The sequence below is a fragment of the Zea mays genome, chromosome 5 (genome assembly GCF_902167145.1).
Source record: "Zea mays cultivar B73 chromosome 5, Zm-B73-REFERENCE-NAM-5.0, whole genome shotgun sequence".
Taxonomy (NCBI): domain Eukaryota; kingdom Viridiplantae; phylum Streptophyta; class Magnoliopsida; order Poales; family Poaceae; genus Zea; species Zea mays.
This window is the reverse complement of record NC_050100.1, coordinates 99701217-99772261: the sequence shown is the minus strand read 5'-3', so window position 1 is coordinate 99772261 and position 71045 is coordinate 99701217. Positions and strand designations below refer to the sequence as shown.

Genomic DNA, 71045 nt, shown 5'->3' with positions numbered 1-71045 from the left:
GTATTTAGATTAACATGTCTTTTAATAAGGATATTATTGGTTTGGGATCATTTTCTTAAAATTAGTAATACTAAATTCTACTTTGATTATTCAAAGCTAAGAGTAGATCTAGAAACTAGAATGTGAATTAGGAAGTACATAAAGATAGATGAGAGTAGCATTAAATTTTGGTATCTCGAATATAGAATTGACCTTTTAAAGTTGAGGTGATAGAAAGATTTATTAAGTTTGAGTAAAACTATCCTTTCATGAATTATACATAGAGAAGTTGTGCCTAAATAAATAAAATAACTAACATGTACAGATAGATGACTTTGCATTACATGCTGAATTTTATTTGATGGTACATTATGCGTGAGTTTGAAATTTAAATTTTTGTTTGGATCTAGTTTGGAATAGAAAATCTGAACAAAAAAGAAAAACAGAAAATAAGAATTAGAAAAGAGAAAAGCTTTCCAGCGCCTTGGGCCGGGTGCTCACCATCGGCCCAGACACTTTCGCCTAAAAACCGGCCCACTTACTCCCACGTTCACTGGCCTCGCGCCGCGCGCACGCGTCCCAGCTGCTGGCTGTCTGCTGGTCCCCGCTTGTCAGCCTGAAGTGCATGGTCTGTGTTGTGGGAATCAGCCATCGGCTGGTGGGGCCATCCGGTCAGCTCCATCTCTTTGTTGTAACAACCTCCGCACGAGTTCAGCGGTGACCGTGGAGAATAAACGGGAATCTCGGGCTATTACAACAAGTCCTGATGCCCTGTTGGCCGCCGGATCTGTGATTAGGATCCTAATAAACTCCGCATAATAGCCGTCCTTGAACTCGGGATTATATAAACCCTGCAACCGCACCTTTCGGCTGGGAATTACCACAATCTGCAGCACACCATGAACCACCTCGTCGGCTGAGAGCGAATAGGGTGAGAGATTGCATCGGAGGGAAGAATCAAGCAAAGCCAAGCACTACACGTCTCACGTCTCGCTTTGGCTTTTGCAGGCATGCATGGTAACACGAGCTGCTCCTTTTCTTTTCTCTTGCCTTTCCTCTGCTCCCAAACAGAAGTAGCGAATGCCAATGGCCTGTTAGGATTTATGGGCTAGACCCAGTTAAGAAATTCAAATAAATCTTAGGAAAAACTCAAAAGACCATATAAGTGTATGGCTAGGGGAATAGATGGAACCAATAGCACCATATTGCTAGCTCTAGTGGAGTAGAGCTAGCTTAAATATGGAAGCCATACTCACTCACCAAGTCATGGATGAGAGAAGAGAGTGTGGAGAGCCACACGCGCGCGCTCGCTCGCTCGCCTCGCCGGGGCGAAGGGCGCACGACATGCGCGTGAATGGTCCGTCGAAATCCGGTCCCTCGTCTTCTTTTGCCGTTTGATTTTTTTGGTTACTTGGCTGTTACGCTTATCCTAACCGATCGCTATAAAATCTCAACTGAACGCGAGATTTTCGTGGGCGGATAAGATCGGGGGTAACGGACTCGGCCCTATAAAAGGAGCCCGGCAGACAGCCTCCAAATCCATCCCAGTTTCGCTTTCGCCTCTCTTCATAGCTGAGCCGCTTTTTAGTTCCCTTCATCCCGACCGCAGACGTGCATCTGCGATCAGGAGAGCAGGTCTCCGGAACCCTTCGTCTTCTAGATCCTGCACCGGGAGAGGGCGAATAAGGTTTTTGGGAAGCGTCTTCACGCGACTGCTCGTGATCTTCTGCCTCGTCGACCCTGCTGATTTCGCTGCTTCGACATCGTCGACCCTGCTGATTCCGGCGCGCGCCATCTATCAGTATGTCTAATCAGTACGCATCATCTGATTTGGCTTTTTACTTCAGTTCTTCTGATTTGGTCATGATTTATATTCGGAATTTAATCTGGAATTTGTCTAATTATTCAACAATCCAAAAACCTTATTGTAGACAATTTCCTAGTTTTTCTATGGCTACTTTTGCCGACGCGCTGAAGCCAGAAAAGTTTACTGGTATGCACTTTAAGAGATGGCAAGTCAAGGCCACGCTCTGGCTTACTGCTATGAATGTCTTCCATGTTAGTAAAGGCAGACCTGAGGGTCCACTGACTCGTGAACAGGAGAAAGAGTACGAACATGCCAATACTATCTTTACGGGAGTCGTTCTTAGCGCCCTTGTTGACCGTCTAGTTGATGCGAATATTCAGTACACAGACGGGAAAGAGTTGTGAGATGCACTTACTACTAAGTATGGTGCATCAGATGCTGGCAGTGACCTGTATATCATGGAGAGCTTTCATGATTATAAGATGGTTGATAATCGCTCTATTGTAGAGCAAGCTCATGAAATACAGTGTATAGCCAAGGAGCTCGACCACCTTAAGATAGTCCTTCCTGACCGATTTGTGGCTGGGTGCATTATTGCAAAGTTGCCTTCTACATGGAGGAACTTCGCCACATCTCTGAAACATAAGAGACAGGAGATATCAGTTGAAAATCTGATAGCGTCTCTGGATGTTGAGGAGAAAGCTCGGGCTAAGGACACGAGATCTAAAGGAGGCGAGGGACACTCCAGCGCCAACATGGTTCAAAGGAACCACAACAAGGGGAAAGGAAAGCCAAAATCTAACAAGCCCAACAAAACTACCAACTTCAAGAAGAAGAAGAACAAGGCTGAATTGACATGTTTCGCATGTGGCGAGGCGGGTCATTTTGCCAAGGATTGTCCTGATCGAGCGGATCGCCATGGCAAAAAGGGCAATGTCAACACAGTGGTCGCTAGCAATGAGGAAGACAAAGGGTATGGTAATTTACCTTTCATCTTCTCAGTATTTCAATCACCTAGCTGGTGGCTTGATACTGGTGCTAATGTTCAAGTGTGTTCTGACATTAACTTGTTCTCTTCTTATCAGGGCGCCCGGGATTCTTCTGTGCTAATGGGGAATGGGTCACATGCTTCTGTTCATGGCACTGGCACGGTGGATCTGAAGTTTACTTCGGGAAAGATCGTGCAACTGAAGAACGTGCATCATGTCCCTTCTATACACAAGAATCTCGTTAGCGGAACCCTTCTATGTAGAGATGGGTTCAAGGTAGTTTTGGAGTCCAATAAATTAGTTGTGTCCAAGTCTGGACAATTTATTGGTAAAGGCTATGATTGCGGAGGCTTGTTCCGCTTTTCTCTGTTAGATTTCAATAAAAAGTCTGTGAACCATATTTGTGCTAATGTTGATGATCTTGCGAGTATTTGGCATTCTCGTTTGTGTCATATTAATTTTGGCTCTATGTCTCGGCTTGCAACCATGAGTTTAATTCTGAATATCACCATATTCAAAGGTTCTAAGTGCCATAGTTGTGTGCAGTCGAAGCAACCTCGAAAGCCTCATAAGGCTGCTGAGGAGAGACACCTGGCACCGCTAGAACTCATACATTCTGATCTTTGTGAGATGAATGGTGTGTTGACAAAAGGTGGTAAGAGATACTTCATGACATTGATTGATGATGCGTCTAGATTTTGCTATGTATACTTGCTAAAAACTAAAGATGAGACTTTAGACTACTTTAAAATCTATAAGGCTGAAGTTGAAAACCAACTAGAGAGAAAGATCAAACGTCTTAGATCTGATCGTGGTGGTGAGTTCTTTCCCAAAGTCTTTGATGATTTCTGTGCAGAACATGGCATTATTCATGAGAGGACTCCTCCCTATTCACCCGAGTCAAACGGGATTGCTGAAAGGAAAAATCGTACGTTGACTGACCTGGTGAATGCCATGTTAGACACTTGTGGTTTATCTAAGGCATGGTGGGGGGAGGCAGTCCTGACTTCATGTCATGTTCTGAATAGAATTCCTATGGGCAAAGAAGAGAAAACCCCTTATGAGAAGTGGGTTGGGAGAAAACCATCACTTTCATACTTGCGCACTTGGGGGTGCATGGCGAAAGTCAATGTACCAATTAATAAAAAGCGCAAGCTTGGTCCAAGGACAGTGGATTGTGTCTTTCTTGGATATGCTTCGTGTAGCATAGCATATAGATTTTTAGTAGTTAAATCTGAAGTTTCTGATGTGTATGTTGATACTATTATGGAATCACATGATGCTACTTTTTTTGAACATATATTTCCAATGAAAGACATTCATAGCAATTCTAGATACTCTTCTGAGATAACTCCTGAACATAGTACACCTATTGAGAGTTTTGAACAGCCACATGAAATTGTCCTAGAGGAGGATGACAATGATGCTCCTAAAAGGAGCAAGAGACAAAGGGCTGAAAAATCCTTTGGTGATGATTTCATTGTGTACCTTGTGGACGATACTCCTACTACCATTGCAGAAGCATTTGCATCTCCAGATGCAGATGATTGGAAAGAAGCAGTTCATAATGAGATGGACTCCATTCTTTCAAATGGTACGTGGGAAGTCACTGATCGACCCTATGGATGCAAACCTGTGGGTTGTAAGTGGGTGTTTAAAAAGAAGCTCAAGCCTGATGGTACAATTGAAAAGTACAAGGCTTGGCTTGTGGCTAAAGGCTATACTCAGAAAGAAGGAGAAGACTTCTTTGATACTTACTCACCTGTTGCTAGAATGATCACTATTCGAGTACTACTTTCTTTGGCTGCCTCATATGGTCTCCTTGTTCATCAGATGGATGTAAAGACATCTTTTCTTAATGGAGAGCTGGACAAGGAAATCTATATGGAACAGCCTGATGGATTTGTAGTAAAGGGTCAAGAAAGCAAGGTGTGCAAGTTATTGAAATCTTTGTATGGTCTGAAGCAAGCACCAAAGCAGTGGCATGAGAAGTTTGACACGACTCTAACGTCTGCAGACTTTGCCATTAATGAGGCAGACATGTGTGTATATTATCGCTGTGGTGGGGGAGAAGGAGTTATATTGTGCTTATATGTTGATGATATATTGATATTTGGCACAAACATTGATGTGATCAATGAAGTCAAGTCTTTTCTATCAAAGAGCTTTGATATGAAAGATCTGGGAGAAGCTGATGTGATTCTAAACATCAAGCTGATTAAGGCAGATGGTGGGATTACTCTCTCGCAATCTCACTATGTTGAAAAGGTTTTGAAGCGATTTGGCTTCTCTGAGTGTAAACCTTCTCCAACACCTTATGATCCCAGTGTGACACTGCGAAAGAACAAGAGAATTGGTTTAGACCAATTGAGATACTCTCAGATTGTCGGTTCACTCATGTATCTTGCTGGTGCAACAAGGCCCGATATCTCGTTTGCTGTGAGCAAATTGAGTAGGTTCATGTCAAACCCCGAGACTGATCATTGGCATGCACTTGAGCAGGTTATGCGCTACCTGCAAGGTACAATGAGTTATGGAATTCACTATTCTGGTCAGCATGCAGTACTTGAAGGATATAGTGATTCGAACTGGATATCTGATGCAGACGAGCTTTATGCCACCAGTGGTTATGTCTTTACTATTGGTGGAGGTGCGGTATCATGGAGGTCATGCAAGCAGACCATTTTGATGAGGTCAACCATGGAAGCCGAGTTAGCTGCACTTCACACAGCAAACGTTGAGGCAGAATGGTTGCGTGAACTCTTGATGGACTTGCCAGTGGTTGAGAAACCTATACCAGCTATCCTTATGAACTGTGACAATCAGACAGTGATTGCTAAAGTGACGAGTTCTAAGGATAATGGGAAGTCATCAAGACATGTCAAAATACGATTGAAGTCTGTTAGAAAGTTGAGAAACTCCGGAGTTATAAGTGTGACTTATATTTCAACAGATAAAAATCTGGCAAATCCTTTTACCAAGGGACTACCACGTAATGTGATAGAAATCGCATCGAGAGAGATGGGTATGAGACCCGAATAAAGTTGCCATGGTGGAAACCCAGTCTATGTGATCGGAGATCCCATGAATTAGGTCCTGGGAAGAACAAGCCATTGGTGAACTGAGGAGAGTAACTTTTGACCCTCTCTAAGTAAAGATGCAATACTCTCAAATGCTGTAAGGCAGGTTGGCTTTGTGCCTTAATGTGTTATGTTGGCTTGTATTAGCGAAGATGTTGTCCTGCAGAACATTCTTTGAAAGAACACACATATATGAGTTAGACTGTCTAACGTCGCAGTCTATGAGATTTGGGTGATCTCTAGTAAACTCATGAAGAGACCTTGGAGTACGACGTATATGCTCCACCGGAGAAGGGGACTACTGGTAGCCAAGTACTGGTCATGACTTCAAGTGAAACTCATTCACGCAAAACTTGCAATTCAAGGCATAGTCCATTGTCCAAGTTGTGGGTTGGTGTAGCTTGGAGTTCTAGGCGGAAGTTCAACTTAACAGTCTCTGCTGAAAAACCAGTATATTAAACAATAGTGAACAGTGGCGAAAACTGTAGATGGACATTTGAGATCTGGTGGGGGATTGTTAGGATTTATGGGCTAGGCCCAGTTAAGAAATTCAAATAAATCCCAGGAAAATCTCAAAAGCCCATATAAGTGTATGGCTAGGGGAATAGGTGGAACCAATAGCACCATATTGCTAGCTCTAGTGGAGTAGAGCTAGCTTAAATATGGAAGCCACACTCACTCACCAAGTCATGGATGAGAGAAGAGAGTGTGGAGAGCCACACGCGCGCGCGTGCTCGCTCGCCTCGCCTGGCCGGGCCGGGGCGAAGGGCGCAGGCGCACGACATGCGCGTGAATGGTCCGTCGAAATCCGGTCCCTCGCCTTGCAGGGGCGCGACTTCCTTTTGCCGTTTGATTTTTTGGTTACTTGGCTGTTACGCTTATCCTAACCGATCGCTATAAAATCTCAACTGAACGCGAGATTTTCGTGGGCGGATAAGATCGGGGGTCGCGGACTCGGCCCTATAAAAGGAGCCCGGCAGCCAGCCTCCAAATCCATCCCAGTTTCGCTTTCGCCTCTCTTCATAGCTGAGCCGCTTTTTAGTTCCCTTCGTCCCGACCGCAGACGTGCATCTGCGATCAGGAGAGCAGGTCTCTGGAACCCTTCGTCTTCTAGATCCTGCACCGGGAGAGGGCGAATAAGGTTTTTGGAAAGCGTCTTCACGCGACTGCTCGTGATCTTCTACCTCGTCGACCCTGCTGATTTCGCTGCTTCGACATCGTCGACCCTGCTGATTCTAGCGCGCGCCATCTATCAGTATGTCTAATCAGTACACATCATCTGATTTGGCTTTTACTTCAGTTCTTCTGATTTGGTCATGATTTATATTCGGAATTTAATCTAGAATTTGTCTAATTATTCAACATGGCCATGGGTAAGCGTCGTCAGAGCCCCGTAGGAGGACACCTGGGTTCCGAGCGTGGCTTACTAGGGCGCGTTGATCAACCGTATCACTAGAAATTCCTCATCGGAGTCCCTTCTCCACCATGGCGCCATCTGTGTCGTGGGCAGAATCTTCAGCAGCACGGTCCTTGTGCGGTGCTGGGCGGCGCCGCCGTGCCGGTAGGAGAGAGGATAGAAGATCGTGTCGTAGCCATCAGATCGGTATCGTGCGGCTCTGATTTCATCCAGAGGTAACACTTTCGCGCAACAAACCGCAACCGTCTGATCTGGATCGGACCGTCCATGTCGCGTACCTCGTCGAATTAAGGAAAATCTAATCACAGCCACAGATAAGAGATCGGACAGTTGATGCCACCCGATGCCCCTTCGTCACTTACTTCTTCTAAAAGAGCCCCTGTTGTTTTCTTAATTTAACCTGAATTCACATCCAGTGAAGAAAACATCACAGTTTGGTCCTGGAATTTGTAGTTTAGACCCAGTGCTTTCTAGTAATCGTGTCCCCAGTCCAGAAACATTAGGATATTCAGAATTAAATTAGAAAATGATTTTTTGGCATAAAAAATAATACCAGAAACTTGTTTAAATCATAACTAATTAATTTTAACTCGTTTTTATCCATTCCAGTTGCATTAGTATCACATTAATATTGTTTATCATCTGGTGACCTTAGTTTGGTATGAAACTTAGATTAAATAAATTATGCACTTGATTCTTTTTAATCCAACACTTAAAACTTCGGAAATTTATAACTCTTCTGTTTTAATTCCAAATTAACTCGTTCCAGTTGCGTTAGTTTCGTATAAATATTTACTACGTAGTAACAGCATAAATTATACCTTGTCGCATACTCTTATAGTTAGATATTTATTTATCCTATGTATACTAGGTTAACTTTTCTAAACCAAAGCTAACCTATTCATAATTATAATTTGATTAAAATACGATTTCTAGTCAAGTTATAATTAAGATATAGGTTGAGTTAATTACTCATAGAATATTCTCTCATATGGTGTATACTAATCAATTTATAATATAGTTTAATATTTGGATCACATAGAGCTTCCATAATTCACAACTCCTTAACCGTAACTCCGAATTTAGCGATTCTCGAACCCACGATCTCGTAGCAACGCGTAGATCATTGTTATGTAGTTTGTTCTTATATTTGGTGTGATGTTAATTTTGCCTATACCTTGTTTGTTTGTATTGGTTCGGATAGCGATGAGGTCATGAGAATCTGAAGATCATCCTCGTACCTGGAATCTCAAGTCACAGGCAAGTTGTTCCCTTGACCACTTTTATTACCCAATAATGTCCTTTATCATCACTTATTCATGCATAGGTTTAATTTTGATGGGACCCAATCGGTCACCCTAGTCTGGTTATCTTTATACCTTGTTTACCCCTGAACTATTTAGGTAGTTTTGCTATTGCTCTATATGGTTTTAGGATTAATATAACATTATGTTCATGTTCCAATTATACTGTTATTTTATTTATTGTTAATGACAAGATCATTATTTTAATTGGAACATGGAGCTTAACTTGAGAAACACGTGCCACCACAAGGGTGGAATGGGACACTCTTTGCTGACTAATTAGGAAAGCTAGTGGAAGACTACCTTACCCGATAGGGGCAAGGGCAGTAGGGGAGTAGGCGTGTAGGGAGGTTCCCGAGTTGATTTTGCTGCGATGGTGGTCAGACGGAGGATTCCTGCGTTGCTCTTCCTAGAAACTGTAGCGGGTTTTAGGAAGCAAGTGGAACTTTGTAAAGGCCTCGTAGTGGATCCCTAGCCATTCACCTCGGAAGTGTCCAAGGGCCTTGCAAACCCTAGCGATATGGGATACACGACTTGTGGGTACAGGGTACAACCTCTGCAGAGTCTAAAACTGGTATACTAGCCGTGCTCGCGGTCATGAGCAGCTCAGGACTCTCGCATGATTAAATTATGGAACTAAATTCAATTTGTCATTTGCATTGCATGGGATTTATTATTAATTTTGTTCTATTATTATTATGGTTTGGTATTTACTTACATTTAGTAACTGCTAATAAAAATTTGACCAACTTATTAAAAGCAATGCTCAACTTTAACCCCTATTATTGATCAGCCTTACACATCACATGAACTCCCACCTTTGGTGAGTTCATGCACATTATTCGCCACAACTTGCTGAGTGATGAACATATGTGAGCTCACCCTTGCTGTCTCACACCCCTATAGGTCAACAACAGGTACCACATGATGAGGCGCATGGAGGATGATGCGATGTGTTCGTGAGAGGTCTAGGTCGTCGTCTCCTAGTCAACTTTGGGTTGCTGGATCATTGTCTCCTTACGATGTAATTATTTATTTATTTTGTACAGAAACTTCTATTATATAGTAAAGTTGTAACATTCGTTTCTGTACCATGATTCATCATATGTGTGAGACTTGGTCCCAGCACACCTGGTGATTATGTTCGCGCCTGGGTCCCTAAAACCCGGGTGTGACACGCTTTCACCTTCGACAAGTGTGCCGGAGGCACAGACTGAGGAATTCGCTCTGGCGACGGGAGCTATTACTTCCCAGGCCGAAGCTGGCTCGCTGAACCAGTCTGAAGATAGCGTCAACATAGATTTTGAAGAGGACAATACGATCATATGCCCCACGAAGCCTAGCCATGTGGACTTTGAGAAATCCATGATTAAATAAAGGCACATGGAGGTACTTAACCGCTTCGGTTACATTGACAATATTGATTGGGTGCACTTAGGGGTGATGAATTAGTATCGAATCCAAGGAGGACGAAGTTGTCGCGTTTAGGTGCTTTTTAAAGGCTAGTCTTAGGTTACCTTTACATAAGATGGTAGTTGCAGTGTTAAATAGGTTTAATATCTATCTTCATTAGCTTACTCCAAACGCTATAGTGCGTTTAGGAATTTTTATTTGGGTTGTTTGAAGTCAAAGAATCAAACTCAATGCTAAAGCTTTCTATGAGGCCTTGAGTCATATTCATGAACTGCATTTCCAGACCAAGGCAACAAGGGGCCTACATAACAATTTTGGTTGTTATAACTTTGCGTATCGAAGAGGTTCAATGTTCCTAGCTCTAGCTTATCACTACTACATATATGACTAATTGAGACGCACAATTTAAGACATATATAAGTATATTTTGTATAAGTGTCTTATATCATACGGTGTTGAGCAAGATAAGACATTTTTGTGAAAATCCGTCTCAAACAGAAACGTTTGTTGAGACAATTATGTCATAACAAATGTCTTATATTGATTTAATACATATTTTTATTGTAAACCGTCTCAAATAAGGATAGTATTTGAGTCATCACTACTGTAACAACTGGCTTAGATGGCAGTGAGTATTCTAGACACGTCTATGTCTGAAACCATCTCAAATAAGGATACTATTAGAGTCGTCTAGACTATAAAAACCGTCGTAGATATGAGTGAGTATACTAGACACTTGTAAATATGAAAACGTCTTCACATGATAGTTCTGGCAAGACATATGACAAACATAATAAATAATGAATTTATTTTAAATTGATGATATATATTAAATAGAATGTCAAACTTCTCTCTGTCTCTTGCTATAATGGTCAAATGGACTATTCAAACTGCCTTAGATGTTAGTGAGTATACTAGAAACTTATAAACATAATACTGTTTTCTTATGATATTTCTGATAAGACATATTGTGAAAAAACGTAGTAAATAGTAAATTTTGCTTAAAGTGACTCCAAATGAAACTATACGTTTGAAATATGGGTATTTTTTATTTTCTCATTAACAATATATTCATATTTATAATATCGTCTATTTGTACGGTATAAGCAACCTAATAAGAAGGGGTTAGTGTCATGGATATTTCTCTTTCTATGCTTTTTGCACATATATACAATATTTCTTAATAATATATCAAAACCGGCCTTGTATTGTAGTGGTTAAAGACTTAGACTGCTCTCGGTGAGATCTTGAGTTCGATTCTTCAAATCATCTTCAATTTACCGTTTTTTTCAGGTGCGCGCCGGGTACGTACTCCTGGTACGTGCGAGCGTGGAGTCCGGGTCCGCGCCATCCGAAATTGATCCGCGAGCGTGGTTTCAGGTGCGCGCCATCCGAAATTGAATTGAATTTTTTTTCAGGTGCGCGCCGGTACGTGCGAGCGTGGAGTTTTTTTTCAGCGAGCGTGGTTTCAGGTGCGCGCCATCCGAGCGAGCGTGGAGTCCACGAGCGTCGAGTACGGGTCCGTGCGTTATGGCCCACGTGTGGAGTCCGCGGGAGAGTACGAGCGCGGCCAGAATATTTCTATATATTCACGTATAACTTTCCTTTAATAAATTCATCCTACAACTATTTAACTCGTCGTCGAAATTTGAGTTTTTCCCTAGCTCTATCGAGTAATTTCTTCTCATTCATTCATCTTTCAGGGTAACATAGGTACAATTAAAATATTTCATGTAGTCCTACTAGTTTATTAAATATGTGATATTTTTACATTAAATATATGTTTTAATTCCTTCAAATTATGTTAGGATCGTATGAATTTTGCCTGCATAGTAACATTAATATTTTTAATTATGACAAATGTTTTAATTATTTAATTAATTTTTTATTTATTAGTTATTAAAATAACTTTATAACAGATGAAAACCTAACAAATTACTTAGTTTTTTCCCTACATCATCTCGTGTTGTTTGCGTCTAGTTTATGAGTCAATGTAATATGAAACTTTAATTATTTTTTCAGATATGGACAGAGAGCAATGGATGTATGGAATTGATCGGTCTGATATCAATTATTTCCGTCATGTGCAAGGGTTCCTAAAGGTGGCTGAAAACATCGATTAGATAATAAGGCAACAGCTATCTTATGTCCTTGTGTGGACTGTAGAAACTTTGATCCAATTATCGACTCGCGTGTAATCCTCGGACACTTGATAATGCGTGGTTTTACATCTGGGTACACATGCTAGACAAATCATGGCGAGTGTTTTATTGGTGATAACAATGGAAACACTGAGGGTCCTTTAGATACTAATGGCGGTCCTATGGATACTAATGAGGTGAATGACCATTATGTGCATATCCAAGATACAAAAAGTCATTTTGCGGACGCGACGATTGTTGATGTGCCCATCGATCATCTGGAATACATGATACATGATGTCACTGTAAATCGTAATTTGAGTGAGGCTCAAGCATCTCAAGTATGTGAGATACTAGTTCGAGAGCGTGAGACACCATTATATCCGGGAAGCAGTGATAATCGACTGAGTTTTACTACGGAACTTCTACGATTCAAGGTGGCTAGTGGATGGAGTGATAAGAGCTTTACAGATTTGTTAAATTTTTTAGCAGACAAGCTGCCTAAAGGGAATATGGTGCCACGAAGCACAACTAAAGCAAAGAAGATTTTGTGTCCCATTGAGTTGAAATATGAGAAAATACATGTTTGCCCCAATGATTGCATTATATATTGGGGAAAGCATAAGAACAACATATCATGTCCAACATGTGACACATCACGCTACAAGAAGATTGATAACCTAGAGGAATTGGGCTCCAATGAGAAGAAAAAGATTCCTGCAAAGGTTTTCTGGTACTTCCCTGTGATACCTCGATTAGAAAGACTTTTTGCTAATCCAGCAAGTGCAAAACTTTTGCGTTGGCATGCTGACGAACGTAAGAAGGATGGAAAGTTGAGGCACCCTGCAGATGCTTCACAATGGAGAGAAATTGATAGTAAGTATGAAATATTTGCAAAAGAATCATGGAATATCCGATTCGCTCTCAGCACCGATGATATGAATCCATTTGGCAATATGACCACTACCCATAGCACATGGCCAGTATTATTAAGCATATATAACTTGCCACCTTGGTTATGTATTAAACGGAAGTACATCATGTTGTCAGTATTGATCCCTGGACCAAAACAGCCGGGCAATGATATTGATGTGTATCTTGAGCCGTTGGTACAAGACTTGTTGAAGCTATGGGAAACTGGTGTTGAAGTTTGGGATGCTTGTAAGAAAGAATATTTTAACTTGAGGGCCTTGCTTTTTTGTACCATCCATGACTATAAAGGGCTTGGAAACATTGCAGGATTATCCACTCAGGGATACAAAGCGTGCTATATTTGTCAAGAGAATACAAAAAGTCGTTATCTAAAAAACAGTAGAAAAATTGTATACCTGGGACATCGTAGGTGGACACGCAGAAATCATCCATACCGAAAGAATGTTGATGCATTTGATGGGAGTATTGAAAATGAAAAGGCTCCATCACGCAGGTCTGGACATGTGGTTTATGAGAGTGTGAAGGACATTGAAAATAAGTTCGGGAAACACAATTTAGCATTGTCTGGAAATTGGAAGAAAAAATCCATATTTTGGAGGTTACCTTATTGGCGCGATCTAAGTGTGCGTCATTGTCTTGATCTTATGCATATTGAGAAGAATGTGTGTGAAGCTTTGATTGGTACAATTTTTAACATAAAAGGGAAAACTAAGGACAACACCAACGGCCAGTGTGACCTTGATGAGCTGAACATTGAAAAACCCCAGGAATGGTATACTCTGACCAAGGAGGAAAAAATTAAAGTTTTTAATCTGTTACATGATGTCAAAGTTCCATCTACTTATTCAGCAAATATTAGAAGGCTCGTGTCAAAGAAAGACCTAAAACTGTCAGGTATGAAAACTCATGACTGCCATGTTTTAATGACACAGATCCTCCCCGTGGTCCTCCGTGGGTCTTTCAAGAATATCAAAATACGAGATACTGTCATTAGATTATGCTATTTCTTTAATGAAATAAATTCAAAGGTGCTAGATATTGAAGCCCTTGACAACTTACAAAGGGAATTGGTTCAAACTTTATGCCAACTTGAGATGTACTTCCCACCTTCATTCTTCGACATCATGGTACATTTGACCGTGCATCTAGTTGAAGAGGCTAAGATTTGTGGGCCGCATTTCTTACATTACATGTATCCGATCGAAAGGTTCATGGGAATCTTGAAACGCTTTGTTCGGAATAAGGCACGCCCGGAGGGTTCTATTGCAGAAAGTTATGCAATTGAGAGTGTCATCGATTTCTGTGTGGACTACATGGATGAGGTGGCACCGATTGGCCTTCCACTGTCACGCCATGAGGGAAGACTTAAAGGGCAAGGGGGACTTGGATTGAACATAGAGATACCAGATCAAGAATTGCTCCATAAAGCTCATTTCTTGATCCTTCAATCTGCTGAAGATGTTTCAAAGTACATTGACAAACACAAGAAACGGTTGAGAAAGAAAAACCCAGAAATGGTGGACGAAGACATTGTGAGGCTCCATAACAAAGAGTTTTGTGATTGGTTTCAAAAGCGGTGTGAAAACAAGGTACCAAAGAATGACACTGTGAGACGGTTGGCACAGGGACCCTCGTCCAGCGTAGCGACATGGCAGAGTTACGACATTAATGGATACACTTTCTACACAGTACAACAAGATGGTAAAAGCACCCGACAAAATAGTGGAGTTTGCAACGACGCGATAACTGAGGTGTTTGATCGCAATAAAAAATCGTCATATCTAAGGAAGGACACATATTATGGACAATTAGAACACATATGGGAGTTGAACTACACACTTTTCAAGCAAGTTGTTTTTCTTTGTAAGTGGTTCAACCCTAAAGGTGTTGTCGTTGACCCAAAATATGGGGTTACCACTATAGATTTTAGACGAGAAGCTTACAAGGATGATCCATTTATTCTTGCAAAACATGCAAATCAAGTTTTCTATATCGATGATCTTGCAAACAGGCATCATCGAGTGGTGCTCAGGGGGAAAAGAAGAATTGTTGGTGTTGAAAATGTAAATGACGAAGAAGATTATGACCTCTTTAGTAATATGAGTAGTTTAGATAATATGGTCATAGATATGAAATGAGTTTGGACTTAATGTAAATTATTATTGTTCTAATTTCTATACATACGGCTGCTTAATATTCTGCATCGCTCCTTATTATAATTTGTATCTATATACATATATTCCAATAAACAGAAAAATGTGACTCTACCTATCCACAATTTCCAATTCCACATTGCATTAGGGTTCCAGCTCGTATTAGGCTCCCCGCGTCCCTCCCCGCGTTCCTCCCCTCGTCCCGCATTCGGCAATCCTCGTCCAGCTCCAGGATCCCGCGTCCTCCCCTCGTCGTCCCGCGCCGTCGTCCTGCGCCGGCGTCCTCCCCTCAACCCGCGCCGGCGTCCTCCCCTCATCCGCGCCGGCGTACCGCCGCTGCGTAACTCCCATCGTCCTGCGCCCCAGGCGTCCCTCCCCTCGTCCCGCGCCCGCGCGAGTACCGCCGGTGCGAGCTCCAGGCGGCCCGCGTTCTCCCCTCGTCCCGCGCCTGCGCGAGTACCGCCGGTGCGAGCTCCAGGCGGCCCGCGTCCTCCCCTCGTCCCACGTCCGCGTACCGCTGCTGCGCGCTCCGTTGTTCGGCGCCCAGAACTCCTAGGCAAGATCCCTGTTGTTTATTAAGATGGATACATGTTGATTAGAGGTTTGGTTGTTGTAGAATTTTTTCGATCATGTTTGTTATGTGTGCTATGGGTAGGATTAGCTATCTGCTATCTGCTAATGTCAAGAACTTAACCATCAGGATTTTCTATCGACGAGTGTGCACTGGTCTTTGATGTTATGAATATATTTTGATGTAAAGCTCCTAACCTGCTGGTTAGGCCATCAGGAGCTCTGAATCTCCGGTGTACAACTCTTTCCTTGTAGTTAGTAGGCAGTGTCCATGCCATGTTGCTAAAAAACAAGAATTAACATAGAAACAGTTATTTGATAATCCAGCAAAACATCATTTTATTGTATTTACGTGTGGATAAATAGGAATAGAAATCTTGATAGTCAGATTTGGCTGGTTAACATAGTGTTGTACTGGATTTCAGTTTTTTCCTTGTTTCTCTTTACCTTTTGGTTTTCTATGTCTCATAATGACAGCCTGTAAATATTCTTACACAGCTTGAATGAGAAGGCAGTCCCTCCTGTAAGTTTTCCTAAAAAATACTGTGTTCTGGCCATCCCTGCTCGTATGAGGGACTAAGTTGGCGCAGCTGGTATATGATTCATAATTGGCACAGCCAGTCAGCCACACATCTTGCTTGGAGCCTTTTCTTCATTTAGACTAAGAAAGAGTGCAAAGAGAACTCAGTAGATGGATATCATACAACTGTATCTTCTTGGCAATTTACTTTAAGATGTCCAGTGAACAAGTATAAATGGATACACTTTAGATGGCTTCCCCATGGTGTTTTCTTTGAGCGTGCATAGAGTTTTGCTTCGGTTTACATAGTATTCTTTGATGAGTTTTGCTTCGGTTTACATAGTATTCTTTGATGCTGCTAATGCCTATATTGTTTTCGAATATAATTATGTACAATGGGTACTGATGGTGCTAATTCAATAGGATCAAATGAGTTCTGAGTCATCTTCTGATACATCTGGGTCATCAACTTCAAAAACCTCTGGGTCCACAAGTACCTCATCTTCCACTAGCTTGCATTCAGAGGACATTGTCGAAAAAGGTTCTTGTACTTCTGCCAGGCATAGAACGAAACGAGGTCACGCCAAATGCAAGAAGCTAGAAAAAGGAGGTCCCCGTCGTCTTACGTTTGATAAAAATGGGATTGCCCAGTCACCTATAAAACATGTCAATGAATTCTCAAGCTATTGTGGTTATATAGCACGCATGCGTGTTGATATTAGGATAAAGGATTGGCGAAAAGTGCCTACAGTGGTAAAATCAAACCTATGGGAGGATGTTTCAAAGAAATTTGTCATGCCAAGGGATGAAACCCATACCCTCAATGTGAAGAAGGTCGCTTTGAAATCTATGAGTAAGGATTGACTTCTCGAGATTGTTTGATCCTGTTTGCATCATTTCTTGGGATTTATAATTTATTTTCCTTTTATTCGTACAGGCCATGCATGGAAGGATTTCAAGTGGAAACTAAATATAAATTATGTCAAGAAGGACAAAACTCCATTTGAGGACTATCCAGAACTCAAGAAAGAGTGGTGGCCAGACTTTGTGGAGTGGGTTACCTCTGATGAGTATATTGCTCTAGGAGAAAAGGGCAAGCAAAGCCAAAGCATGAATAAGTTCCGTCAAAAACTAGGTCGGCGAAGCTATACTGTACAAAAGAGAAAATGGGCAAAGGAAGATGCACAAGCATTAACCGAGGGTAAATCTATTCCATTTCAAGACATGCCAGATGGTCGTCATAAGGATTGGGCAAGGGCGAGGAATCCTTCTGGCGATGTGAACATAACAGAGTCGCATCCAATCATAAAGAAAATTGTAATGTTCCTCTCCACACATAACTTGTCCATTTAATTTTCTTACCATTTTTGATTCACACATAAAACTGTTTTTACAGGTAGATCTAAATGAAAAGTCAGTAGCTGGTACCTTTACACCATTGGATAATATGGACATACTTGCAACAGCAATAGGGAGTAATCATCCAGGGAGGACAACAGGGGTGAGTGCTTATGTGGGTTTAGGGATGGGTCTTGCTCAAGGTGATGGCCCTCGTAAGAAGAAACGTAGAACAACGAAAGAATATGTCAAGAGGATTGTGGATGAGTACGAGGCCAAGTTTGAGAAACTGACAGCCCTGTGTCAGAGTATGGAGCGTCGATTAAACAATTCTGAGAGTTGCTCATCTTCAAAATTTGTTGATACACCAAACCATGCAACACATCATTCAGTTGACTCATTACAAGTAACTTCATCTACTTGCAACACATATGACTTATCAGATAACAAAATCAATGTTCCACTAATATTCTGCATTTTCCCTTAATTCTTCCAATGTTTAACATTTCAGGAGGTGATGAAATGCAAGTTGGTGGTGCAGATAGGTCCGCAATCTGTTGTGGTCGCTAGAGGACAGGCTTACCCTCCAAAGGATGTTGTAACCGTCCATGGGATTGAGCGGCGAGATGACCACACAAAAGTGCAGGTTGATTTTGTGTTTGACAACTTCTTGGAATTTCCACTCCCTATTCCTATCGCTGGTGGTGATATGTTCACTTTTGGCGAAGCCAAAAATTCATTTGTGTTATGGCCTAAGTCAGGCATACAACTAGCAGAGGTACACTTTACTAACTTTAACCTGATGAAGTTATTATTGTTATTCACAACTTGGTTAATGTCATGTACTTGTTTCCGACTTTTACATAGGAAACAACAGTTCATGCAAAGCCTCAACAAGTCCCAGACACATCGCCTCAGGTACTCCATCACACACCTGAAAAGGATAAAATGCCAACACCAACAATGGGTACCGAGAATATAGATGTCACACATAGTGCCTCCAATGTCAGCAAGAAGAGGAAACATAAGCATAAAAAACATAGCAAAAGCAAAGAGAAGGAGCAAAAAACTTCACAACAGAAAAACACAGAAGATGATGGTCTTGATCCCCTTTGGACTCCCCCCTTTCATCAACGATCTCCACCACCAGTTCCAAATAATAAACAATTTGTGCTAGGGCAGCCTTTATTATCTAGTGCATTGCTTAAGAGGATGGGTAAACAGAGCCAATGTTTCCACAAATGGTATTTTGCTATGACCACACCAATATCTCGAAGGCAAAGTGCCACACACTTCATGGTACGATACGAAGAACATGATTTTCTTGAAAAATCTAGGGTCTATGCAGTAGAATTCAGTGATGTATTTCACATCTACAATGATCTTGCCCTTGACATATCCTTACATCGGAGTTGGATGCTGTGAGTGAGATCCACCATTTCCTATAAGTGTCTACTTTTTGTTCTTTATCTAACTATTCTTTTAATAGATGCATGAGGAAGATAGACAAATACAGAGGCATAGTTGGCTTTTTAGATCCAGAGATGATCATTTTAAAGAGAATCAATGAAGAGGCTGATGAAGTCGAAGCATACATTGTGAAAGCATTGCTTGCTCAGCAGGACAAGGAGTGCATATTTGTTGTTTGCCAGGAAGGGTAAGGCCTAGCACTAATAACACTCTATAGTTTTTTAATCTGTATATTAATGTTCTATCTTCCTCATTTCAGTTACCATTGGGCCTTGTTAGTTATTTTCCCAAAATGGAATACAGTGTACAATATTGACTCCAAAGGTTACCAATCCCCTAGCTGCTATAGTATTAAGAAGCTATTCGACGAGTGGGTATTATCTTTATCATAATTCTATTTTCCTCTATATTTCAATTGTTATTTACACCGTTAGTCACCATTATTGTAGGGCTTTTGGTGCTTATGTCGACAAAAAAGGTCGCCATAACAAGAATTTTGGTCGCACAGTTATATGGAAACATTTTCAGGTAATCATGTCCTTAACCTGAAATTATTAGCAAGACATATAATTAGACATTCCTGCTGGATATTTTCCTTATGAATGACATCTTTTAGGCACACATACAACCACCTGGCAGTATGCTTTGCGGACAATATGTGATGTACCACATGTTATCCTTTGCGGATAATCTTAGTTTGGACCATGATCGATATCCTCAGGTTGTTTTTATAGTCTGCATTCTATTTTACTCAAACCTATGCAATATGACGTTATAAATATTTACATGGTTTATGTTTTTCAAGGGTCGTGCTGGTTTTGCAACCTGTCCATTATTGCCTGATGAGATAGCAAATGTCCGAGAACGGTTGCTCGACTTCTTCATGAATGAGGTGATAGACATTGGTGGATCATGCAGGGTTGAGGGTGCTTCATATAACTAAATCTAGCATGGCTTCCTAGGTAAGATGTTACATTCATATAACCTTTTACATCATATGCCACATTGTGAGGTGTTCATATGTGTCTAACTAATAATTATTGTGTTCTCCTATTTGTTGTACAGGAAAATACGGAATGGCCGCACCAGTGTGGAGACTTGATTTCATATATATTTAGTTAGGCACAACGATAGCGCAAACAATTGATTACCAAGTTTGTCAATTAGTATTTTAGTTTGGATATAGAGTACGCTTATGCATGAGCTATTTGACAATGTTTATTTATGAGATATATAATGGTAATTATGAATGATATCATCCTACTTTCATATATTTGATGGACATCACATATGTATCTAGATTTTTCTCCAAGTTTTAGCATGTAGTACATAGGGCTAGGTGTCGATCCGGATTGTGGCGCCCGACGAGGTGGGGGCATGGAGAGTGGCAGGGAATCCTCATCGTTGTACTGAAGCTTACATCAAAGGTACGCGTTATTTAGTATAAACTTAATTGACTTGAGAACACACTGCCATTTGGTCATGTTTCTCTACTTATAGTTGTCATTTATGAAGTAACAATATCTGTTCTCCTATTTTGTACTGTGAGAAAAGGAAGTTCACTTTATAACTCTCTAATTTTATTTCTTCCCGCTAATCTAAAAAAATTGTTTAATTGTCTGTTCAAGTAAAGTGAAATTTCCTGTCCAACTTCTGCATTGTAGCCAAATGAAAGCCTGTTATTAGTGTTGCTAATGTTATTCAGACATATATGATTAATCATCATTCATCAATATGTGAACTCCATTGAGCAAGTATATTGTAAAGTCAGAACTAAAAAGAGGAACATTTGGTTCCACCATTTCACCTTATTATGTACTAAGGGGAAGTATTTAGAGATATAATTGATGGCAATTACTTCAGTCTTTAAACCTGTTATTAGTGTTGATAATGTTGATTCCATTCAGCTCTATTTTTTTAAGTGGTGCTTCCCAGAATAGTGAGCAATGTTTATATTTGTAGCTTTAGTTAGTTCCATTGGTGTAGCCGACAGTAAGGATATAGTTTCATTTCATTTTTATTTTTCCTTTTTGAAATATACTGGCTAGCCAGTTTGTATGTTTCAAGAGATTGACAATAGTGAGATTCCGTTAATAAAAAAGAAGTGAGATTCCAGATTCATGACTTGCTTCTGTGTGGGCTTCAACCAGGAAAAAAAACACTGCTGCACTGCTTTCGCCCCCACAGTGAGCTGTTTCTGCAGATCCTGACGAGACGGTGTGCCGGCCGAGCCTTTAGCAAGCCAGTCAGTCCTTGCTGCAACAGGGTCGCCTTCCTGACTCATGTGGTCAGCAACCAAGACTTTTCTACTAGCATCAGCTCCATCAAGGCAAGCAGTCAGGAAGGTAAGCAAACAAGCTGTGCTAGATTTGCAATTTTGCATAATTGATAACTGACAACTTGAACTCTATGCGGCAGTAGTTGTTTATAATGTAGTTGTTTATTGTTGATTTTGTCACGTGGTTTTTGGCCCCCCTAATTCTTGTCCTGCGTCCGCCACTGCCTCCCGCGAAGGCGTGAACCCGCCCCCAGCCGAGGCACTGAGCTCCGCCCCGCCCCGCTCGGGCGCGCCCCTGCACAGGCCCAGCCGCCTCGCTCCTGTTTGCCACCACAGTTCCAGTAACGACGAGGCTGAGCGACAATTCCAGTGTCCCGATGTGTGACCCGAGTTCAACTCCTCTTTCGTCGACCTCGATATCCCAGGTACTATGATACACAGCTACCTTCTCGCAACGTGATGTGGGATGAATTTTGACCTGTAGGTTGAATAAGTGAAGTGGATGAGTCAGATGGTGGAGGAGACATCGTGCAGGAGCAGCCTGTTTATGTGGCCGTAGTGGATCTCGCATCTAAGTCTAGTCCATTCAATGATAATCATACGCACAACAAAATTTTCTTTTGGATGGCAAGATATAGCTCGTTGATCTTGTTTGATGTGCTATTAGTTAGTTCGAGACTTGACGGTTTCCATCTCTGAATGCCTTCAGGTTCCGAAGAGTTCCTGGAACTCATCAAGAGTGCACTTCTTACAGCCCTAGAAGGTATGGAATTCTGATCATTTTGGATTTCCTTAATATTTTGGTTCGTTTAATAACTGTGTTATTTGTGAGTTTAGGGAGTACTTCTTACAGCCTGTTTGTGTTATTTTGCACTTGTTACACTCTGTTTGTGAGCTTGGTATTCCTCCTGAAAACATCACTACAAACCAATTGTTATTTGGCACATTGGGGGAGTACTCCGGATTTGATCCCACAGATCCCACTTCACGCAGTGGGGGTAAAGCAAAAGCAGTGCAGCAAATAAAACAGGTTTAGTTAAACTGTATATCTTTTGGTTGCAGATTTTTAATTCTTACTAGTGTGCTAACCTTTGTTTGTGTTCAGGACCATGGCTACAAGACAATTGTTACGATTGTTGATGGCGCAACTGATCTGGAGGTAAATGGCTACTAGAAATATGCTTATTTAAGATGGGGCAAACAAGGCATCTGGACGGACTGAACATGGCAGGACCCCAAGTGTTCTCGTTCTGCTACCAACAAGAGAGCTGGCCAATCAGGTAATTTTTTTACCCTTATCTGATTCAAGAATTGGATTCTTTTGCACATGAGTTTTTGACATAAGTGCATCAATAAAATGAATTTTAGGTGCACGCTGACTTTGAGTTTTATGGTGCAACATTTGGGCTCTCTGCATGTTGTGTGTATGGGGGATCACCTTATCGTCCTCAAGAAATGGCATTGAGAAGAGGTGTGGATATTGTTGTTGGAACTCCTGGTCGTGTCAAGGTGTTTTTCTTATCTTTGCATCTCCAGCTCATTGCATCATGTGCTCATTTCTGCAGTTTCTTATGTATGCTACATCACTTTGCAGGATTTCATTGTTAAAGCAACTCTCAATTTGAAATGCTTGAAATTTCGTGTCCTTGATGAAGCTGATGAGATGCTAAACATGGGTTTTGTTGATGATGTCGAGCTCATTCTTGGTATGCTCATTTGTCAGTTTCTATGTATCCTACATTCTTATACAAATTTCTTTTTTGACAATATAGATTAGTATGAAGGAGCCAATTATTATCTTTATACTTTTATTTACTAACCACTTTCTGTTTTTTAAATGGATCAATTAACATGGTTTTTAAATGGAGCATCTAACAGCATTCATTAGATTTCTGTGTGATTATTTATTTACTCACTCTAATGTATGAAAAGGCAAGGTAGAAGATGCTACCAAAGTACAGACGCTTCTGTTCAGTGCCACTCTGCCAGATTGGGTGAATAAGGTAAGATCATTTTATAGGACTTTCATATTTTTAAATATTTGTTTGACTATTTTTGTGAGCTGACAATTTGATTTGGAATTATTGTAGCTCTCTCTGAGGTTTCTGAAAGTTGACACGGAGTCTGGGGTTAAATTTGAGCATGTCTCTGCGCCACAACCCACTGATGTAGCACAATCTGCTGGCAGTGAAGCTGCAGATGCCATTGCGAGTGTGTCAGACAGGTAAGATATTTCCATCATCATTTTGGGACAATCATGTTTCTTTTGTTTATTGATTTGTCATTAAGAATGTGGATGTGTGTCGTGCAGTGTTATTCCTATCTTCAGGCAGCAAGCAGAGCAGTTGCTAAGCTCTTCCAGTCTGTCTGGAGCTGACTTGCTTGCCAAAGCACTTGCGAAGGCAGTTGTAAGTTGCTTTCACGTTCAGCTTTTCCAGGTTTTTGCTCTGCTCTAGATATTGGCAGTTGGAACTAACAGAAATATGTGTCTTAGGGTTACACAGACATAAAGAAAAGATCATTGTTATCTTCCTTGGAGGATTACAGTACACTACATCTTCAAACTGGTAGACCGATGTGGTTACCTGTGTAAGTGACTGGTAATTTGTGCTTCTGGTTCATGAGTGTTCTGATTAAATGGAAATCCTTCTCTGCCTGTAGGTTTGCTATAACATTGTTATCTTCAGTTTGACGTCGGCAACATGGTCATGGTGACCGGCGGGAGGAACATCGGGCGTGTAGGAGTCATCAAGAACTGGGAGAAGCACAAGGGCATCTTCGAGGTCATCGACGTGCTGCTTGGAGTTTTTTGCATGCTATGTCTAGTTTTCTCGTATTTGTTGTACAGGAAAACATAGAATGGAATTCAAATTTGGTGGTCGCAAAAGTGTGGAGACTTGAATTCATATAAAGTTAGGCTTAACATTAGTGCAAACAGTTGTATTTTAGTTTAGATTTAGAGTACACTTATGTATGCCTTGTTTGACAATGCTTATTTATGATATATTGAATGGTACTTATTTATATTATATTAATTATAATGTTGTTCAATATATGTGTATGTATATTTCTCTTTCAAATTATTATAACGTGATGTCTAAACAAATGATTATAAATTGAAGAATGTACTGTCGTGTAAGTCATTTCGTTTAAATCTTAATAAGACGGTCACCAAAATGTCTAATATCAGTCTCCTAAATAAGACGGTTTCTAAAACGTCTATTATTAGTCACCTAAATAAGATGGTTTTTCTATTGTAATCGTCTATTATTGTAGGATGTTCGAGACGGTTCGATAAATACTTTATGACTTTTAATGTTTGTATTCTCTACGGTTCTTTAGAAGCAGTGTCTTAACAAAAACATAATTCAAGACGGTTTATCCGACAAAATGACTTAAACAAATACCTTTTTCAGACGGTTTATCGGATAAAATGACTTAAACAAATACCTTTTTCAGACGGTTATCAATTAACAACTGTCTTACATAATATCTTTTAAGACGGTTTATAACCACCTTAAATGTGGGACATCTTTTGCGACTCCATCAAAATTGGACACTTCATAAGCGTCTTAATAACTGAAAATTAACCGTCTCATATAGCATGATCTGTAGTAGTGTATCGAAGCAAGTGGGCAAATGAGTGGGCGAAGGAATGGTTTTATATGAAGAACGACTCGACCGCACGGGCTGACATATCAGGCATCATTCAATCTCCCATTATCACAAGTTTTGGTTTAAGAAGCCAACATGCTATGTTAACTTCAATGATGTTAGCACCTATATTGGAACGAGTGATCTTGTTCAAGGGTTCTTAGCCTTTAAAACATGGCCACTAGAAGCTGGTTGAGATATGCCGAAGGTGTCTGAAGGGGATGCTTCAGACGCTGAGCCTGGGCTACTTAGGCTTCGGTATAAGTATAGATTCGAAGATGAGTTCGGAGAACCTAGTGATGGTTGGCTAGATTATGTTGAAGCGAGGTGCAATGAAATTCCTGGTATTTATAGCAAGTCCAAAGCCGAGCCTCTGCAACAGGCTTTCGGAGCCTGAAAGAGACGTCGACTGAATCGTGTCTTTGATGCCATCGAGTTCTTTTATCCTGACTATCCTATCATGGTTTAGGATTCGAAGAAAAGGAAGATGAAAGTGACTACAAGGCGAAGCAAGATTCTGAAGGTCCACGCCGGATCAAATCCTCAGGCTTCGGAGGAAATCCTAGTAAATGAGCTTTTTTATTTTAGGTATACCTGTTATGATGTTTTTTTATTAATTATCTGCTTCTGAATTTCTCAGGCTGCACCTAAAGCCAAGATAGACGTTGAGATTGAAGAGCTCCCTCCCGTGAGGGCTGAAGAAGCAAAAATTGAAGATGCTTTGATAGTGCAGAAGGTTAAGCCTTTGGAGATGCTTCCAGAGAGTGACAAACAAGAAGATGACGGGGAGCAAATAGCTCCAGTAATGAGTTCATCCTTTGATACCTTTGGAGATGCTTTGATATTGTCGAAGGTCCCCACACCGCCTGCTGAAGAAAAGATTGGTTCAAATAAGGCAAAACTTGAACATACTGCTACAGGTGGTGACTCCTTCGGTAGTCATAGCAACCAAAGACAAAGGTTCCTCCAAACCTGCCCTGGCAGGGGAGAAAGGGAAAGGGCCTGTTGAATTTGACGAGGCCAAAAATGTTATCGAAGATGACACACCACTTGGTGAAGGTCCCTTCGACCAAGTCTTAGGTGGGGGGAGATAATGGGCGCGAAACAGCTGGCTGAAGCCGTTGGCTTCGCCGAACAACTGGGGTACCCTTCGGGGTCCACTATTTTTTGGGGCGGGCAAGATGATTATCTGTACTGCTGCCTTGAGAACAAGGAGACAAATGTGTGACGCTTTGTGGCAGACAATGTTGGCTTTCCAAAGCTGGAAGCGATGTTATCAACTATATCTGATGAAGAGTTTTCTGACTGTATGGCTTATACTCATCTCAAGGTAATTTTGTTGATCTTTGTTTTTTAGTTTTGTGTTGCTTTGATGAAACGACTTACCCTTTGTGTCTTTGCAGGGCCTATTCCTAGGCAAAGCCTTGAAGAACAAGAGAAACATTGAGAACGAAGCTTCCTAGAAGGAAATTTTGAAGCTTAGATTCGAAGTGTCTGGACTAATTGTGAAGAAAAGGAGAAATCTTTCAAGATATTAGAAAAGGAATTCATTGATAGATGGACCGAAGTCCAGAGGCTCGAAACTTTGAATGTTGAACAGAACATGCTCATTGTGTCGCTCGAAGCTGAGTTGGGGCAGATGAGAAAGGAGTATGAAATTGAAATGACGAAGTTGTGGTAGTCGTCTGCCGAAGTGCCTGTCAATCTTAGCAGTGCTCAGGTAAAGATCAAGGACATGAAGGCTGAAATAACCATGTAAGGGGTTTGAACAAAAATTACCAAATCCTATTAGCCAACTGTCATACCCTTGGCAACAAATGCCACAAAGAGATACTGAAGACTTTCTCTGCTGCTGGAGCTTTGTCCAAAGAGAGCAATTTTCAGATTTTGACTTAGAAGGTTTCATGAGGTGGGTACTCAGCGAGAAGGACTATTGTGCTTGGATAGGCGCCCAAAGCTCTACTTTGGTTTTGCTGAAAGCCGAGTGCAAACACATGAAGACTTGCACGGACCCTGACTTCAAAGTCTCTGCTGACCATGTCCAAAGGTCAACTATCGAAGCTTCGAAATGGTCCAAAAAATTTCTATCTAATATTTGGAAGGGCTTGCCGCGGCGCAGGAGCGGATGAACAAGAGGGTAGGTGTTATGCACGACAAGGCTTATGTTAGGCGCCGCAAGCCCATTAGTGCATGGCTGATAGCGGATCAGCAAGGGCGGGGCCAAGGCCCATAGTTAGTTGTGAGAGGCTTACCTAGATAGTTAGATTATTTGATAGAGCTATTAGATTGATTTGAGAGAGCTATATATATCTGTAAACACTATTGGATTGAATCAAGCAGAAACAAGTATTGTTTCCGGCTTCCTTTAGGGAGTCAGGAGAGTCCAACCCTAGCTGCCTCCTGTTCCACCGTAGTGCATCTTCAACCACCGCGCCAGGCTGCCGTCCCTCGCGGTTCAAGCTCCGTCCGCCGATCTCTCATTGCTACAACCTTAGATCGATCAGCTTAGGGAACTTGGTTCCTATCAATATGGTATCAGAGCCCTCGACGATCATGAGCTCTTCCGCTACCTCCAGGCCGCCCTCGCCGGTGATTCAGCAGCTGCCGCCAGTGTCGGGCACACCCCTTGAGACATCCGACGCACTGGTCACACCCACTGCTTCGTCGGGAGCCATGGTGCTCGCCGCCACGGGCGCGCTGGCCTCCACCATCTCGGGTTTGGGCGCTCCCTCGGTCACGTCGCCAACGCTGGTCCTTACTCCCGCAGAGATCACGACGACGTTGGCCGACCTGAGCCACTCCATGCGCAACATCCAGGACACCTTGAGCGCGCTGCTCTTGGGCCAGATCGCCTTCCCTACCCAAATTCCCAGCCACCACCACCGCCGCCAACCCTATCCGTGCCGCCGCCATTTGCTCCTCTATCGGTTCTCACTCACCCATCTGCACCGCTATAATCTGCACCACTACAACCCACCTCCTACCCCTACGACATGCCCATCAAGCCGAACTCGTCGTCCACAGCGCCGCTGCAATCCACCACATCAAGTTTCTGTCGTCGCCTTCTCCAATTCCGTCGTGGGCCTATGGCACTACCACGGTGGCCGCCCCGTCTACTCGTTGGCCTCTTCGTGACCGACGATCACTTCTTTGTCGGGCAGCGCTGCTAGGGGCATGGAGGTCCCACAACTAGTGGTACACTGTACGGTGGGGGTTGATGGGCTGCTCTTCCAAGGTCGCAGCAACCTGCTGCCACACGTCTCCACGTAGTGACTGCGTGGTCACCCTAACATGTGCACACCCGTGATGCTGGCATGGAGGCTACTGCTTACAGGGGCGCCGACGCTCTCCCCCCCACGTTTTTATAAGCTAGAGTTCGCCACGTATGACGGCTCCGGAGCAATTCTTTAGGGGACAGCGCACTCCGACCTCCAATCGCACATGGCTAGCGTCATATCACCTCAAGGGACTTGCACAGACGTGGTACTACACCCTGGAGCATGACGAGGGCATGCCTCCTTGGGACCGCTTCGCCGAGCTGTGTTGTCTCCGCTTCGGGCTGCTAGTGCACGGCTGACGCATCACCGAGCTAGGACGCCTCCCCTTCCTGTCTACGATCCAGGAGTACTCGAACCGCTTCCAGGCGTTGCTGTGCTGAGCATGCAACATATCCCCTCTCCAGAAGACGGAGCTATACATGGGCGGCCTTCCCAAGCATCTTCGGGTGCACGTCGAGATGTGAGCACCACAAGACCTGGAGACAGCCATGTACCTGGCACGAGCGTTCAAGCATCGCGCGACGACCATGCCACCACCTCAGCCACGCAGGGCGTGACCATCGCAACGGTCTTAGGCTCCCGGTCGCGCTCTGCTAGCAGCGCCTGCTGTACCACCGGCCGGTGCTGCGGTCGCCGGAGAGGGCACTCCCTCGATGCGCCAATTCCGCCGCCTCACCCTGGTCGAGTAGAAGGAGCGGCGCCGGCAAGGGCTCTGCTTCAACTGTGATGAGCCCTACGTCCGGGGCACGTGTGCCAGCGGCTCTTCTACCTTGAGGTGGACGACTTCATCAACGATGCGGTCGGTGAAGTTGCGGGTGGAGCAGAACGCTGACCTCCTGGAGGCGCCGGTGGTTGCTGACGCTGCCAGGGCCAACACGATGGTGGTTTCGCTGCACGCCCTCGCGGGCATCCACGCGGACAAGACCCTGCTGATTTCCGTCATGATAAAAGGGGAGCGACTATTGGCGTTTATGGACATGGGATCAACCCACAACTTCCTCAATGGGGACACAATGCGTCGCCTCGGGCTACCTATGGAGGGTGGTGAACACCTCAAGGTTACTGTAGCTAATGGTGACCGCCTACCGTGCACAGAAATTGCCCGTGACGTCCCCATCGTTATCGACTCCAAGGCCTTCTCCATCACATGTGTCAGGATGCACCTTGGCTGCTTCGACTTCATCCTAGGTGTGGACTTCTTAAAGACGCTGGGGACCATCTAGTGGAACTTCCGGGAGCTGACCCTGTCGTTCCTGCACCAGGGCCAACGTATCCACTAGCAGGGCGTGCGTGCCTCACGGCCACCTGCCCCTCAACAACTTGTTGCGGCTATCTCTGATGCCGCTCAGCAGCCCCTCATGGACGTCCTCCTTCGGCAGCATGGCGCTATCTTCGACGAGCCCATAGGGCTGCCCCCGGCTCGCCCATACGACCACCGCATACACCTGCTACCCGGTACCGCTCCGGTGGTAGTATGGCCGTACCGGTACGCGCAGCTATAGAAGGATGAGCTAGAGCGACAGTGCGAGGCCATGCTCACTCAAGGCATCATCCGGCCCAGCACATCCCCATTTTCGGCTCCGGTGCTGTTGGTTCGCCAGGTAGATCGATCCTGGCATTTCTGCATCGACTACCGCGTCCTCAATGCCCGGACGTCGTAGGACAAGTTCCCGATCCTGGTGGTGGATGAGCTACTCGATGAGCTCCATGGGGGCCATTTCTTCTCCAAGCTCGACCTTCACTCGGGGTACCACCAAGTGCGAATGCACACCGAGGACATCGACAAGACGGCTTTCCGCACCCACCATGGCCACTATGAGTTCCTGGTCATGCCGTTCGGCCTCTCGAACGCGCCCGCGACCTTCCAGGCCCTGATGAATGACGTGCTACGGCAATACCTTTGGAGGTTTGTGCTTGTTTTCTTCGATGACATTTTGATTTACAGCTCGTCGTGGGTGGATCATCTGCAGCATGTGAGCGTCGTCCTCAACGCCCTTCGTGCACACCACCTCCACCTGAAGCGCTCCAAGTGTTCCTTCGCGTGCCTCGTCGATGGCCTACCTCGGCCACGTCATCTCAGAGGGAGGGGTCGCCATGGACGTCGACAAGGTCGCGGCGGTGGCCTCTTGGCCGCTCCTGCGGTCTACACGAGGACTCCGGGGTTTCTTAGAGCTTGCGAGATACTACCGCAAGTTCATCAAGGACTTCGGCGTCATCACCGCCCCACTCACGCGTCTATTGCGGCGAGACGCGTTTACTTGGAACGACAACGCGACAGCCGCCTTCGACACCCTTAAGCACGCCTTGACGACAGGGTCGGTGCTCCAGATGCTGGATTTCTCCTAGCTCTTCATCGTTGACTGCAACACGTCGGGTGCGGGGTTCGGTGCGGTCCTTCATCAAGGTGCTGGGCCCCTCGCCTACTTCAGCAAGCCGTTTGCCGCCTGCCATCTCAAGCTGGCGGCTTATGAGAGGGAGCTCATCAGCCTCGTGCAGCTCATCCATCCCTGGCGCCCTTACCAGTGGGGGTGTCACTTTTCTGTTCGCACTAACCATTACAACCTTAAGTTTTTGCTTGATCAGCGCCTGTCGACCATACCTCAGCACCAGTGGATCAGCAAACTCTTTGGCTTCGACTTCTAGGTGGAGTACAGGTCGGGGCGCCTGAACACCGTGGCGGATGCCCTCTCCCGCCGTGATGTTGAGGAGGCGACGTCATCACCCTTGGAGGGGGCGAGTGTGGCGTCCCGGGCCATCTCGGGCCCCACGTTCGCCCTATTGGATGACATCAGGCGGGCGACAACTACCGCGCCAGACGGGTAGCACCTACTCCATCAGCTGCGGGACGACCAGCTAGCCGCCCCATGGCGCCTCTCCGATGGGCTGCTGCTGCATGGGACTCATGTCTTCATGCCAGACCACGCCGACCTGTGTCATCAAGTGCTGCTACTGGCGCACTTCACTGGACACGAGGACGTCCAGAAGACCCTCCAATGATGGACTTCTACGTTCCCCACGATCGCGCCCTTCTGCAGGATCGGGTGCGCACCTGTACCACGTGTCAGTGGAACAAGACACTAACGTAGCGGCTGGGTGGTCTCCTATAGCCCCTTGAGGTGCCGTCCCAGGTGTGGGCCGACATCTCCATGGACTTCATCGAAGCGCTGCCCAAGGTGGCGGGCAAGTCAGTTATCCTCATGGTGGTGGACCACTTCTCCAAGTATGCCCACTTCATCGCCCTCGACCACCCCTACACCGCCTCGTCTGTCGCACGGGCATTCTTCAACGGCATCGTGTGCATGTCTACACGAGTTTCTGTTGTCCATTGTCAGTGACCGGAACCCCGTCTTCATCGGCCATGTCTGGCGGGACCTCTTCAAGATGGTGGGGGTGACACTTAAGATGAGCACCGCTTTCCACCCTCAGACGGATGGTCAGTCGGAGGTGGTCAACAAAGTCATCGCGGTGCACCTACGGTGGGTGACTAGCAACCGGTCGCGTGCTTGGGTGGACTGGCTGTCATGGGCGGAGTATTGTTATAATACCTCCTACCACACCGCCCTACGCGCCACTCCCTTCAAGGTGGTCTACGGGCGGCCTCCCCCGCCCATGCTGCCTTACACGCCTGGGACAGCCCGCACCGAGGCCACAGATGCCATGCTTCGCTCCAGGGATGAGATTTTGGCCGAGGCTCGTCAGCGTCTCCAGCAGGCCCAGTAGCTAGCCAAGAAGTACTACCACGACGTGCATCGTGAGGTGGAGTTCCAGGTGGGCGACTGGGTATGGCTGTGGCTGCTGCACCACACTACTCAGTCTCTCCACGCCGGCGCCGAAGGCAAGATGAGACCTCGCTACACCGGGCCTTTCCGTGTTCAGGAAAAGGTTGGTTCGGTGGCCTACCGCCTCTAGCTGCTCGAGGGCGCCCACATCCATGATGTCTTCCACGTGAGCTTGTTGAAGCCTCATCCTGGAGATCCCCTTGCAGCCCCGAGTACGCTGGAGCCTGTGATGGATGGTCGGCTGCTTCCAATGCCAGCCAAGGTGCTTCGAGCCCAACTTTGACGTGACACATGGCAGGTGCTCATCCACTGGCGCGGCCTTGCTGAAGATGATGCGACATAGGAGGACCTTGACGAATTTTGCGCTGCCTACCCCGACCTACAGCTCGAGGACAAGCTATTTGAGAAGGCGGGGAGAGATGTTATGTACGACAAGGCTTATGTTAGGCGCCGCAAGCCCATTAGTGCCTCATAGCATCAACAAGGGCGGGGCCAAGGCCCATAGTTAGTTGTGAGAGGTTTATCTAGATAGTTAGATTTATTTAAGAGAGCTATTAGATTGATTTGAGAGAGCTATATATACCTGTAAACACTATTGGATTGAATCAAGCAGAAACAAGTATTGTTTCCGGCTTCCTTTAGGGAGTCGGGAGAATCCAACCCTAGTGCCTCCTCTTCCACCAGACTTCATCTTCAACCAAGCCGCCAGGCCGCCATCCGTCGTGGTTCAAGCCCCGTCCACCGATCTCTCATCGCTATAACCTCAGATCGATCAGCTTAAAATTTGTTTGTTTGTACCGGATTGCACCTGAAATCGTTTTAGCTTATCAAATTTTATATAAATTAGAGAAATAATCCGATTAGAAATCGTTCCGAAGCACTAATCCCAAACAACCGAACGGCACTTTAGGAACTCGTTCCTATCAGGCTGGTGCCAATGGGGGCTAGAAGGGAGGCGAGAAGGGCCCTCTACCGCCCCGCGCGAGGCGATAGGCAGGCGAGAGGGAGAGAGAGGGCGACGACACTCACGCCCGGCGAGAGCGGGCGATATCGCCCCGCTCTCGCCCGCGTTGGCGCGCGCGTCTGGGCGAGAGGGAGGCGAGAGGGAGGCGAGAGGGGGGCGACGCACTGACGGGGCGAGAGTGAGGCGGGCGAGAGTGCGGTGGCGCGACGTGATTGGTCCACGTGTGCCACGTGGACTAGCCGTTTTTTACCGTTTGGAGTCCAAAAAATTCAAAAAAAATTGCAAAAAATCACAAATTTCATTTCCAATCCATCTATAAATATCCCTACCTGTTGGAGGTCATAATTAGATTTATGTAATTTTCTATTAATTGTTATGTAATTTTTTAATTGTCATGTACTTTTCTTTTAATTATTATACAATTTGTAATTTTAAATTCAATAAAAAATATTATGTTGTGTGATTTGTAAGCGTTGAAACAAATCTGTGTGAATTATTTAATCCTGAAATAGAAAAGCTGATGTGGCTATGGGCTGAGGCTATAGCCTGCTACAGCCTGTGCACTGGAGCAGCAGATGCGAGAGTGGAGGCGAGAGCTGACGTGGCAGGGGCGAGAGAAAGACTGTGCACTGGACTCAGCCTCAGTAGGGTAGGGGGTGCGCGCCAGAGGTGCTCATCACTAGCGAAGCCTTTCCGGAGCGGAGGATAGGGTCGGGAGGAGACGAGCGCACCCGGCGCGCTCGCCAGCGCTTGCCCAACGCTCTTCAGAGCTCATCTAGTGGAAGTGTGGAACCCGCGTGCAGCGACCATGACCGGCGCTTGCTCACCTACCTACCTTCACAGAAGAGATAAACAAGCCGGAAAAAGAAAAGGAACCAATATCAAACATAACGAGGAAAAGGTTTCGACCTTCACAACCGCCGAAAGCGAAAGAAAAGTTGTTGTTCTATTTCTAGCATACTGAAAGAAAATAAGCTTTTGGGCCGAAGCACATTATATTGACACCGGTAGCCTAGTAACAGGGAGCACCACTAAATCAGATCGCGGAGGGGCCGTGATCGCGACCGCCTCGGCCATGTCTATCTCCTCGGCGACCACCCCTTCCGGTAGCTTCCAGTCGAAGTGAAACAGCAACGCCGCGAGAGCGAGCTCAATGTGCGCCAGCCCGAACGCCATGCCGGGGCACATCCTCCTTCCCGCACCGAACGGGATGAACTCAAAATCCATGCCCTTGAAGTCTCGTCCACTCTCCTCGAACCTTTCCGGCACGAAATCCTCCGGCGCGTCCCACAGCGCTGGGTCCCTGCCTATTGCCCACGCGTTCACCAGCACCATGGTGCCACGAGGCACGTCGTAGCCGAGCACCTGGCACGGGCTGCGGCACTCCCGCGGCAGCAGCAATGGCGCCGGCGGGTGCAGCCGCAGGCCGCAGCGTCTCCTTTATGACTAGCTGCAGGTACCGCAGATTGACCAGGCTGTCCTCCGCCACCTCGTCGTGGCCGGCGAGTGCTCCCCTGACCTCATCTTGCGCCTTCCGCATCACCGCCGGGTTCCGCATCAGCTCGGCCATTGTCCACTTCAGCGTCGTCGCCGACGTCTCGCTGCTTGCTCCAAACATGTCCTGCGCAGTGTGTGGAAGAAACAGAGTGAACGTGGAGAGCTGTTTCGTTTGTGGATCTAAGGTGAGAGATTGTGAGGAGCGCTTACGATGAGGACGGATTTGATGTTGTCGGTGGTGAGAGGGTACTGGGAGTCCATGTCTTTCTGGAGTCTCAAGAGCACGTCAAGCAAGTCCTCATCTTCGTCTATGCCACCGGCCGCTCTCTTCTCCTGATGCTCCAGAATGATGGGGTCGACGATGTCAAGGAGGCCTTTCCGGCGGCGCTCGATTTTACCGGGAACGCTGCTGACGAGCATCGCGAGGCGTGACGACGGGAAGAGGTCCGGCAGGCTCAATCCCGGAATTATCTTGAGCCCGTCCATCAGCAGGCGCAAGAACTCGTCGCGGTGCTCGCTCCGGCTGCCGATGATGGCGCGCACCGCTGCGTCCGCGACGAACGCCGTGATCCTCTCACTCAGGTTCACGGGCAACCCCGCCGCCGCGGCGGACGCGACCGAGCCGAGGAGGCGGCCGACCTCGTCCTCGCGGACGGGCCGGAAGGAGTGGACGCGGCGGGCGCTGAGGAGTTCGAGGGTGCAGATCTTGCGGAGCTGCCGCCACCCGTCGCCGTAGGGCGCGAAGATGAGGCCCTCGGCGCCCCGGAACACGAGCTGCAGCATCGGCCCGATGGGCCGCGACGCGAAGTCCACGTCGTGGGTCCTCAAGATCTCCCGCGCGGCGTCCGGCGACGAGGCGACCACGACCCGGAGCTCGCAGAAGCGGAGCGTCATGAGCGGGCCGTGGCGCCTCGCAAGGTCCCGCAGGGCACGGTGCGGTGGCGCGCCGGCGAGGTGGTGCAGGTGGCCGATGACCGGCAGCGCCCACGGCGCCGGTGGGAAGCGCCGCTGGTCATCCCTTCGGCGGGACAGGACGAGGAAGACGATGAGCGGTATGGCGATGAGGGGAAGGAGCAGCAAGTACGCCGGGGGCTCGGCGGCCATGGCTGGCTTCAACTAGATAGCAGCTTCCGCCGAGGCGCCTTCCGGCAAATCAGCGTGGATGACTGGACGGTACTGGCTAGTGGCTACTGAGTACTGACCCAGTCAATGCCGGACAAAATAAAACGTGACTAAACAAGCCACGAAAGCAACAACTATGTAGCATAGCGAAGGAACAAGGAAAAAGACGTGGGGTCAGTCAGATCACAAGGAAGACTAGAGCATGCGGCCATATCGCAATTTGCAAAGCATCTTGCTTTAAAATTGGCAACAAACAAACGCATACTTGCTTAGTTTCTGTGCTGAGTGAAATTTACCAGATCCCTAAAGTCTCAAAATGTAATTTTATAACCTCCCAAGTTACTTCGGATATCCAAGTCCGTTTACCCGACTCTATAGCTGGCATAATACGGTGACTCAACACATATAAATACGAGTGGTAATGGATCATGATTTAAATGTTTCTTGACAATTTATTTGAGCCCTTAACTAATTTTAGTTCAAAGTTGAATAAAATAGAGCTCAATACTAATTCGATTCGATCATTAAATTTTATAGTGCAAATTTGGATCTCATTACCAGCCCTAAATATGACAGATAAGATTCACGTATCAGGAGCAAATCTTAATCTTAGAAAAAATTATATCAGATTAAGATATTATTTTATAAAAAAAACTATAGCCTTTTTAAATCTATAACTTTCTAATTTTTAGTTTTATCATTTAAGAGCGTTAAGATATTCAAAAAAATATTATAAAGTGTCAGTAATTTGATTGCGTACCAATTTTACCACTTATAAAATTTATATATTTCTTGTATGACATCAGATAAAAATATTATATATAAAAAACTAAGCTCTTGATGAGATTTTGTTGAGTAGATAACTCAAGCATTAAAAGCGACAAGTACATGTACACAAAGTATCCAAGAAAAACATAAAAGATCACTCCTGGAGATAAAGGCCTCGCGTAACTAAAGCCGATCCTCGATCACACACGCTCCGACCTAACACGACGGATCCAACCGCATTAGACCTAGTCTAGCTCCCTGACTAAGTTGAGCCCAACCATAGTAGACCCAACCTAGCTTCCTGAGCTAACCCCCTAACCAAGTCACCCTAACCAGGTTGAACGTATCTAGAGTTTGCCCAGCTAGGATCCTCGACCAGGCCGGTCCCAACCCCGAACATCTCGAATCAAATCATTTTGGTCAGTCGGCCCTAACCTCAATTACGATGTGACACGTCAATCTAAGTCATATATCAGTGATAATAGCCATAGCCTAGGGGTAGCGTGAACCTCTCGAAGGGGATACCACATTTATGATTCTGTGACCCTTTGGCGCATGCCCCTGATGGAGGCATGCGACGCCTAGAGGCGAGTACAGTGTAAAGCACTCCGAAGTCTCTCCTGTCTGACTACCTCACAGTGGCGGAGGAGCCATTATGGCTTATTGTGGCATGAGCCATACCTTAATTTTAAAAAAACTTATTTCTTCCATTATTATCAGAAAAGAAGATGTAGTGTGGTGAATGTGCTACCCCGTTTCGAGCAGCATGTTTTGAGTTTGATTCATGTTTCCAACATTTTTCCTTTTTTTCAACCATACCTCATTTTTTTCTTTGCCCTCCGCTATTGCTACCTGACTCTCTGAAATACGAAATGGTCCTACAAGGCCATGTCAGGCCTCGCTTTGGACATAGAAAGTCAACAGAGACATACAAGACAAAAAGCGAAGAGGCCTTAGAGGCGAACTACCCATATGGCCTCCAGAAACATACCCCACGGTAAGGTTTTAAGTACCAGCAAGGCTCAACTACCCCACCCCGGTGGTGTCACATCCGGTTTTGGAAGGCAAACCGAAGGCGAACCATGTACGTGCCAGGATCAGAACTCACGTACACAGTGATTACATAATTGGACAGCATCACACAATGCTCAAAGTAAATAGCGGAAAAGTACTTTATTACAACAAGATGTCCAAGACATCCACTGAGTCTATTAAATAGTCATTAACATCAAAGTGCGGAAATACGAAACGTAGAATATAAGGTCTTCACAGGCAGCTGACTAGGGGTTTTCCACTAAGATAAACTAGAACTCATTTTAGTCTTGAAACTCCTCGAAATCCTCCATGTTGCCAGCATCTCCTCCTAAGCACTTAGTATAGTGGGGACAACCTGGGGTGGGGTGGTTTGTAAAGCAAGGGTGAGTACACATCAATGTACTCAGCAAATATCCCGTTTGGCTAGAGTGGACTAGTTGTATGTGGAGTTAAGGCTAAGCAGTTGCTTTTAGTTGGTCAACTATTTATTACTATTAGTAGAGCCAAATTTTAGTAATAAACAGAGTTATTATCCAAATGTACTTGTCGGAGAGGGAATTCTCAGGCCGGGTGGCGGAGTGCACCCGCCCTAAATCCTAAGATGAGGAAGGGGCTTAAGAGTTTTGCATGTCCTGCTAAGCGAACATCAAGCACATGAACACGCGAGGGTTTAGAGTGGTTCGGGCCGCCGGAGCGTAACACCCTACTCCACTGTGTGTTGGATTGCTGTGGAAGCTTGAGAATTGAGAGTCTGAGTTGGGTCTAAGTGTCCCTGTCTTGTAACGTTGCATGCCTCCCCTTTTATAGCTAAGGGGGCATGTACAAGAGTGCTGAGCCCCGACATGTGGGCCCAGGAACATTGCGGAAGTAGTACATGGAGCTACTAATATTTACTGCTGGGGCAATCTTCTTGTGCTCTGACACTCGAGATCTGTGTATCCTCGGCATGCAGGGGGAAGCTTCTCGTATAAGGGATGATGAGCACAGTGCACCGTACATCACGGGCGCACTGTTTTGATAATGGACTGGATAGGTGAGCCGTCTGCAGGGTGGCCCCAGCGCTGCCTGCCAGCGGAGTGGACAAGATACAATAAATACTGAGGGGGCACATCGCCTGTTAGCAGGGTGGACAGGCAGCACGTCCTTTCTGTAATATATGCAGAGTCCGCGCGGTCTAGGGGCCTTACGTCAGGCTCCGCCCGCTGGCTTATGCCACGGGCAACGAGCCACGTGGCTGCATCGGGTCTCCGCCTGAGCGGGGAGCGCATGCATAGAGTAAAGTCCGGCCACGTGTCAGTACCGGACCTTTGCTCATGATAGGGTTTCCCCTGTCCCGAGACCTTGTTGCGGCCCGGACCTTACTCGGAGGGATCTGGACCCCATCCAAGGGACCCGGCACGCTTACTCGGGAGTCCCGGGCCACAATTGGGGGTCCGGGTTGTGCGTACAGGGGTCCGTTGCTCCCTCGCGGAGGTCTAGCTCGACTGATACATCCTGGATGTATCACCTTTCCTTGCCATATGGAGCCCCTTGATCTGCCCCTGTGATGGGGACGAGCGTTGTTCACCGTGTGGCTAAGGAACAGCGTACGGGCACCGTGTCTTCATACTGTAGTAAGGGGTACCCCTGATTAAGGGTACAGACAGTGGCCCCCAGGCCTGCCTCAGGGGAGGATGCGGGCCTGCAGGTTGGTCCAAAGTTTGACTGGCGATTGGCTCGCTGCTCCTGCGCGCATGTTGATGCAATTACTGTCGGCCCGCCCATGGTCACGCCGACTACCACGCCTGTCCCCGCGGCTGACTAGCCCGTGACCTCCGCACTTAATGCCTTCGTTGGGCCATGCGCAGGGTGCCTCGAGTCGCTGCATTGGTTTTGAAAATTTATCTTCTCAGCCTTCTGCGACGGCCTTGAGAAGGCGCGGTATTGGCACGAGCGGCGGTGCGACTTTTCTGCACTCAGAAACCAGCGCGCCGGGTGCATGTCATGTGGGCCTGGGCCCCCATGCCAGAGGTTGGACCACCGGTCGAAGCCGAGGGGGCGCACAACTGCCGGGTGGTTGAACGCTCCTTGTGCGACAGTTTGCCTCCTTGACCGCTGGTTGCGTTGAAGATGGAAGGGCGAATATCTGCAGGGCGGTTGCACGCTCCTTGTGCGGCAGTTCGCCTTCTTGACGACTGATTGCGGCGAAGATGGAAGGGCGTATAACCGCAGGGCGATTGCATGCCCCCTGTGCGACGATTCGCCTTCTTCACGCTTCGGGCCAGCTTGTATGACATGTGGGGCCTGGCCCCCATGTCATAGGATGGGAACCTTGGTGCGCATCGGGGGAGACCTTGCCCATGACGCTTTGGGGCACGAGCGGGGAAATCTGCATTTAAAAAGGGGTTCACCCTTCGAGTAGCAGCCATGTCTTGCTTCTCTCCCACTCGCGGCACCCTTCCGCCTTCGAGCTTTCTGTGCCCCTTTGCCTTCAAGGTCCCTGCTTTGCGTTGCCGTAGTTTGCCATGGCCTTGTGACTTCATCCCGAGCACACCCAAATTGAGTGAGTGCTCGAAGTGGTATACCACTTGTTTGGATAGAATGCGTCGGCGCTCAGTGGAAGGATTTGCACCAGCGTTACCCACTCCGATGAGCTTGCCGCTAGAGAGCTTGTGCCTTTTGTCCTCCCTAGCGGGCCGTTGCTACCGGTCTTGTTTTTCCTCTGTTGGAGGTGCGCGGCCTTGTGAGAGCGGTGCTCTTCCACTGGTGCTTGGCCTCAAGGATGTTCATCAGCCTCGCGGTGGTGGGGAGCGAGATGAGTCGCGGTTTTGCTTCCCACATGGGCTGGTGCCCGCCTCTTCCTCCAGCATTCGGAGGAAAAGGATGATCACCAGCCTTATGAAGGAGGCGAACTTCGGCTACGCGGTTGCGACCAGACCGCGAGCACCACCTTCCTCTGTGCTCCTAGCTCCAAGGCTTGGATGGTCCTGTCCTCGCCCCCGTAGGGGGACGGAGGCCAGGACTTCTTCACCTTGGCGCACATGCTGAGGTGGTCACCACCGCTGGGTAGGCTGCCTGGCGTAGAGGTGGTCGCCGCTGCTGGTGAGGCTGCCCATTGCAGAGGTGGTTGTCTTTGCTGGCGAGCCGCTCGGAGCCAAGGCAGTCGTCGCCGCTGGCGAGTCGTCGGTGCAGAGGTGGCCGCTGCCGTTGGTGCTAAGGTGGTCGCCTCCGCTGGCGAGCCGCTCGGAGCTAGCTACCACGCGGCCCTACTGGTGTGGAGGTAGTTCATACCTGTAGAGTAGAGATGGAAGTAGGGCTCCGCTTGAAAGCGGATGTAATACTTTTGCTTTTTGTAAGGTACTTTTGAGTACTATTTATCAAGCAGTATTAGCACTTATCTGTGTACCACTTGTCCCTGTTACGTGTGGTGTAACTGATTCTTCCTTGGTACTTGGCCCCCTGGGATGTAGGCTCGATTTGTCGAGGCTGCAGACCAGCATACCTAAGAAAGAGTTTGGCGGTGGCCCCTAGGAGGTAGCCTCGACTGGGACCTGGGCCTGCACACAGCTTCGGCTAGGGAGCGTTAGTAGTACACCCACAGGACCCGTCATCTGACACTAGCCATCCTTTGATACATGCTCGGGACCTACAGGGTCTAGTCTGGGAGGCCAAGTTGTGCGTCCGGACCCCCTGGATGGTGGTTCTAGGTACTAGGACACTTGTCACAAAGTGGTGGAGTGTGCAGGCCCACGGTACGGGACTAGGCTGAGCGGCTACACGGGCTCCGGACCACCCCAGGAGACAAATGTCCATTCTCTAGTTCCAGACCCTAGGTTGTCGGACCCACATGACTTATAGCTCCAAATACTAGGTACCCGTCACGGAGTGGTGGAGTGTACAGGCTTTTGGGTACGGAACCAGGCTAAGCGGCCACACAGGCTCCGGACCACCCCATGGAACGGGGCCCCGTTCTCCAGAACCGGCTCCCAGGCTGTCGGGCCCTCCTGCTTTCACAAAGAGGTCCTAAACTACAATCCTGGCTGTTCAATTCAGAAGTCATTATGTCTGATGGAAAGGGAACTGTTCGGGTGGGTTAGATAAAATAATATCTAAAAAACTGCAAGGTAAGACCATGGAGCAGTAAGATGAAACTATCATAGGGGCACATCTGAGGGGGTAATTCTTTTCTTTATAACTTATCATGCATGTGTGCAGACCAACAGGCCGGGTTTATGGGGACGGACCTCACCGGGTTGGCGTACACGTATGCGTTACCTAGTTACAAAAGGGAAACAAATTTGACCCCTCAGACTTGCTCCTATGGATAGAACTTACGAGATGCTCCAGCACTAGGGGGAGGCACTCCTTCAGTCATAGCTAGATAGTCACCCTCGGGTCAGCGTATTCCCGTTACCTTGAAGGGTCCTTCCCAGCTGGGGGAGAGTTGCAGAGCCCTTCTTGGTTTGGTACATGCCGTAGGACTAGATCATGACCCTGGGTTCCCATCTGCGTTTGACGAGGGAGCCCTCGTCTTCGGCTATGGCCATTTCTACATGAACCTGTTTGAAGTCTAGACCCGTGGGGAGCCAAGAAGGGTTTCCGGTGGAAGGCAGGCTTCGACCCCGTAGACCGGGGAGCACGGGGTCCCCCTGGAGGTCCATCTAGTTACCCCACCGGAGTAGGAGCCTCTAGCGAATACATCCTTTAGGTCCCCCTCGGGTGACTGATACCCGAGGTCCCGTTCAGCTGCGGCCACCTCGCCGTCGTCGACCTTTTCTTTGCCAGGTCGGCGACGAGGTGGGGAGTCGTCCTTGGAAGACTGCTCACGCCGCTCGCTGACGCGTTTCGCGAGGTCAATGATCTCGCGACACTCCGCGGCGTTGTGGCGACCGTTGGGGTGCACAGGGCATGAGCCGCTGTTACCCCTCTGCGGCCGTGGGAGTTTGTTGCGGTCGCCCCAGCCCCCAGTCGCGGCTGCAACGACTAGAGCGGTGGACCGTGACCTCTGGTAGTCATGGTCCTTCTTTTTCTTCTTACCGAGCCACACGTCTGGGCAGCCCCAGTTTGTTTGGCTGAGTGCCATGCACGTCCCTCGGCGGCTCTAGCGCATTTGTGGGCCAGAGCGAAGAGTGTGGGGACAGTCTCCACGTCATGCGTGGCCAACTTCTCGAACATTTTCTCATCACGTACTCCCTGTCGGAAGGCCGTGATGATGGAAGCATCGGAAATCCGAGGTATAGTACCTCGCACCTTGGTGAAGCGGGAGATGAATGTCCGGAGAGTCTCCCCGGGCTCCTGCCTCACCGCATGAAGATGGGCCTCCACGCCGTGCTGCTGGTAAGCACTGGCGAAGTTCGCAATGAACCGCGCGCAGAGCTCTTCCCAAGAGTAGATTGACCCTGGGGCGAGGTTCATGAGCCAAGTCTAGGCAGGACCAGACAAGGCAACATGAAAATATGTTGCCATCACAACGGTGTTTCCACCGGCTGCTGTGATAGCGGTGACATACACCTGTAGGAACTCTGATGGATTTGACGTTCCGTCGTACTTTTCCGGCAGGTGTGGCCGGAACTTGGGTGGCCATGATGACACGCGGAGATGATCCGCGAGAGCGGCGCAACCCACGCCGGCCAAGGGGACACCCGCTTGGGACCGGGTGCCCATTGGGGCCTGCGGCGCTACCGCAGCGAAGTCTTGATCGAGGTTGTGGCCCTCGATGTTTTGGCGGTCTGGCGCGCCCTTTCCAAAGAGATCCGGACGTCCTCTCCCGCGCGCCTGCGGTTGAGTTCGGCCTGGAGGTCGTTGGTCTGTGCGCCCCTTACTAAGGGTGAGCGCACAGACGCCGACGCCTCATGATGGCGCCGGGATGACCGTGACCTCGACCTAGTCGAGGTAGAATGCGCCATGCCGAGCAGTCGGTCGACGTCGTCCCGCCACTGCTTCATGGCCCCTGGTGAGGCCGTGGAGCTTGGAGGGTGTCGCAGCAACTCCCTAGCTGCTGACAATGCTCCCGGAGCTGCCCTCGACGGAGTTCGGGATGTTTGTGCAGCTGTATGCTGCCGTGCAGCGTGCACAACAGCAGTGCCCGGCACTGGGCGATTGGGAACCTGTGGCATGGAGGAAACAACTTCTTCCTCCACTAGGAAATCCATTAAAGTCTCGGTGCGATGCTCAACGATTTGCACCATCATGCTGAGCGAGAAAACCAGCAAAAGCAAAAACCTAACTAGCCCCCTACCTGGCGCGCCAAATGCCGGAGAGGGAATTCTCCGGCCGGGTGGTGGAGTGCACCCGATCTAAATCCTAAGATGAGGAAGGAGCTTAAGCGTTTTGCCTGTCCTGCTAAGCAAACATCAAGCACATGAACACGCGTGGGTTTAGAGTGGTTCGGGCCGCCGGAGCGTAACACCCTACTCCACTATGTGTTGGATTGCTGTGGAAGCTTGATAATTGAGAGTCTGAGTTGGGTCTAAGTGTCCCTGTCTTGTAACGTTGCATGCCTCCCCTTTTATAGCTAAGGGGGCATGTACAAGAGTGCTGAGCCCTGACATGTGGGCCCAGGAACATTGCAGAAGTAGTACTTGGAGCTACTAATATTTACTTATGGGGCAATCTTCTTGTGCTCTGACACTCAAGATCTACGTATCCTCGGCATGCAGGGGGAAGCTTCTCGTATAAGGGATGATGAGCACAGTGCACCGTACATCATGGGCGCACTGTTTCGACAACGGACTGGACAGGTGAGCCGTCTGCAGGGTGGCCCAAGCGCCGCCTGCCAGCGGAGTGGATAGGACGCAATAAATGTTGAGGGGGCACATCGCCTGTCAGCAGAGTGGACAGGCGGCATGTCCTTTCCGTAATAAATGCAGAGTCCACGCAGTCTAGGGGCCTTACGTCAGGCTCCGCCCGCTGGCTTATGTCACGGGCAACGAGCCATGTGGCTGCATCGGGTCTCCGCCTGAGCGGGGAGCACATGTGTAGAGTAAAGCCCGACCATGTGTCAGTACCAGACCTTTGCTCATGACAAGGTTTCCCCTGTCCCAGGACCTTGTTGCGGCCTAGACCTTACTCGGAGGGATCTGGACCCCATCTAAGGGACCCGACAAGCTTACTCGGGAGTCCCGGGCCACAATCGAGGGTCCGGGTTGTGCGTACAGGGGTCCGGCGCTCCCTTGCGGAGGTCAGACTTGACTGATACATCCTGGATGTATCACCTTTCCTTGCCATATGGAGCCCATTGATCTGCCCTTGTGGTGGGGACGAGCGCTGTTCACCGTGTGGCTAAGGAACAGCGTACGAGCACCGTGTCTTCATACTGTAGTAAGGGGTACCCCTGATTCAGGGTACCGATAGTACTCCCTCCAAGAAGAAATAACAAAGATCATAATTATACCATCATCATTAATCATCATCGTAAAAATAACCAAAGTTCTTCTAATCAAAGAGGATCTCAAGGCTGCTCTTAACCGTGAGCACGACAGATATATCAGTTTCTAACACTCTGTAGAGGTCGCACACTTTACCCACAAGCCATGATTCCCATTGTGCCCAGAAAGAGCCAATCTCGATTGACCACTACCTAGGTGGCCTGACAGGGTACTGTGCCTGGACCCCAATGACGGCCCTACGGTGAAGCCAACTACTCCTTTGGTTCCTCTAATTAATCAGCTAAGGGCGTCCCATTCCACCCTCATGGTTGCACTGTTATCCCAGGTGTCGTTCCCCAAACAGGTCCTTACAGAGAGGTACTCAGGAAAATGGCCTGAGTCCCATAAAGTATCACAAAATCATCATTGGGATAACATCATCGTATCATAATATTCACATCATGTTCATTGATTAAAGTAAAGCAATAGCATAAAGCTAAGCATGATAACCCAAAAGGTAAACAAGGATAAGGTAACTACATACTAGTCAATCCTTAACTTTCAATAATGTAATGCAGGACAGTGAATTATAAAGTATGTAGGACATAATGGGTCAAAGGGCACTTGCCTTCACCAGGTTGTTGCTCAGGAAGATCTTCGGGAACACACTCAGGAACCATAGGCTGCTCGTTGTCTAAATAAAGCGATCATACATTCAATACATTTGCAAAAGTACAAATGAACAGCACACCAAACATGTACAATCAAGTGAACACAAGTTTGACAAGACATTATGAACACAAAAGATATACTTAAATGTTAGGGATTAATTCATTTAGAGATTAGTGATTATGGATTACATAGTTTAGTTCTACTAACTTTAGTGAGACATACAATTATCACATGGATAACTTCATACATGACATAATATTAATCTCAAAATTAAACACCTAAGTACAATTAAGATTTTCCTTTTTATTTATTTTCCTAAATAGATAAATTTACACATAAACTAACCTATAGCTTAGACCAAAACTTAGACTACACAGACTGTGGATGAACATAATTTATTTGAACAAAGAATATTTCTATGAACATTTTGCAATTTGAACCACTAAATTTGGAGTTCATATGAAAAAGATATGAAATAAACAAGTTTTGAAGTTTAAAATATGAAACTAAGCCCAATTCTATGATTATTTAAAAGGTCAGGGTCTATTTAAAAAAAGTCAGGGACCTACACGCAATACTTAGAAACGACGGGTTCTATTATCCGGGAACTTGGGGGTCTTTTAAGTAAAACTGCCGCGCGAAGGGGTATCGGGCTTTTCTAACCGCTAGATCGCAGATGGACGGCCAAGATTAGATCATGGAACGAGCGCACGAGCGTGGACGAGCGAGTGCGGCTGACAAGTGGGGACGGGCGTCAGCAAGTAGAGCGGAAGGCAGGCTGACCAGTCGGGCCCAGCGCCAAGTGACGCAGGCGCTGACTGGCGGGCCCGGGGACATGGCACGCGGGCGAGAATCGGTACCCGGTGATCTAGACCACGCGATCAGGATCGAACGGTGGAGATCTATGCCGGGAAGGTTTTACGGCTGCGGGCGACGCCGCTCCTGCTCCTCGGCGGTGAGGTCGCCAAAGACAAGAGGAACGGACATGGCAGGGCTCTAGGGGTTCGAGGAAAAGCTCAGGCGTGATCAGGACGACCTGGCGAACTCAATCATGGGCGCAATACCGGCACGGAGGCACCAAAGGGCGCGAAACACGGCAAGGTGGCCTAACGGCGGCGCGGATCAACTCCAGCGAGGAATTGGGCAGACACTAGGGCAGTAACATACAAAATAAGTGCATAGGAAGGTTGCTCACCGTGAGTGCAAACTCAGGAGCGCTTGGGTGATGGCGGGGACGTGGAGAAGCCTCGGGTCGATGGCGGCGGACTCCGGCTGCACGGGAAAAATACTCCGATGAGCGTGGATCGGGCGAACCAGAGGGGCTAAGGGCGAAACGAGGGGTGTCCCGAGTTGCTGACGGCGAGGCGGAACTCACCGAAGCAACGGACGCGACGAGGGCTCAACGGCGGCCGTAGAACAGGCAGCGGACTTCGGTGATCGACGGCGGAGCTGCCTGGATGCGCGCGCAGGGCGAGAGAGAGGGCGAGGGTGCTTGGCTGAGGGCGCAAATGAGCAGGGGGAATTGGGCGAGCGGGGTGGGGGCTCTAAAGGGGTCGAGGGCGTGCAGAGGTGGCCGAAAAATGCGAGGACGTGGGCGCGTCCATGGCGGGGGTGCGCAAGCGGGAGGTTAGGGACGGGGCCTGACGGGTGGGGTCTACAGGTTAGAGAGAGAGAGTGTGTCACACTCGGTTTTGGAAGGTAAACCGAATGAGAACCATGTACGTGCCAGGATCAGAACTCACGTACACAACGATTACATAGTTGGACATCATCACACAATGCTTGAATTAAATAACGGAAAGGTACTTAGTTACATCAAGATGTCTGAGACATCCACAGAGTCTATTACATAAACATAGTGTTCAACAATATTATCAAAGTGCGGAGTAACAAAATGTAGAATGTAAGCCTACACAGGCAGCTAACTGGGGGTTTGCCACTAAGATAAACTAGAACTCATCGTATTCCTGGAATTCCTCGAAGTCATCCATGTTGCCAGCTTCACCTCCTAAGCACTGAGAACAGTGGGGACAACCTGGGGTGGGGTGGTTTGTAAAGCAAGGGTGAGTACACTTCAAGGTACTCACCAAATGTCCCGTTTGGCTAAAGTGGATTAGCTGTATATGGAGTTTAAAGTTAAGTAGTTGCTTTTAGTTGGTCAAGTTTTATTACTATAAGTAGAGCCATGTTTTAGTAATAACCCAGTTATTACCAGAGGCACTCCCTCCAAGAGAAAATACCAGAGATCAGGATTATAATCACCATTGTTAATCATCATCATAAAAGTAACCATTGTTCTTCTAATCGAAGAGGATCCCAAGGCTGCTCATAACCGTGAGCACGACTAATATACCAGTTTCTAACACTCTGCAGAGGTTGCACACTTTAACCACAAGCTGTGATTCCCATTCTGCCCGGGGTTCTATCCTCCCCATTGATCACTACTAAGGTGACCTAGCAGGGTCTCACTACATAGCCTTTACAAAGATTTCCCAGAGGACATAGCCGCCCGTTAGGTTTCTCCAGTTTGATAAACACAGTACATCTCCCCAAAGGAAGGGTGACTAACAAAACCAAATCAAAGAACCTCTGCAACTAGCCTCGGCAGAGCAAGTACTGTGCCCGGACCCCATTGACGTCCCTACGGCGAAGCCAACTACTCGTCTGGTTCCTCTAATTAATCAGCTAAGGGCATCCCATTCCACCCTCATGGTTGCACTGTTATCCTGGGTTGTCACTCCACAAATAGGTCCTTACGGAGAGGCACTCAGGAAAGAGCCTGAGCCCCCTAAAGTAATCACAAGGACCCCATCGGGATAACATCATCGTATCATAAAAGATCACATCATGTTCATTGATTAAGTTTAAGCAATAGCATAAGCTAACCATTATTAACCCAAAAAGGCAAACAAGGGTAAGGGAAATATAAACTAGTCAATCCTTAAGTTTCAGTAATGTAATGCGGGACAATGAATTATAAAGTATAGTAGGACATAGTAGGTCTGAGGACACTTGCCTTCACTAGGTTGTTGCTCAGGGAGGTCTCCAACAACACACTCAGGAACCTCGGACTGCTCGTTGTCTAAGTAAAGCGAGCATACATTCAATACATTCGGAAAAGTATAAATGAACAACACATCAAACATTTACAATCATTGACACATAACTCAAAAAGGTATAGTATTAAGTGTAGGGGAATGATATCAAGTTACAAAGAAAATGGAGTAATCCTAATTGGGGAATTGATTACTCTCTAAATGTTTGGGACATAGCCCAAAAAGGTTAAGTAGTGATTAAAACAAAGGAAAGCTAGAATTATAATATAAACTACTCTCATTTAGGAATTTGACTACCTTTTAGGTATTATCCAAAATTACATTCCTAATTCTGTTTATGCTATTAAGGCCTAAAGGTTAAGTCCAAAAATAAATCCAAGTGATGCATAACACTAATCTCACAAGATTGAATGTACTTTATTCCTAGGGTTCTTCTTTTATTTATTTCATTAAATAAATAAATATATACAGTTGACTATATTTTATTTGAACAGAGAATAATCTTGTGAACATTTTGCAATTTGAACCACTAAATTTGGAGTTCATATGAAAAAGATATGAAATAAACAAGTTTTGAAGTTTGAAATATGAAATTATAGCTAAATCTGTAATTAAATAAAAGTCCAGGGGCTATTCTAAAGAATCCAGGGACCTATGCGCTAAAACAGAGGACGCCGGGTTGATTTCCTAAAATCAAGGGGGTTCTTAAGCAAAACGACCACACGAAGGTGTACGGGGTAATCTCAGCCATCGGATCAGAAATAGACGACCCAGATTAGATCGCGCGGGCGCGCAGACGCGAGTGACAAGCGGGGCCAGGGCGTCAGCGAGCCAGGGCGGGCTGACCAGCCGGGCCCAGGGGCAGAGACGCGAGTGAGGGGGAGAGAGGGGAGACGGTTGGATCTGGATCGGACGGCTACAATTAGATCCGCTCGGGTTAGCTCTACACTGTCCGATCTCGGGCGAACGACCGAGATCTAACGGCAGGGGGTGGACATGGGCGCGGTGGCACCGCTCGGTCCCGCGGCGGGAACTGGCCGGAGACGAGCAGACCGGCCATGGCGGGGCACCATAGGCTTGGGGGTTGGCCTAGGCGTACACAGGGAAATCTAGCGGACTCAGCCGAGGGCACCACGCCGGCGTGGGAGCACCAGAGGGCGCTGCACACGGCGAGGCGGGCTAACGGCGGCGCGGGGCAACTCCGGCGAGCAATTGCGTGTTAACCAGTGCAGTACACAGGGAAATAGGGGCGCGGGGAGGTTGCTCACCTTGAGGGGAAGCGCTGGAGGCACGGGACAACGGTGGAGGCACAGGGACACCACGGGGCGACGGTGGTGGAGCTCCGGCTGCGCAAGAACCATTCCGGTGAGCGCGGACCGGACATACTAGAGAGGGGAGGGCACACCGAAGGGTGTCCCAAGTAACTGACAACAAGGCGAAGCTTACCGTGGCACTGGACGGGCACGGGCGCAACGGCGGCCACAGAACAGGCGGTGGACGTCGGCGTACGGTGGCGGAGGTTCTCGGTTCGCGTGGGCAGAGCGAGAGAGAGAGGGCGAGAGAGCTGGGCAGAGGGCGCAAATGGAAGAGGGGAGGTGGGAGAGCAGGGCGCGGGGTTCAAAAGAGGCGAGGGGGCTCGGTCGTGGCCGGAGAACGCGCGGTCGTGGGCACGTCCACGACGGGGAGATCGTGGGCGGGAGGTTGAGGACGGCTGATAGGTGGGGACGGCGGGACAGAGAGAGGGAGAGAGCGGGCGCGGCCGAGAACAACGACGCCGACAGGGTTGGCCCACGGGACAGAGAGAGAGGGGGCGCTCAGTGTTGCGCCGACTGGGGGGACCCGCCTGTCAGGCAGAGGGGGCGCCCACGGACTGGGCTAAGTGGGCTGCCTTGGGCCAAATTCTATTTTCCATTTTCCAAGGAATTTCTAATTGCTTTTTTATTTATTTTCTCTAGGGTTTTCAATTCAAATTCAAATCAAGTTTCAAATTCAAACCAAATCAAATATGTGCAACAATTCAAAAAATATTTAGGCTCAATATGATGCAACATTCCATGACTCATATGTTTTGGGCAAAATAAAATAAATAATCCCTCACTAATATAACTAACTCTAATTAAAAGAGAGAGAGAGAAAACTAGAGAGAGAGGGAAACTAAAGTGAGATAGAGAAGAGTAACACCTGAATTTGGATGATCATAAGAAAGAAATTTTATACCCCGAAATTTAGGGTGTTACAGAGAGGGTGAGCGCATGCGCGAGGGGATCAGCGCCGATAGGCCGGCCCCACAGAGCAGCAAGATGGAGAGAGGGTGTGCGTGCGCAGACGCGGGCGGCCGCTGGCAGGTGGGGTCCACCTATCAGGCGACGCCAGCGCGCGCGCGGCCTGGCTGGGCCGAGCTGGGCCGGGCTAGGCCGGCTGGGCTGAATTGACCTTTTCTTTTTCTTTGGAATTTTTAATGGCTCTTCTATTTTATTTTCCCTAGGGTTTTCAATTCAAATTCAAATCAAGTTTCAAATTCAAACTAAATCAAACATGTGCAACAATTCAAAGAATATTTGGAGCTCAGCATGATGCAACATTTCATGACTCATATTGTTTTGACAAAATAAAATAAATAATCCCTCACTAATTAAGCTAAATCTATCCAAAAGAAAAAGAGAGAGAGAGAGGAACTAGAGAGAGAGAGAGAAAAAAGTAACACCTAAATTTGGTAGGTAACTAGAAAGAAATTTTATACCCCCAAATTCAGGGTGTTACAGGTGGTCCAGTCAATTCAGGAATGACGGGGCAAGAATGCTCGGCACAACGAACCCTCAAGGAGCATCAGAAGAAGCTTACGTACAATGCAGGAGATAACATACCCCATCCAAATCTTCATGTAACCTTGGACGCTCGTTCCCTTGGCTATATAAAGGGACGAGGGCCACACAGTAAAGGGAAGCACACTCAGTTTGTATACTCCTCACATAAGCACGAGAGTCTAGTGCTCTATCTTGTAACACCAAAAGATAGTAACAAAGACTTCAACATGAAATGTGTTCCAGTGCCGCTTGTGCCGTGAAAAGTGTTCTCCGTCGATGAGCTTCCCTAGGTGAAGCAGACTGTTCGCCACCACAGACGGTATATAATGACGCCCTCTTCCTCATGGCCGTCTGCCACGACCGTGTCGTCGAGCGTGCCGTCGTCGGAGAAGACCGTTAGCGATCCATTGTTGGTTGTGGAGCTGTTGCCGAGGCATACAGTGGAGTTCGGGATCTCTAGGATCTCCTTAGGGAGCGCACATGAAATGCAGCATTTGGGATATTTTGGAGGCGGCATGGATGCGACCTAACAACTTTTGGACCTCTTTCACTATCTGCGTTAGTGCATTCCTACTATGGCCCTGATTTTATCGGGGTTCGCCTCAATGCCCTTTCTTGACACTAGGTATCTACCTTTCCCCTGTGGATGCCGAAGACACATTTTATCTGGCCTCTCTCATGTTTGCAAAAGTCTTCACCAGATCTGCTAGGTGGCTAGCTTTGTTTTTGCTTGCAACGACGATGTCGTCGATGTACGTGAATATTTTTCTGCCAACCGGGTCCTTAAGTATGGACCGAGTGAGTCAGGAGAAAGTGAACTCTGCATTCTTGAGGCCTTCAGGCATCCTTACGAACAATAAGTGTCGAAAGGGGAGATGGAATTGGCGTTCGCCTATGCTCCTTGCTAAGGAATATTTGGTGGTAGCCAAAAAATAGTCAAGGAGGGACATGACTTCTTAGTCTATCGCAGAATCGACAATTTTGTTGATGCGAGGTAGTGGGAACTCGTCTTTGGTATATGCTTTGTTTAAGCTGGTAAAGTCAATGCACATGCACCACTTGCCATTTTTCTTTTTCACCATGACAACATTTGCGAGCCAGTCAGGGTAGTCGATTGGTTCTATGAATTTTTCATCCAGGAGTTGCTGAACCTCAGGCCTTGGTTGCCTCTGCCTTCTCATCTGTCATTCTGTGGAGTCGCTGCTTCTTGGGGCGAATGAAGGGTTGATATGCCGCCTGTGTTCAATGAGACTTCAGCTGACTCTAACTAGGTTAGACGACGACCAGGCGAAGACATCTTTATTTCTGCGTAGACTATCGAGTAAATTAACCTGCTCCTATTGGGCTAGGCCTTTGTCGATTAACAAAGCATGTTTGGGGAGGGCTGTATCGAGGGGTAACTTCTTGGCCCTTTCGTCACTCTAGATTTGGTTCTATTGCTTGTCAGTCTTCACCGAGGAATCTGGATTGTGCATTAGTGTGCTGGCCTCCAGGCAATGGACATTTCATTGCCCGAGGACCAAGTCTCTTTCTATGTTATGTGATGAGGACATCACTCCCATACAAATAATGCATGGGCTGACAACACGATCACGTGCACGACAACTAAATCTCTAGGTTCGTTCTTACCTAGTCAATTGTATTTTAGAGCTTATGCTTTGTGCCATGGATGTTTTGATAATTAACAGTCTTGGAGAGGACCATCAAGTACTTAGGAAAGGCCAAGATATCAAGGAGGATACGATAGGACGTTCACAACAAGAGAAAGCCAAGTCAGACTCAACTTCGTCTCCACCTTGGAGTCTAGGATCAGTCTGCACTAAAATGGACGCACAGGATCCATCTAAACTCCGATTTGGTTGGGCTTTATATGGATGGAAAGATAATAAGATAAGCTTTCCAACCTAACTAGAACCACCTTAAATTCATCCAGAGTCAACGGAAATCTTTGAAGCAAGTCAGCGTTCAAATTCTGTTTTGGTGTCGTGACACCGTGTGTTGGGCTGTTGGGCCGTCTATCGTGTTGGAGCCCATTAGGGGTGCGACCAGGGGTCATGCACGCCCTTAACCTCTATTTTCACAGCAGCCGCCACCACATTAGGGTTTGGGTTTTGCTGAGATCATATCTGTCATCGAACAATATTGTCGTTCATCGGTTTGTGAGACCCCAACTCGTAATCAACATAGTTTTGGTTGCGTTCTACCTGTTCTTGCTTGTGTTCTTGATTGCGCTTGCAGGGATAAGCCTTCGTGGCGAGGTCACTCGTGTGTCACGGGTGATAACTAATGGAGCAGTGGTGTAGTGATTGCGGGGAGCCATTCGTTTGGAACCTTGGATCATCAACGTCGAGATCTCCACCCAATCAAGTTATCGTACCTCACGAAAGATTGGGCCTCGTCCTCCATCAAGTGGTATCAAGATTCAGGTTGCCTGTGAGATATAATCTTACCTTTAGATTCATTTTGTTTGTCCCATAACCCACAAAAAAGCCAAAAAATATCAGTGTTGACCTACAAACTCTTGACCTACAACCTTCGTCTTAGCCTTTGCACAATTTGGTTTCAGATTCCGCCGTATTGAGTTTGTGTCCTAGGTCAAGGTCTTGTTGATGGTTTAGGTTTTTTTTGGTTCAGTTTGATTATTTCCATCTGCTTCCATCCTATAAAATCGATCCTCAAAATAGTCTCATCTACAAAATCGATCCTATTTTATCTCATCATCACGTCCTTATTAGATTAGTTTCTGTCTAGTTCGGTATTTTAAGCATACATCTCGCATATGAACTTGGAATTTTATGTTCTTGTACTTTCTATAAAGCTTAGAAAATTATCTACAACGCTTGTACTTACGAGTTTTCCAAAAAACATCATTATCAAAGTGTTATTTGCTTTGGTAGTAAATCTGTTTGAGATCCTGAAATCTCGGACCAGTCTATTTTTCGGGGTCATTATATCCCACTTCCATTATCCAAATTAAGCGATTCATATATCAAAAAGAAAGAGATAAACTAGATCTACAACTTTCGTGTTGTGAGTTTTTAAGTTTGAGGTCGCTATATTTGTCAAATAGTATGTTGAAATTAGAGTAGAAAATCTGTAACAGACGAACAAGATTTTTTTTGATACTCTTAAGTTGTATCTTGTTTTTGCGGCTCTTTTATAAGAAAAGAGAATATAAAAGGCAAGTGCAAAAAATGCCACAAAAAAAGAAAAAAAGAAAAAAATTAGAAGAAAGAGAAAAAGTGTGCGCATAAGGAGGAACACCATTGATCTATGCACCTCTATGATACATCTTATTTCCATCTTGTTTCCTTGTTGTACCTAGATCCCTGTTACCTTCTTTGTGTCTTCCTCCAAATGTTCGAATACATTATCTAGGCTAGTAACTAGGACGAGTACTTTGGACACTTATTCAACATTGCTATCTGTTACCGAGTTGTGTGCCACAAAGATATATTTAGTGAGCCTTCCCAAAACTCCACCTTTCTCTCGAGCAGAACAAGTACTCCTTTGCAATCACACCCACACTCTTTGGGCTATCAAACTGGCCATCGTTTGCCACCTGCAGTGCTGGTAAGAACCTTGTAAGAGCGGGGTAAGACGCTTCATAACTTGTGTTCCACCACCACCCTTAGAGTATTTGTAGGATTCACACCTTTTGGTTGTTGCTTTGTTTTTGTTTTGTTCTAACAATGACATGAACATTTCATCTGGAGCTCCGTGACATGATGAGAATTATGTGTGATACTCTCAACATGAACACTGAAAGGTTTAAGAGAGTTTCAGGACTTGTTGAACAGATGGACACAATGAAGACTCGTCTACCACAACCTACAGTTTCTTCCGCAGGTGATTCTATTCATGTTTTTCCATCCTATGATGGTATAGACGCTGAAAAATATATTGAGTGGGAAACTAAGATAGATTGTCTTTTTGCAAAATATTTTGTGTGAACGAAAAAAGATCAAAAAGGCAACTAGTGTTTTGACCCATTCTGCTTTATCTTGGTGGGAGTCCTTAAATCCATCTGATAAAACACAAACTTGGGCTAATATGAAAATGCTTCTTAGAGAACGATTTGTTTCTTCCAATGATGTTGTATCTTCAAATAAACTTGAGTTACCTTTATTACATGATGATTGTACTAGTAATTCTTGTGATAAAAAGAGTTGTGTGATGATTCTTCTATTACTTATATGCCACAACTTGAGCACAAACTTGAGATTGTTTCTTCCAATCCTGTTAATTGTGCTGAAATTAGAACTTTCAATCCTATTACTAGTGTGCATGATGAGTTGAAATTGTTATCTTCTTTAAATACTTTGGGCTATATTGAATTTGATGTTCTATGTAATCTAAATAATTTAGAGGAGAAACCTTTTAGTGCTGATTTGCCATGGTTATCCAAACATACATATTATGTTATTGGAAGATATAATTAGAAAGGAGAATATATGGTATATCAAGTATATATTTGTCCAAATATGAAATCTTCTTTTGTCATGAAACAACATGATCAATTAGAGGGCTGTGTTAAAGCTAATCATATCACGTCCAGTTCCACTTGTTCTTCTTTGTATGTTTTACAACAACAGGGTCAACTTCAAGAAGGGGAGCGAGGTTGGATGACATCAAGCACTACATCAACACCTTTTGCAGGCATCAATGACTTTGAGTCGAGGACGACTCAAAACCAAGAAGGGGAGAATGATGAATACATGGATATCAACTATATGGTGAAGGCCCAATCAATCATAGAGTACCAAGTTCAAGGGAAGTTGAAGTCATGTTTATTCGCGAATCTGGTTCGCACTGCAGGAGTGGGTCTCGCGAAAACGGATGCTCAGACTACATACAGACTCCATTTTCGACATTCTAGATACGGTTGGAAATCTAAGGAGATAAGCTTTCCAACCCATCTGGTTCCACATCAAAATATGCTCGGATCTGATGGGAATAATCATAATAAGATGATGTCCAAAATTTGACAGAAATCATCGACGTCTGTTTTTGGGCTTAAAGGCCTTGTACATCTTAGGTTTGCTCAGCCACCCTTTGGCCACCGCCTGAGTTGAGGACAACTCCAATTCAAGTGGAGAAGGATGATGAGGACATCACTCTCATACAAATAATGCATGGGCTGACAACACGAGCACGTGCACGACAACTAAATCTCCAGGTTCGTTCTTACCTAGTCAATTGTACTTTAGAGCTCACGCTTTGTGCCATGGATGTTTTGATGATTAGGAACCTTGAAGAGGACCATCAGGGACTTAGAAAAGGCCAAGATATCAAGGAGGAGAAGATAGGACAGTCACAACAAGAGAAAGCCAAGTCCGACTCAACTTCGTCTCCACCTCGGAGTCCAGGACCAGTCTGCACTAAAACGAACGCCCAGGATGAATCCAAACTCCGACTTGGTTGGGCTTTATATGGATGGAAAGATAATAAGATAAGATTTCCAACCCAACTAGAACCACCTTAAAATTCTTCCGGAGTCAACGGAAATCATCGAAACAAGTCAGTGTTCAGATTCTGTTTTGGTGCTGCGACACTGTCTGATGGACTGTTGGGCCGTGTATCATGTTGGAGCCCATTAGGGGTGCGACCAGGGATCACACACATCCCCAACCTCTATTTTAACAGCAACCGCCACCACATTAGGATTTGGGTTTTGTTTAGATCATATCTGTCATCGAACAATATTGTCGTTCATCGGTTTGTGAGACCCCAACTCTTAATCAACACAGTTTTGGTTGCGTTCTACCTATTCTTGCTTGTGTTTTTGATTGCGTTTGCAAGGATAAGCCTTCGTGGCGAGGTCACTCGTTTGTCACGAATGATAACCAACAGAGCAGTGGTGTAGTGATTGCGAGGAGCCATTCGTTCGGAGCCTTGGATCATCAACGTCGAGATCTCCACCCAATCAAGTTATCATACCTCACGGACGATCGGGCCTCGTCCTCCATCATTATGGGCCACCTGCTAATCACCGAAGGCTGTAATGACTTCGTTGGGTTCAGGGATCTTCATGCACAAGTACAATCTGTGAATTGCTCATTGCTGGCCCCCTACCCAAGATTACGTTGTATTGGTACACCATGTCAATGAAATCGAAGGTTATATGCTCTGTCTGTGCATTTGTGCTAGTGCTGAAGGATAGTGGTAGGACAATCTTTCTGAGGGGTAAGGTGGCCTTGCCTCCGAACCCAAACAGGGGGTTGTTTGCCGACTATAGCTGCTTTGGGTTTATGTCCATCCTCTCGAAGGCATGGAGTAATATGAGATCGACCTGGCTACCGTTATCCATGAGGGCTTGGCGAATTTCCCACTTGCCACATTACAGCTGACTACCATGGCGTCTGTGTGCGACGCGTTACAGACGTTGACATCGTTTGAATCAAACGTTAGTGGAACATGCTACCACTATGTCTGGACGACCGATCCGTTGACGGTCACATGGTTTACGCCTTGGTAGTACTCCATCCTCTGTCTCTTTGTATCGAAGTCTATGCTCGAGCCTCAGCTGATCACATTTATGATGCCGTGAAACAAGGGCTAGAGGTAACCCTCTTCTTCTTTTGGTGGTGGGGGGAATTGTAGCCTTTCTAGGTGTGCTAGTAGATGTCAGTATTGTGGCTGGTACTTTTGGTAGTGGTTGTATGCTTCTTGTTGATGTTGGAACTGTGGTTGGAAAGTATAACACCCAATTTGTAAATTGTTAGAAATAATATAAATAGAGAAACAATTTCTCCTTATGTGAGTTTGACCCTTATGCATCATCACATGTGAACACCCTATGCAAAAACAAATAATTAATAACATAAAAGCCACAAAAAAATATGTATCATGCTGGAATTTTATTTTGTGTGCATTTTGTGACAATATAGAATAATGTTAAATATACCAAAGTCCAAAGTAGAATTTAAGATTCAAACGGAAATTCAAGAATTTAAAATAAGAGAAAGAAAGAGAGAAAGGATATAGAAGTATAAATAATATATAAATATATCTCCAAATTTGAAACTTTTTATGGCGCCATGTAATCTAAGGATAGATCTGTCACAAGTTTGAATTTAAATTAGGATTTAAATTTGAATTGGTGAAATAATGGGGAAAACAGAAAATTAAAACAAAAGAAAAAAAAAGAAAAACTCACCTGGGCCGAATCACCTCCCTTCTCGGCCCACTTACTCCTCTTCTCTCAGCCCAACTCACCTTCTCACCCGCGCGCTGCACAACCCATCAAAACACCTCCTCGTGCTGGCATGCGGGCCCCTTTGGCCAGCCGCTAATTACCTCGCACCAGCCACTTGCACGCGGGCCATCTTTGCCAGCTCTATCTCCCTGCTCGAATCGAACGCACCCCATGTCCGCGGAACAGAATGGGCGGGCGCGCAACAAACTCGCCCTGGATATTGGGGAGGTCCATCGATCGGCCCTAAATCCCCGTTCTCGGACTCGCGCCCTTGCCCTGAGATCTATATATTGAGCATCAGAGACATCGGAAGGAGCAGAACACCATCGAGCAAGGCTTGTCGCCAGGGAAGAGATTGAGGCCGCCGTGAAACGCCGCTACCACTGGTGCAGCACTCCGTCGCCTAATTCGAGGTGAGAAGACCGTCAAGCTTTCCCGCCTTACCCCTCCTATACATGTGGCACCTTCTCGCGCTAAGCTACGCCATGGTATGGCTGGTAACCATCGCCAGACTTGGGTTGCTTCCCTGTCCCGCCATCCTGTGATGTTGGAACCTTCGCCGGGGCCGACAGCTTGTAGTAACGCCTTCGTGTCCATCACATGGTACTGCTCGTCATGAGGCGTCGGGTTGCCATGCGGATCGAGCATCGTTGGTCGGGCGGGTCGTCCAGTCATGGCGCTCCTCCGTGGTGGGCGCGCCGTCGGGATTGGGGGTGACTCAGGGGAAGGGGGGTTTTGTGCTAGCCGTCGGACGCTAAACAGATGGTCAAGATTAGAAGCAACTTAACGTTTCAGCTGGATTGTGTTAAGGCCGTTAGATCGGGATCGTGGGGACTAGGTCACGCGCGGACTGAAGCTAACTTGGGGGATCGCGGGCCGTCGATCTTGGATCGTGCGGCTCGGGTTGAATACCGTTTCACCTAAGATCCGATCTAATCCGTGCCCTCAGCTGTTGATCCAACGACCTAGATTGAGTAATACCCCTTCGCCCTGGCTTTCTTTCTAATGAGCCCCTCGGTTTTGTTATAATAATCCCGCCGTCCTCGCGGGAGTAGGCTGAGTCTGGTATATTTTACAGAATAAACCCCGACCTTCTCTGTATTAGTGCGCCCAGTCCAGGAATTAAAGAAAATAGGTAAATGAGATTTAGAAATTGATTTTGAGTATAAAAATAATTGTAAAACTTGTATAATCCTTAGAAAATTCATATCACGTCCAAATTAATCCATTTCAGTTCCTATAATTCTGTAATAATATTGTTTATCATTTTGTGTCACTGTTTTAACATAAAAGCCATATTAAAATTGATATCCTAATTAATCTTGTACAAAGCACATAGAATCTTCAGAAATTCATAACTTAAAATCTACAACTTCAAAATTAATGATTCATGTTCCTAGAATCTTATTTTAATGTGTGGATTATTAATATGTATTTTACATATATGTTTGGTGTAATGTTAATTTTGCATATACCATGTTTGTTGTATTGCTACGACTAGCAGTGAGGTCACGAGTCACCTGAAGATCATCCTGGTACCTGGAATCTCAAGTCCTAGGCAAGTTGTGCCCTTGATCACTTCTTTTTACCCACTCATGTTCTAATTAATCATAATGATCTTTATAGGTTAATTTTGATGGGACCCAATAGGTCACCCTAGTTTGTTTATCCTGAATACCTTGTTTACCCCTGAATCACTTGGGTAGTTCTGCTACTGCTTTATATGGTTTTGGGTTAATATTTCATTATATCTATGTTCCAATTATGTTGTTATTTTATTTATGTTCATGACAAGATCATTAAATGTTAATTGGAACATAGAGCTTAACTTGAGAAACACGTGCCACCACAAGGGTTTATGGACGCCCTTGGCTGATTAATTAGGAAAGCTAGTGGAGGACTACCTTACCCGAAAGGGGCAAGGGCAGTAGGGGAGTGGTCAGTGTAGGGAGGTCCTTGGTTGATTTTGCTGCGATGGCAGTCAGGCAAGAACCCTGCATTGGAGCTTCCTATAAACTGTAGCGGGTTTTCTGAAGCTAGTGGAACTTTGTAAAGGCCTCGTAGTGTTACCCTGCCTCGCCTCCTCGGTAGAGATGTATGGGAAGTCGCGATCCCTTGGCAGATGGGTAACATGACTTGTGGGTAAAGGGTACCACCTCTACAGAGTGTAAAACTGGTATACTAGCCGAGCTCACGGTCATGAGCGGCTCGGACACTCACATCATTAAATTATGGAACTTAAACTCAATTTGTCATATGCATTGCATCGCAGGTGATGTTATTACTTTTGTTCTACTATTTAATTGGGTTGGTATTTACTTATACTTAGTAATTGCTAATAAAATTTTGACCAACTTTAAAAGCAATGCTCAGCTCTAACCATCCTCTTTGGTAAGCCTTACACTTCACATGAGCTCCCACCTTTGGCGAGTTCATGCACATTATTCCCCACAACTTGTTGAGCGATGAACGTATGTGAGCTCACTCTTGCTGTCTCACACCCCCCCACAGGTCAAGAACAGGTACCGCAGGATGAGGCGCTTGGAGGATGCTGCGACGAGTTCGTGAGAGATCTAGGTCGTCGTCTCCCAGTCAACTTTGGGTTGCTGGACCGTTGTCTCCTTATAATGTAATTATTTATTTTGTACAGAACTCCTATTATATAGTAAAGATGTGACATTCGATCCTGTGCCATGATTCATCATATGTGTGAGACTTGGTCCCAGCACACCTGGTGATTATGTTTGCGCCCGGGTTTTGGACCCCTAAAATCCGGGTGTGACAGAAAGTGTGGGCTATGAACTTCGCTGCCTGCTCTGGGTAATCCCTTTTCCCTTTTTTTGTGTCCATCCTCTCTTTCACCTCTCATTACACACGGCAGCCTTTGGTTGAGTGACTAGAGCTTTTGTGGAATATACAGTAAGACTTGTATTCGCGAGGTGGACCTTGTCCACGCCCCTTCCCCTTGGAGTTCTACCGCCTCTTGCGAGCTGGTAACTTTGGTCGTAACTATGATGGGTGTATTTAGGTTGTTTTTGTTGTTGAACATTGTGGATTTGTGGTATACGGAGAAGGTTGTTGCATTTGCACCCATGTTTTGAGGCTCCTCGGATGAGAAGGATTCTTTGGCTTGCGTTGTGCCTCAACCTTGCGGTATTGGTATAACTCTTGGGGTGTTGTTGGTGGGTCCTAGATGAAGTGACTATATAAGTGGCTAACACATAGGCCACTGATGGCATAATGAATGGCGATTCCATCCTCTACTGATGGCAACTGGGACATGAGCGACATGAACATGTTATAGTAATCGCAAAGGCCGATGTCTGCACAATGATAGCTCATTGTTGTCTCCGCTGGATAAGGCCACTACAACTTGGTATCTCATGATGAACTGCGACAGGTTGGCCTTCCCATTGTACTTGGGCTAGTTTTCGACCTTGTAATTGCTTGGCCAGGGTGTTGCCTATAGCCTAGCGTAGAGCGGACACCTACTATCGATGAAATTGAAAGCTTGGAAAGCGTCATTTTGCGAAGGTTGCCTGACTTCGTCAAAACTGCTTAGTATTACACGTCCGTGTGATGGGTGTGCCAAGTCCTGGGCATGTATTTGCGAAATTTCCTGAGGAGGTGGACTCTGGAATGCGCCTCTCTATGCTGCTATTTGGTTGTGAGGGTGTCTCTTTGTTTCTGGAGATTTGAGCTGCACATATGGAGGCTCTTGAGTAAGAGCTGCTCCTCGGTGTTGATGCCGAGGTCTAAGATGTCCTGGAGGTCTGCGTTGTCATCTTCTAGTGGCATTCCCAATGGGTGATTCTGGTGGCATGCCACGACGTCGAAGCCTAGGGAGCCGAGGGTAAATTCCTAGTTAAGTCCAACCAAATTTTGGCCTGATAGGGCTGACTTTTCAGGTTTAGTGTAGGGTCTTGCCGTGGCGTCGAAGCACGGGGGTAAATTCCTCGTTAAATCTGACCAAATTTTGGCCTGGTAGGGCTGACTTTTTGGGTTTAGCGGAGGGTCTTGCGAGTCATCAGAGCTGGTGGTGTGGACTTTGCCCTCTTGCTCGGTGGATACTGTCAACTAGTTTTGCTTTGTGGCATGGCCTTTACCCTACGTGTTAGCGATGGCCTTCGGGTTAGGTGGTGGGGACTGGTCGGCGACGAGGCAACCTTGCCTTTCTTGGAGGCGAGGGCAGCCCAGGCGTCTTCGTCGTTTGTTGGTGAGGTGGGACATGTGTTTTTCTTGGGAGGCATCATGGGTGTTCTCTTCGTCGCACGAATGGTGGGCGCCTAATGTTGGGCACTGACACTCGTGATTGCATTGTCATGTGGATTCAAACACTCAGAGAGTAGGTGAGAGCTCAGGTGCGTGACAAGACAAACAGTGGGGAACTGTAGCTTCTCGTTATGCATGCCCCATCCGTGTACAGTGCGGGGGTATTTATAGGTAACCGGGCGGGTAGGTGTGTCCCCAAGTACTATATTACCCCCAGTTACATACTACATTCCCGGAATATTCCCCTTAATGAGGTCATTAGTGTAGGGTGAAATATTGAAAGTAGCCTAGAGGAGGGGGTGAATAGGATACCTGTAATTCTCAACACAAACTTCAAACTTTTGTGAAAAACGACAATTCAACAGGGGAGGCTGGTTCAACCGCAATTCACCTGTTCAACAACGAACTTATATGAAACTGATCAAATCTACCAATAATAAACACAACGGAAGAGTTGAATTAAAACCAACTAGATAGATCAAAGATCTGAAATGATGAGAGACAAAATCACACACACAAAAGCACACAAGACACACGATTTTTACTGAGGTTCGGTCACACCACCAAGGTGCCCACAAAGGTCGGGTCTTTCTCAACCCCTTTCCTCATTACCAACCACACAAGTCAAGGTGATCCCTTACTCAATTTTCCCATAAAGAGCCGATGATACAAAATGTTCTTGGGGTCATCCACAAATTTGAAGACTCACAAGGCAAGATTACAAGCGCACAAGGAACAACACTGTCGGAGAGGAAATCTCCGGCTAAGTGGCGGAATGCACCCACCCTAAATCCTAAGATGAGGAGGGGCCTAAGCGTTTTCCCTGTTAGGTGGAAACGGGAAGAACACAAGAACACACAAGGATTTAGAGTGGTTCGAGCCACCGGAGCGTAATACCCTACTCCACTATGTGATGTATTGAGCTTGAGAGCTTGTATGAACTTGTGAGTGTGAGAGTCTAAGTGAGCCTGAGCCTAAGTTGGGTCTAAGTGTGTCTGCCTTGTAACGCTGTGTGCCCTCCCTTTTATAGCTCAAGGGGGGCACGTACAAGGGTGCTGGGCCCGGACATGTGGGCCCAGGGGCAAAACAGAGGGAATACATATAGAAGCATCTAATGCTAGTGTCGCCCAGAAGATCTCCGAGCGCCATAATGTCCGCACAGTGATGATGAGCACAGTGTATGTCACAGCACGGGTGTACTGCCTGCCAATGGAATAGACAGGCACACCGCCTGCAGGATGGCCAGGTCGCCGCCCGTCAGCGAAGTGGACAGGGCACATTAAATGCTGAGGCCACACATCACCTGCCAGTGGAGTGGACAAGACACATTAAATTCTGAGGCGGCACATCGCCTGCCAGTGGAGTGGATAGGCGGCGCGGCTTATCCACAATAAATGCAGAGACCGCGCGACCCAGAGGCCTTACGTCAGGCTCCGCCCGCTGACTTATGTCACGGGCAGAGGGCCACGTGGCAGCATTGGGTCTCCACCTGAGCGGGGAGCAGAAGCGTATACCGTATGGCCTAGACATGTGTTGGCTCCAGACCCCCGCCTAGTCTCTAACAAGGTCTGGGTATTCTTTGTCCCAGAATCCCGAGACCCTGTTGTGAGTGGCCCGGACCTACACAGAGGGGTCCGGGACTCATCCAGGGGGTCGGTTCGCGCCTGTGGAGGCCCTGGACCTTACCTGGAGGTCCGGTCCGTTTATACAGGGGTCCGGTACTTTCCCATGGGGGTCCGGACCCACTGCTGACACCTTGTAGGATATCATCTTCTCTGGCCACGTGGCGGCCTCGGAGCCGTCCGCGTGGTGGGGTCGGGCGCTGTTTGCCACACGACTAGAGATAGCCGCATGGACATCGCGCCTTCACACTGTAGTAAGGGGTACCCCTGTTTCAGGGTACCGACAGTGGCCCCTGGGCCCACCTTAGGGGAGGATTCGAGCCTGTAGGTGGGGCCAAAGCCTGGTTGGCGATTGGCGCGCTGCTTCCGTGCGCTTGCTGATATAATCACTATCAGCCCGCCTTCGGTCACGTCAACTACCATGTCTATCCCCGCGGCTGACTGACTCGTGGCCTCCGCACTTGATGGTTTCGTCGGGCCACTCGCGGGGTGCCTCGATACCGCTGCAAAATGAAGGGAATACATATAGAAGTATCCAATGCCAGTGTTGCCCAGAAGATCTCCTAGCGCCATGATGTCCGCAGCGCACATACTATTGATATCCCGTGCTGCTTCCTTGGTAATGCGCGAGTGATGATGGGCACAGTGAATGCCATAGCACGGGCGTACTGCCTGCCAACGGAATGGACAGGAACGCCGCCTGCAAGACGGTTTGGTCGCCGTTCGTTAGTGGAGTGGACATGGCACATTTAATGCTGAGGCGGCACGGCTAGGCTCATTAAATGCCGAGACGGCACATTATCTGCTAGTGGAATAGATAGGCGGCGCGCCTTATCCGTAATAAATGCAGCGTCGCGCGGCCCAGAGGCCTTACGTCAGGCTCCGCCCGCTGGCTCATGTCACGGGCAGTAGGCCACGTGGCAACATCGGGTCTCCGCCTGGGCGGGGAGCAGAAGCGTACAAGGTATGGACCGGACACGTGTCGGCTTCGGACCCCCGCCTGGTCTTGATTAAGGTACGTGTACTCTTTGTCCCAGAATCCCGAGACCCTGTTGTGAATGGCCCAGACCCCACACAGAGGGGTCTGGGACCCATCCCAGGGGCCCGATTCGCGCCCGTGGAGGTGCTGGACCTTACCTGGGGGTCTGGTCCGTATATACAGGGGTCCGGTCCTTTCCCCTGGGGGTCCGGACCCATTGCTGAAGCCTTGGACCATATCCTTTTCTCTGGCCATGTGGCGGCCCTGGAGTCGTCCACGTGGTGGGGTCGGGCGCTGTTCTCCACGCGACTAGAGCTAGTGGCACGAGCACCGTGCCTTCACACTATAGTAAGGGGTACCCCTGTTCCAGGGTACTGACAGTGGCCCCCAGGCCCGCCTCAGGGGAGGATACGAGCCTGCAGGTGGGGCCAAAGCTTGACTGGCAATTGGTGCGCCGCTTTCATGCGTTTGCTAACGTAATCACTGCTAGTCCGCCTTCGGACACGCCAACTGCCATGTCTATCCCCACGGCTGACTGACCCGCGGCCCCCACGCATGATGGTCTCGCCAGGCCATGCGCAAGGCGCCTCAATACCGCTGCATCGGTTTGAAAAAATTACTTTCTCTGTCTTCTGCGACGGCCCCGAGGAGGCGCAGTACTAGCGCGAGGGGCGGTTCGCTCTTTCAGTACTCAGATACCGACGCCCAGGGAGTATGGCTTGTGGGCCCGGGCCCCCGTGTCAGAGACTGGGCCGTTGCTTCCGGCGGAGATGGAGAGGCGCACTACCGCGGGCGGCGGTTCGCTCGCGTGGCGGTTCGCCTTCTCAGTACTTAGAGACCCGCACACCAGCTATATTACTTGTGGCCCCGGGCCCCCGTGTCAGAGGCTGGGTCGCTTTGGTGCGCGCCGGGCGAGATGGGCGCGAGCGGGAGAGTCTTCCTTGAAAAGGGATTCTCCCCACGTGCAGCAGTTATGCTTTCGATTTCTCTCTTCTTGCTGTGCCCTTTCACCTTCGAGCTTTCTGCGCCCCTTTGCATTTGCGCTCTCCTGCTCCACACCTGCGCCACCACCGACGCCATGACTTCGCTTGGCCAACCCGACCGCTTCCAAACTGAGGCGACGCTCAATGTGGCGCACAACCTGCTTGGATGGGGTGCGCCAGCGCTCGCCGGGAGGATCCGCGCTGGCGCCGTCCCCCTCGGTGACCTCGCCGCTGGGGAGTTTGTTTTGTTCACCTCCTACATCTCCTGCGGGTTGGCGCTGCCAATCTCGCCTTTCTTCCTGATGTTGTTGGAGGAGTTCGGCCTCCAGCTTCAGCACCTCACCCCCACTCCATCCTCCAAGCGGCCATCTTCGCCCACATGTGCGAGATGTTCGTGGGGGTGGCGCCCTGCACCTCCCTCTTCCGCCATTTCTTTGTGCTGGTGAAGCCGAGGAAGGCGAAGGACCACCTCGGCGCCTACTACTTCCAAACAAGGCCAGATTCGGCTGGCGCCTACATCCCCTCCCTTGGCGGCGCAAGGTGGGAGAACTGGCGCGACGACTGGGTGATCGCTAGCGCGGAGGCCAACGATCGCCTTGCCCTGCCGAGCGATGGGCCGAGACTCGACTGGAAGCAGTGGAGGACCAAGCCATCCCTGGTGCCGGAGCTCCAGCTCGTACTGGACAGGATCAAGAGCTTGGCGGCGGGCGGCCTGACGTCGATTCACATGGTCGGTGGTTTCCTAAAGCGCCGGATTGCACTGCTGCAGCAGAGGGCGCGTCTATGTTGCTGGTTCACTGGCTCAAACGACATCGGCCGGATCCAGCGCGGGCCGGGGACCGACCTGTCCTGGGAGGAACTGGAGGTTCTGGTGAAGGGGATTACTGGTGAGTCCTTCGTCCTTGAGTCTCTAATCCTCCCAAAGGGCATCCCTGCGCTCTGCAACGACGCTGGGTTGAGGTCGGTGAATTTGGCCACGCTGCCGACCCTCGACGAGTGCAGCATCGTGGTTCGCCAAACCGTTGGCAGGAACCCCCATCGCAGGATCCAGATCTCCGATGTGCCAGTTGGAGGCCCCCAGCGCCCCCGCCGGAGCTTCTCACGTCCCTGCCGCGGCCCCCCACCCCTTGGACAAGGGCAAAGGGGCTGCAAGTAGCTCCTCCGCCCCAGGCGGTGCTGAGATGTTGGAGGAGGAGAGGAGACGTCGGCGACGCCATGCCGACGGATCATTTGTTTCGGACCCCCCCCGTTAGGGCCAAGGAGGCCGGCTCCCAAAAGCGTAAGAGGACCGCTGGCGGGGCCGAGGAGTCCGGCTCCCAGGCCCAGGGCGTGCAGAGGCGCGCCAGTCCTTTGCCACCACAACCATTGGGTCTGCCGCCACCACAACCACCACCACCGCCGGGCTCGCCGCCGCCAACAGCACCTGGGGATGGTCTCCCCCAGGGGTACCAGCAGCAGCAGCAGCAACAGCATCAGCGGTCGCCCCGCTTCCAGGGTCGCTGGAAGGTCCAGGGCCCCAAGTGAGTGGAACCCCTTTCTTTTTGATTAGCCTATTTAACATGCCGATAGGTCTTAACCCATCCTTTGCTTGTTAGGGCTTCCTCCCCCTCTGCTCCTAATGTCGTGCCTCCACCGCCCCCGACTGCTACTGCCGAGACAGCACCGTCGGGCCCCCAGGCTCCAGCTGTGGGTCTGGCTGCGGTGGCGCTAACACCAAGTGGTGCCACAGCGGCAGAGGGGGTCCCTACTACCCCGACGGCTGCCATAGCCTCAACGACAGCGATGCCATCGAGTACACCATAGGCAGCGGCAGAGGAGGCCGCAGCTGTGCCCGCCGCCGCTATCGAGGTCGACGAGGGGGGCACGTCCAGCTCCTACCCGTCGCCCACTCAGGAGGAGACGGAGGTGATTTTTGGGCGGCGACTCCAGTCCGGCGCTGAGCTAGAAGTAGCGCCAGTTCCTCTCCCCCAGGTGCTGTCCCGCACCCACCAGGCCCTCCAAGAGACTGAGGCGGCGATCCTGTGGGAGTGGGAGGTGCTTGATGCTGAACACCAGCGCCTCAGCGACTGGCGTACCCAGCTAGAGGAGCGCACCAAGGCAGCGTCCCGCCAGTTTGCCTTCGAGCGGTCCGAGCTTGAGCGGGACTGCAAGGACTACAGGAAGGACCTCCAGAAGGTGTTTGCCCGGGAGCTGGAGGTGACCCGGAAGGAGAAGAGGCTGGCCAAGAAGGAGGTGCACTTGGACCAGAGGGAGGAGGTCATCTAGGAGCTCCAGGCGAAGCTGAATGCCTACAACAAGATGCTGGAGGAGCAGCGGGATCAGCAGGCCACAGCCGTGGAGAACTTGCGGAAGATGCAGCAGGGGCTTGATGACTAGGCCAATAGCCTTGCCCTGGCCAAAGAGAACCTCAAGGAGAAGGATGCCTCCCTAGATAAGCGGGCGGCGGATCTCGCCTGGCGGGAGAAGGACCTCGCCTTCAGGGAGGAAATGTTTGAGAGGCGGAATAAGCTGCTGGCCGATCATGACCTGGAGGCAGAGGAGAAGGAGCAGACGCTAGAGGAGAAGGAGCGGACGCTAGGGGAGCGGGTCTGCCAGTTCGAGGCGGCGCGGGCGGCACAGACAGCCCCGGGCCCTCAAGCAGTGGAGGCGATGAGGAAGACAATTGAGGATCTCCAGGCGGAGCAGTGCGCCGAGGTCCAGTTCATCGTCGCATGGGCCGGTGAGGCAAGCACGGCACTGGTGCCGCTAGGAGTGAGTCCCATTCCGGTGTCGCAGCCACCGACGTCCATCTCCGACGCGCTCCCGGTGCTGGACTCCGCCGTCGACCGCCTCCAACGCCTGGACCAAATCCTGGGTGCCCGCCTGGTGGCCAAGGGCGGCAGACTCTGCCAGGCGGTTGTCGAGTACATCCTGACGTGCTTCCGGAGCCACGACCCGACCATATCCTTGGAGCCGGTGATCGCTGGTCCTGTAGTCGACATTGAAGACGCTGCTCGGGAGGGCATTAAAGACGCCGTGGAGCTGGTGGCCGAGTGCTTCCAGCGGGATCCTGCTGATGACGAGTAGCTGAATCTAAAGAGAGAAGGCGAGGGTCCCGCTGGGAAGCGGCTTGTAATATTTTTTGGTCTTGTAAGATACTTTTGGGAAGTATTAACCTAACAGTGACAGAACTTATCTGTATGCTATTTGCCTTTGCTGTGTGCGTTTGTTATCAACTTCTCCCTGGTACCTGGCCCCTTGGTATGTAGGCTCGACATGTCGAGGCTGGATGCCAGTATACTTAAGAAAAATTCGTGACCTGGTCCCCAGGAGATAGTCTCAACTGGGAGCCGTACCTGCACACAGCCTTGGCTAGGTAGCTTTAGTAGTGCGCCCATAGAACCCCCACTAACTGGTATCTTTTATCCTTTGATTCATGCAACAGGACCTGCAGGATTTAGACCGGGTAGCCAATCCATGTGTCCGGACCCCCTAGATCACAGCTTCAAATACTAGGACACGCGTCGCAGAGTGGTGGAGCGCGTAGGCTTAGGGTAAGGGACCAGGCTAAGCGACCACACAGCTCCGGACCCCCTGGGGGACGGGTGTCCGTTCTGTAGAACCGGACCCCCGGTTGACGGACCCACATGACTATAGTTCCGAATACTAGGGTACCCGTCACAGAATGGTGGAGTGTGCATGCTTAGGGTATGTAACCAAGCTAAACGGCTACACAGCTCTGGACCACCCTAGCAGGCAAGTACCCGTTCTCCAGAACTGGCCCCCAGGCTGCCGGACCCCCCTATCGAGGGGCCCCAAACTGCAGGCCTGGCTACTCAATTCGGATGTCCATATACCAGCAAGGGTGGGTACTGTATGGGTGGGTTAGGTGAAAAATGATGCTCGTAAGCTGAAGCAAAATAAGACTACCACAAAAACAAATCTAGGGGCGAATCTTTTCTTCATAACTTGATATTCATGAGTGCAGGCCAACATACCAGGTTTACGAGGGTGGACCTCACCGGGTTGGTGTACATATATGCACCACTTAGTTACAAAGGAAGAAAACGGAATCCCCAGGTTTGTTTCTATGGGAAAAACTTACGGAGATACTCTATGTTCCAAGGATTGGGAAGAGGCTCTCCTTCAGTTGTGGCAAGGCGGACACACCCGGGTCAGCATATTTCCGTCACCTTGAAGGGTCCTTCCCAGCTGGGTGAGAGTTTGTGGAGCCCTTCTCAGTTCAGTACTCGCCTTAGGACCAGGTCCCCGACCCGGAGCTCCCGACTATGCATGAACCGTTGGTGGTAGCGCCTAAGCGCTTGGTTGTACCGTGCATTTCGGATCGCTTCTTGCCATCTGCGCTCGTCGATGAAGTCCATGTCCTCTTGTCGTAGCTTTTCCTACATAGACTCATCGAAAGCCTAGACCCGTGGGGAGCCCATAATTGTCGGTGTTTTGGGTCCGACCGCACACCCGGGGTTGCCCCTCAAGATGTTTTTAGGAGTAGGACGGTGTCGACAACTGTAGCAAAATGGTTCGTGCCAAATGCACGAGGGACAGTAGACAATGTTTGCAGGTTCGGGCCGCTTAGAGATGCGTAACACCCTACGTCCTGGTGAGTATGCTCGGTGAATGTGGTTAC

At 47.7% G+C, this 71045-nt stretch overlaps 4 protein-coding genes across 4 annotated transcripts; 3 read left to right on the top strand and 1 right to left on the bottom strand.

The window, feature by feature from the left end:
* The first annotated feature begins 16737 nt into the window (after positions 1-16737).
* On the top strand, positions 16738-19005 carry LOC109939744 (uncharacterized). The gene is made up of 5 exons (XM_020538058.1): positions 16738-17159; positions 17244-17623; positions 17703-18050; positions 18156-18290; positions 18982-19005. The coding sequence occupies exons 1-5, from the start codon at positions 17012-17014 to the stop codon at positions 19003-19005; spliced, it is 1035 nt and encodes a 344-aa protein (XP_020393647.1). The 5' UTR covers positions 16738-17011.
* On the top strand, positions 18181-20074 carry LOC103626737 (uncharacterized). Its single transcript, XM_020537703.1, has 6 exons — positions 18181-18422; positions 18512-19301; positions 19374-19484; positions 19564-19642; positions 19731-19835; positions 19920-20074. The coding sequence occupies exons 2-6, from the start codon at positions 19138-19140 to the stop codon at positions 20055-20057; spliced, it is 597 nt and encodes a 198-aa protein (XP_020393292.1). The 5' UTR covers positions 18181-18422; positions 18512-19137; the 3' UTR covers positions 20058-20074.
* Positions 20075-22567: 2493 nt separating this feature from the next.
* Positions 22568-24000, top strand: LOC103628357 (DEAD-box ATP-dependent RNA helicase 7). Its single transcript, XM_020537702.1, has 7 exons — positions 22568-22672; positions 22761-22901; positions 22987-23098; positions 23325-23395; positions 23483-23616; positions 23704-23800; positions 23887-24000. Exons 2-7 carry the CDS (start codon positions 22848-22850, stop codon positions 23983-23985), a joined length of 567 nt encoding a protein of 188 aa, XP_020393291.1. The 5' UTR covers positions 22568-22672; positions 22761-22847; the 3' UTR covers positions 23986-24000.
* A 9956-nt stretch (positions 24001-33956) lies between these two features.
* Positions 33957-35735, bottom strand: LOC100192848 (putative cytochrome P450 superfamily protein). Its single transcript, NM_001138038.2, has 2 exons — positions 34775-35735; positions 33957-34688 (listed from the first exon to the last, which is right to left on the bottom strand). The coding sequence occupies exons 1-2, from the start codon at positions 35666-35668 to the stop codon at positions 34284-34286; spliced, it is 1299 nt and encodes a 432-aa protein (NP_001131510.1). The 5' UTR covers positions 35669-35735; the 3' UTR covers positions 33957-34283.
* Between the last annotated feature and the right edge of the window lie 35310 nt (positions 35736-71045).

Coding starts and splice junctions, on each gene's coding strand:
- LOC109939744 (XM_020538058.1), top strand. CDS start 17,012: ATGCGTGTTGATATTAGGATAAAGGATTGGCGAAAAGTGCCTACAGTG. Junction 17,160..17,243: donor GGTCGCTTTGAAATCTATGA/GTAAGGATTGAC, acceptor TTATTCGTACAG/GCCATGCATGGAAGGATTTC. Junction 18,051..18,155: donor ATTCAGTTGACTCATTACAA/GTAACTTCATCT, acceptor TTAACATTTCAG/GAGGTGATGAAATGCAAGTT.
- LOC103626737 (XM_020537703.1), top strand. CDS start 19,138: ATGAGGAAGATAGACAAATACAGAGGCATAGTTGGCTTTTTAGATCCA. Junction 19,302..19,373: donor TTTGTTGTTTGCCAGGAAGG/GTAAGGCCTAGC, acceptor TCCTCATTTCAG/TTACCATTGGGCCTTGTTAG. Junction 19,643..19,730: donor TTATATGGAAACATTTTCAG/GTAATCATGTCC, acceptor GACATCTTTTAG/GCACACATACAACCACCTGG.
- LOC103628357 (XM_020537702.1), top strand. CDS start 22,848: ATGGCATTGAGAAGAGGTGTGGATATTGTTGTTGGAACTCCTGGTCGT. Junction 23,099..23,324: donor TGATGTCGAGCTCATTCTTG/GTATGCTCATTT, acceptor ATGTATGAAAAG/GCAAGGTAGAAGATGCTACC. Junction 23,801..23,886: donor AAGCACTTGCGAAGGCAGTT/GTAAGTTGCTTT, acceptor TATGTGTCTTAG/GGTTACACAGACATAAAGAA.
- LOC100192848 (NM_001138038.2), bottom strand. CDS start 35,668: ATGGCCGCCGAGCCCCCGGCGTACTTGCTGCTCCTTCCCCTCATCGCC. Junction 34,689..34,774: donor ACATCAAATCCGTCCTCATC/GTAAGCGCTCCT, acceptor CACACTGCGCAG/GACATGTTTGGAGCAAGCAG.